Source organism: Heloderma suspectum, chromosome 16 (genome assembly GCF_057233095.1).
Source record: "Heloderma suspectum isolate Gila_16-S chromosome 16, 16-S_ref, whole genome shotgun sequence".
Lineage (NCBI taxonomy): Eukaryota > Metazoa > Chordata > Lepidosauria > Squamata > Helodermatidae > Heloderma > Heloderma suspectum.
Window position 1 is genome coordinate 11,382,584 of NC_139473.1, and position 71,873 is coordinate 11,454,456.

General features: G+C 47.0%; 1 protein-coding gene across 1 annotated transcript; it reads right to left on the bottom strand.

Annotated features, from left to right (window-relative positions):
* Window positions 1-317: 317 nt before the first annotated feature.
* Window positions 318-41,970, bottom strand: CCDC92B (coiled-coil domain containing 92B). The gene is made up of 4 exons (XM_084822915.1): window positions 41,551-41,970; window positions 37,364-37,517; window positions 12,357-12,404; window positions 318-3,796 (listed from the first exon to the last, which is right to left on the bottom strand). Exons 1-4 carry the CDS (start codon window positions 41,611-41,613, stop codon window positions 3,051-3,053), a joined length of 1,011 nt encoding a protein of 336 aa, XP_084679041.1. The 5' UTR covers window positions 41,614-41,970; the 3' UTR covers window positions 318-3,050.
* Between the last annotated feature and the right edge of the window lie 29,903 nt (window positions 41,971-71,873).

Here is a 71,873-nt window from a genome sequence, read left to right on the forward strand (position 1 = left end):
AACTAACCGTGATCTCAATTCTCCAAGAGCCAGTTCCTATGTAGCCAAAATGGCACCACCCACTCACAGGAGGGGGGAGGGAAGGAGGCCCATGGGACGTCCCAAAAGAACCAACATATTTGGAAAACAAACTCTGCAGAGGTAACACTCCCCTCAAACAGCCCAATGAATCCTCAGCATGCTCAGTGGGTACAGAATGCTGACAGACTGTTACAGAGAGTGGTAACAGAATGGTATATCCTGGAAGAGGCCCTGGGTTGCTGATTGGCTGGACTCCTGAACAGAAGCATTCTGCACTGCAACATTTTATTGCATCCTGGTTTTATTCATTCATTATATTCTCCCTCTTTCCTGCAGGCTGACACACCCTAAGATTGTTACAGGGAGGGGTAACGGAATGGTATATTCTGGAAGAGGCCCTGGGTTGTTGGTTGGCTGGACTCCTGAACAGAAGCCTTCTACACTGCAACATTTTATTGCATCCTGATTATCCTGATTTCATTCATTCATTTATATCCACTCTCTTTCCTACATTTCAGGCAGCTGCTCAGAAATCTAAGCCGATATGCCCTAAGAGCACTTTGGGTTGCTGCCTCAAATTTGCATGATGTTATTATGGAAGAAGTTGGATGAAACAAACATATGAACTTGGACATTGGTGAAATGAATATCTTTAGTCCTTGTTGGCTTGCCTAGAACTCCTTCATCCCTACACTAAAAAGACAAACAACATACCCTTTCAACCGTCTTGATTGTCATTGTCGTCTGATTTTCTCAAAATGTAAAGCGATCTCTCTACAGACATCTGGAAACAAGCCTCACCAATCTCAGAACTCCATGGAAGATTCATGGAGTTCTAGCTTAGGCTGAGGTTGGTTGATGTGTTCATGTTCACCACCACAGATGGCTGAACAAGTTTTATTTATTAATTATTTATTAATTTCATTTCTATACCACCCAATAGCCGAAGCTCACCTTGCTGTGCAATTTTGCCCCTTACAACCCATCCCCTGCATTCGCTCTCTGATTATATATATACACACACACACACCTATGCCAATTACCACTAGTGGTAAGGGAGTAAGAATTTAGCACACCAAACTGGGGAGCAGGGCCAGGTGCTCGAATTATTGGGGGTAAGGTAGGAAGACCCTTAATGAAATCCACAAGCCCTCGCTCCCCCACAGTTTTATCCAAATCCTGCCCCCCCCCTTTATGCCACTCTAAAATAGTAGCTAAAAGGACGCCCTACAATGTGAACCCTGGGGAAGATGTTTCAGATTTAGGCATGGATTCTTAAACATTGTGAGGTTAGTACCCAGGAACTGGAAATAAATCTACCTACTTACCTCCCTATCAGCTTTTGTCTGGGGCAAACATTCTCACAAATTCAAAACTGGGATATATATGCATTTAAGTCTGGCTTTACATTTAAATTTCATTTTCAAAATTTGCCTGGCTATTTAAAAAATTAACACTGTTGCCTAGGAATTAGAAACATTTTCCCAGTCCAGCTGGAGAGAGAAAGGGGTGCGGGGAGAGAGAGAGAGAGAGAGAGAGAGAGAAAGAGAGAGAAAGAGAGAGAGAGAATGAGGAAGGTCCATATTTGGAGTTCCCACATTTTATTTTATTTTGCCAAGAACTACCTACCCACTTTTTAAAGCCCCTCCCTAAATACCTTTAAGGATGGGAGCCTACTATCACACCTTGTAATGCAGGGGTGAGAAACCTCTTTCAGCTGAGGGCAAAGTCAATTTCACATAAGTTCTTGGGGGCTGCATTCCAGTGGTGGGCAGTGCCAGAGGGGGGTTGGGCAAAGGAAAAAGAAGTGGGGTCAAAATGCCCCCCCAATACTAACATATTTAAAGTTAAATCTCTTACTGCCTGTAACTAAGCCTTAGGAGAGGTAGTTCAACCTTTTACAGTGGGAAAAGACTGCACAGGAAACCACCAAACAATGCGGCAGGGGGGAAGGAATGAGGCCTTCAGGTGAGTCCCAAAGGGCCAGTTTGAGATCCTAGGAGGGCCAGATTTGGTCCTGAGGTCCCCCCCTCCCCGCCCTTGCTGTAATGCACAATGCCCACTAGCACACAAATTATGAAGGAAAAGTTGGATTTCATTTAATGAATCCACACCTCCTTCACAGTTTTGGACAAATAATGCCCTCTTCTTAAAAGAAATAGCTAAAGTTAAGTGGGTTTGAACCCCTGGGGTCCCTGCAATTCTAGCAGTGCTACCCCCCCCCCATGAGTAGATTCCATTTTGCTCTCCAGGATTTCATCTCTGATGTCACACCAGTTTCTTGCATTCAAGTAGGATCACGATTACCACTTGTTTTATGGCTGAGACATTGTAATTTGCTCCACTGTCCAACCCCCAGTTGTCTTGTACCCCCCTCGGCAGGGGGGGGGAGAGGATTGGAGAACCTGCTCTACATAATTCCAAAATATTCAACCCCTCCCTGACACATCCTTTGACAGTTTCCTGTTCTTCAGACACTCACATCCAGCCTCCATCGCCAATTTCTACTGGAGTTGATGGTATCGGAACTACTGCTGAAAAGTGAACATAAATAAATGAAACGACACCCATTTGAGATGGGGATGTTGTCCACATTCAGAACAGCCAAAATCTAGATGTCAGCACCAAAGCTTTCAGGTTTGCCGCTGAAACCAAGATTTCAAACTGCACGTTTTGAAGCTCCCGTCAGAATCTGAAACGGAACAGCTCAAAAAGATGTAATCTCAAGGCACGGAAACTCGAGGTTCAGTTTTTTGCTCCTCTTTGCCAAACTTTTGTGCAATGCTGTTTGTCGTCGCAACGGCTTGGCCGTCTCATTGCTGCTAACGCCATTCCCCCGTGGAGCGCGCAGCTCTTTCAGTGTTATACCAACTGGACAGACGAAACGGTTAGATCTACGAAGCCTTCGGGATTGAGCGTTTTTCCAAACAGTGGCTCCAGGTTTAGGGATGTGCTTGAACAGATCGGCCTTTTCAGAAAAGCGACGTCAAAATGGCTATGTGTTTTCCCTTCTCTTCGCCTTGCCCTGTTTACTCAGTGTCTTTCGAAGTTTGGGGGCTGGAGCTATTTCGCTTGCGTTGTTCCCCTTTGGAAGATGGCCTAGGTTTGCCCAAAGTTCTGATGCCACTCGCCGTTTCTGTTGCTTCTTGGGAGGACTGCCCAGAAGACTTCTGTTGGCCCCCTTTGGGGTTGCTCTGGTCAGTTCCTGCTTTGTTGGACAAGGCCCTGTGCTCCGATTTCTGATGGTGAGACAGAGCGTGGTGCCGTTTCGAGTATAAAAAAAGGGCAGGGTCAGGCATCGACTCGATGTCTACAAAGCTGCTTAGCCTGTCTCGAGATGACAAGTCCTTGAAGGTCCCCTTGGCGTGGAAAGAACTGGTAGCCGGCCTGTGGGGGTGGGACTTCTGTGTCCGTTTTTTGGGCCTAGTCTCACCACAGGGCTGAGGGAAGAACGTTTTCTCTGGAGGTCTGTCAGACTTGCTACTCTGCCGGGAGCTGTGAAGCTTCTGTTTGGTGGCATGCAGCTGGAAGGAGAGGTAAGCAGCTGCCTCGGTCTGCTTCTGCAGCTCCGTGTTGAGGACGGTGACTCGGTGGCTTCTCCTCTTAAGCTCCTCCAGGAACTTCCTCTCTCTATTCCTCAGGTTGGACCGGAGGGCAGCTACCAAGCTCTCTTTATGCCTCAGCTCCTTCCGCAACTCCAGGTTGGCCTCCTCTTTCTCCTGCAGCTGGGTCTCCATGATCTTGCACTTTTCTTCCAGTTCCTGGTCAATAATATCTAAATTCAGGAGAAAGGTGGACAAGAAACAAAAACAAACAAGCAAGTTTTAATTCAAAATCTCAATAGGGAAGTGAATTGCGTACAGTCTTGGGAAGTTAGCCTGCCTCAGGAGATAGTTGCCCGCATTGTTTATATTGGATGGCCTTCTGTCTGTCCCATCAGCCAGGACAGCTAGGCTGGTGAGGACGAGGGAGAGGGCCTTCTCTGTGGTGGCCCCCACTCTGTGGAACTCCCTCCCTAGGGAACTCCACCATGCCCCCTCTTCAATGAGCTTCCGCCACGCATTGAAAACTTGGTCGTTTAGGCACGCATTTGGGGTGGGCTAGGGTATTTTTTAGAAATATGATGTTTTAATGTAGAATTTTATTGTTTTAAAACTGTCTGTATTGTTGTACATCGCTCAGAGTGGCCGGGTGACCAGCCAGATGGGCAATCAAGAAATTTAACAAATACATACATACATACATACATACATAAATATCTGCAGCAGCACAGTTTTTATCCTGGCTTCAAATGGGATCACACACTTCACTCCATGTCAGAAGATTTAGATAGGCCTGAGAGTGCTTGCATAGTTAAGGAGGAAAGGTCAAAGAGTGTTCTACCATTATGAGTCCTGAATGTTCCATATGCTAATAAAATGCAGACAATTTGTCCAAACAATTTGGCAACAGGGATCTAGGGCAAAGATTGGGAACCTCTAGCCTGGGAGCAAAATCTGGCCCTCCTGGAGTCTCATTTATCCCCTTCCCCCACTGCCTTTCCCTCAACCACTGACTGCTTGGTGGTTTCTCAGCTTTCACACATTTTTCTTCCCATTCTAAAAAGTTGACATGGCTCTCCTAAGGCTTAGAGCATTTCTACATGAGGCTTTCATTGCACACTCATGATGGGACACTCAGGGATGTTTGTGGGTCCTTTACATGATGTCGCCAACCTCCAAGGTGTCTCCTGCGCTTTCTGACCTTTATCCCGGTTTTAAAAAGATTGGGGATAATGCAGTAATCAATGTGAATCTGTTTAATGGCTGTGCCATCTAGTGGCTGTATAATGAAACATGTAGAACTTGCGGACAAAGGAATTCCTGGGGAAAAAAGCCTGTGGTAGCCCGTGTAAGGAGCTGATCTTAATCCTGCAAAGAATCTGGAAGCAGAACCTCTGGTAAGTTGCGGGATAAAAAGCCTCGTGTGGAGAAACCTTGAACTTATTTAATGCTGCAACTAACCCTGTCTTCAATCCTAGAAACTTTTACCACTCTAGGAGGCACCAACAAGCTAAACTCCCCATTAGCAAGTTCACTGGTTTTCCTCATGTCTTCCTCTGAGTAAAGCCTCCTCACTACTACTACTACTACTACTACTACTACTACTACTACAGTTATATCCTGCCTTCTCTCCTCTTGCAGTGAACCCAAGGGGGCTTACATGGTCCTCCCCAGGTCATTGGCTCCATTGTCCTATTGCTCTAACAGTCAGGAAGCTTTTCCTGATGTTCAGCCAGAATCCAGCTTCCTGTAGCTGGAGCCCATTATTCCATTTCCTGCACTCTGGGATGATCGAGAAGAGATCCCGGCCTTCCTCTCTGGGATGACCTTTCAAGGACTTGAAGCATGCTGTCATATCTCCCCTCCGTCTTCTCGAGGCTAAACACGCCCAGTTCTTTCTGTCTCTCTCTTCAGATTTCCCTCCCTCACTCCATACCTCTCAGTTCATTCTCTCATGCCACTGTGCGTTTGCAGTGAATTCTGAATTCCACTCAACTTGCCTATCCATGATGTATTATGTTTACACAATAACTTACTACAAAATGAAACAGAGGTGAATCAAGAGCCCCCTACTTATTCAGGGGCTCTTTTTTCCACTTCCAACTCACTTCAGCCTTGAGTTAATCCAACAATTTAAACAAACAAGTATTAAGGGGTTCTCTCAGAGCAAATGGTCATCTAAATAGGAACTTAATTTTCTTTCTTTCTTTCATTTATTTCCAGTCCCCTGATCATCTTCACTGCCCCCCTCTGAACCCTCTCCAGTTTGTCTGCATCCTTCTTAAAGTGTGGCACCCAGAACTGGACACAGGACTCAACAATACTGTTGAGCCAAGTATCCCCCATCTTGTAACTGTGCATTTGGTTTCTTTTTCCTAGGTGCAAAACTTGGCATTTATCTCTATTAAATTTCATTCTGTTGTTTTCAGCCCAGCGCTCCAGCCTATCAAGATCACCTTGAATTTTGTTTCTGTCTTCCTGGGTATTAGCTATCCCACCCAATTTTGTGTCATCTGCAGATTTGATCAGCATTCCCTGCACCTCCTCATCCAAGTCATTGACAAAAATGTTGAAGAGCGCTGGGCCCAGGACTGAGCCCTGCAGTACCCCGGTCAATGTCCTCCAGATGTTTTGGCCTGCAACTCCCAGCATTCTTGACTACTGGCCAGTCTAGCTAGGGTTGATGGGAGTTGAAGTCCATTTGGAGGGCACCAAGTTGGGAATGGCCATCACATAATCATAGAATTATAGAATTGAAAGGGACCTTGGAGGTCAACAATGCAAGATGCAACTACTGCATTCCTGACAGATGGCCATCCAACCTCTGTTAAAATACCTCAGGTGAAGGTGAGGCGATCACCTCCCAAGGCAGGCATTTGCTTCCTGCAATTTCCACCCATTGGTTTTAGTCCTGCTCTCAGGGTTTCCCTTATGACCTGGACACCCTGACCAACTCCTTAAGGATCTGTTGCCTCCTTAAGAGTCCCACCTTCCCTTTTTTACCTTCCCCTTCCCAATAACATGGGGTTTAGGCTGTAGGTGTGGGGTGATTGACACTCCAGATATCTGGGGTTTAAGTGCAATAGCTTACTGGTAAATTAAAGCAAGCAAAACACAACTAAAGGTATTTACAGAATAGAGCTGAGCAATACAAAAGGCCTTAAAAGAAAATGAATGCGGCAAAAACGCAAGTTCTTCTACCCTAACTGCATTTAGACTTCTCCAGGCTGCTTCTTCCTGCTCTCTCTTCCTGCTCTGGTCTTCCTCTTTTTATCGCCTCCTTCCCCCAAACCGGAAGTACTGTTTCATACCTGAAGAAATGAAACCTAACTGAGGCAAATGAAACTTAACCAGGGAAATGAAACTACTCTTCTCAGGGATACCCCCTCCCAACCCAAAAAAGGGAGAGAGTGCCGGTGAGATAGGAGAGGAAGCCCAGAGAGAGAGAGGAAGTTCAGAGCATGAAGTAAGGGGACAGCAAGTCACCATTCTCCCTTTTCCTATTTTCTTTGTAAATGCGTCCTAATGCACACCACACTTTGGAAATCATGTGCTGCTACTGTAGCGTGAATACATCCATGCCAGGGGATTAACCATGCACAAACTTGTCCAAGTTGTGTTCCAGTCTGTAGCTTCCTTGATTTTTTTTTCTTCGGGGGGGAGGGGGAGTAATATACACGCCCTCTTCATGCAACTGTTTAATAGCATCACCTCTTAGCGGTTTCTAATGAGTCCTTCAAGGGAGGCAGACGCGTTAAACTATTGTTACAAGAGGGAGCAATTATGTGAACGGCATCTTTAATTTATTGCCCCATCAGACGCCAGGGGAGCAAAAGCTTATGCAGCAGAGTTGCATAGGCAAAGAACCCACAGGAGTGGGGTGGAAGAGGGACTCTCCCATGGGAAGGATGGCCAGTGACTCAGTTGCCCTGCAAAAGATGCCAACGATGAACTAAATTTGCTGATGCATCTTTTATCCCCCCGTCTCTTGCAACCCAGCTTGCGCAGTTTCACTTGGGAGCTTAGACATCACTGAGTCACTCTGGTGTCATATGTTGTCACCCGTGTGCTTTCCCACTTAGCAGTGGAAGGACTGTAGCACAGGGGTAGAGCAGTGGCTTTGCATGCAGAAGGCTCCAGGCTCGATCCCCGGCATCTCCAGGTAGGGCTGAGAAAGACTCTCCGTCCGAGACCCTGGAGAACGGCTGCCGGCCAGTGTTGACAATACTGGGCTAGATGGATCAAAGGTCTGACTTCTGTACAAGGCAGCTTCCTATGTTCCAGTGTCCCTTCCTGATATACCTCTCATCCTGATCTCGCTGGAATCATGCAGCAATCTATGCATCGTTGGGTGCCTGAAGTCTGATCCTGATGCATAGGAAGGACCAGCCGGTAGAGATGGGAACAAGCTCAAAGCATCCAGCTCTTCCCCCTGACCTGTGCTACCCAGCTTGGCAAGGAAAATGGTGAAGGAAGGATGGACAAACCCAGAGGAAGGAAGCATGGCAGCACTGAATGTACTTCATTCCAGAGCGACGGCTCTCCACCTTTCGAGAAATCAGCAGCTGGGCATTTCCAAAAGACCAATGCTAGTCCTCTGTCCCATGACTTTATTCTTTGATCAGCTTTGGCTGGTTCCCCAGCTACGGCCTCTCCGGGACAGGGATAGCTTGGCCACAGCGGTCCAGGCGCTCGTCACCTCAAGTCCGGATTACTGCAATACGCTCTACGTGGGGCTGCCCTCAAGGCTGCTCTGGAAGTTGGAGCTGGTGCAGAACGCGGCAGCTTGGCTGTTGCCAGGAGCTGCCCCTTTTCAGCATGCAACTCCTTTGCTGAGGGAACTGCACGGGCTGCCTATTCACTACCGGGCCGGGTTTAAGGTTTTAGTGCTAGTGTACAAAGCCCTAAACAGCTTGGGGCCAGGATACCTGAGAGAGCACCTTCTCCCTTACCGACCTGCCCGGTCACTGAGGTCATCGGAGGGCTTGCTCCTGTAAGTTCCACATGGACCTGTGACCCAGCTGGAGTCCACCTGGAGAAGAGCCTTCAGTGTGGTGGCTCCCAACCTTTGGAACTCCCTGCCTCTGGAGGTCAGGCAGGCACTAACATCTCATTGTTTCCAGTGCCTCTTTTTCCAGAAAAACAACTCTTTTCCCAGGAAGCCTTCCTTGGTTGACCAGCTTGGTTTTATCGGCACTCTGTTTTTAAAAGAATTATCTTTTGTTCATTTTATCTCGTTGTTGTTCACTGCTTAGATACGGAGCGGTATACAAATGTTGCAAATAAATAAACAAACAAACAGATTACTTGAAACCCCATACAAATGCAAGAAGAGCCCTACTGGATGAGGCCAACCAGGGTCCATTCCGTACAGCACTCTGTTTCCCACAGTGGCCAGCCCTGAGAAGCCCTCAAGTGGGGTCTGAAGGCAATAGCCCCCCCTTTGTTGCAGCTGGACTAAGGAATTCCACAAATTAATCCATTTTGCCCACTCCACACTCTGCTCATCTAAAAAATGGGTTGAGATTTTCTTTGGAGCAAGACGTGCTCTCTGTCCATGCTCAGGGACACTAGCAATGGTGTCGTACGCTCCCGAAGCTGAGTGTGCGACACGCACTTCTGGAATGGAGCCCCTGGGAAGGAGTTATCCCATACTGCCCTAAAAAGAGCAGCCGGAGATCGGAAGGCACAGCCGGATACATTCTGCGGGTGCTGTTGTTTCTTCCAGGGTGCGGCCAGAGAAAAGGACAGATGCTTTTTTGGAATCTGCCACTGAGGCGGCCTTCCTTCAGCATTCCATTCGCCTTAGACTTCCTGCTGCAGTCTACGCCTCAAACCTCTTTGTTGCGCCGGCAGCCTTGCCTTTTGCCTCGAGGCCAGGGGCGAGGCCCTCGGTGCTCAGCCAGACGCTGCGCTGCTCCACCTCACTGTGATACGAGAGGTGCTGGGAGTGATAAAGATCTCGGGACTTTTCTCAGGTCTCCCTGTGGCTCAAAGCTTCGCCAGGCCCTGAACTCTCACGTCTGTTTCTAGTCCTTATGATACCAAGTAACTTCCAGGGGGGTTGGACTGCAACTCCCATCACCCCCAATTGCCAGTGGCCATGTGGGCTGGGGGGTGATGGGAGTTGCAGTCCAACACATCTGCAGGGAAGGCTGATAGAAAGAGTGCCTATTAAGGTTCCCCTTCTGACCTGGAACCTGTGAACAATTCCTTAAGGATCTCTTGCCTCCTTAAGAGTCCTTCCTTCCTTCCTTCCTTCCTTCCTTCCTTCCTTTATTTATTACATTTATATCCCACCTTTTTTCCTCCTTAAGGAACCCAAGGTGGCATACATAATTCTCCTCCTCTACATTTTATCCTCACTACCTGTGAGGTAGTTTGGGCTGAGAGTCTGTGGCTGGCCCAAAGTCACCCAGTGAGCTTCCATGGCCAAGTAAGGACGAGAACCTGGGTCTCCCAGCTTCCAGTCCAACACTCTCACCACTACACCACGCTGGCTCTCACTGGCTCTTTTAAACTTCCCCTTCCCAGTAATGTGGGGTTTAGGCTGTAGATGTGGGGTGAGTGGCACTCTGGAAACAGAGTTTAACCACAACAGTGCTTCGCACCTTGGAGATCTCCTTTAGAGTTCTGAGTAGTTCTGACTGAAACCCAGAGCAGATTCACTGCCCCACTGACACCGGAGCCACCAGCCTCCACTGTCCGATCTTGCATAGTTACAGGTTGGCAAGGATCCTTTCTCTGCTGCCGCAGAAGGTGGGACTGGATCTAAGGGGCTCATGGCAGTGGTGCAACCTGGGTTGGAGCTTGGGGCCAAAATCCAGGGCCCCGCAGCCAAAGGGACCCCCAAATGACCACTCAGAGAGCAGTAAGTGATGAGGGTATCATGGCGGCAGAAGGAAACTCCATGCTGCTGCTATGATTTAAGTGAGTTTGAAATGGAAAACTGCACATGCTCAAAGTATTTTTTTTCTTTTAAAAAACAGTGTTGGCAAATGGTTTTGTTGGTAACATATCAGGAACGTGGCTGCAGTTGCAAAGCAAGGAATGGCAGCTGAAGGCAGGGATGTATGGACTATGCAAAATCCGTTCTGTCTGTGTTTTGCAGATTGTCAGGCGCCGTTTGTTCCGCTGTCCGCCCATCGACAGAATCAGGGTTTTTTATTTCCAAATTTGCGCAAATTTGCATTTGTGCAAATGCTCACATGCGAGAATGCGCAAATCCCCCCAAATGCACATTTTCACGCTTTAGCCTATGGGGGAAATGTGCATTTTTGGCCGGGGTTTTTATTTTGTGTATTTTTCTATGATGAAATTTGCGCAGAATTCAGGAAAGTTAGAAAACCAGTCTGCAAGTCCGCAGAATTCGCCCAACAGGGGAAAAGCTGGTCTGCTGAGGAAACCACGGCTCAGATGCATGAAAATTCAAACTCATTTGGTTCCATTGCAGATTTCTCTGATGTCCCTAGTTGGAGGTGGCTAGTGGCTGGTGGGGGTGGGGAAGAAAAATGTGAGTTGTATGCTTCACAGCTGAAGTAATACACCGGGCCATCTAATCCCCCCTCCCCCATAAGACCATTACATCCAGAGTCTAAAATTACCCAGCTCACCACTAGCTTAAGTTAAAAGAGAAGAGATTAGGATGAACTTCTTGACTGTAAGAGCAATTTGACAATGGAACCAGATATGTGTAGGGTGCGTCGGCGTTGGGGGCGTTGAGGAGGGGGATCTCCTGCATTGGAGGTCTTCAAGCACATTCTTCGCAGACGTCTGTTGGGTATACTGTAGCTCTGGATTTCTTGCATCAAGCAAAGGGTTCGGCTAGATGACCTTCCAGACCCTCTCCAGCTCTCTGATTCTAGGAATCACACCTCCAACCACACAGAATGAAATTTCATATACGGTAAGCACTTATATAGGAAATGGCAGACATCCATCATGTACTACCGATGGATATGTCACGGCTGCATTTTGCCAGGTGTCCAGGCAGTGAGGTGAAGCTCTGAAGCCCGTGATGCTTGTTCCGTCTTGCACTGATGAGGCTTTCAAACAATACCACCGTTTACTGTAAACATGTAAAGAGCGAAACTAGGCTAGGCCAGAACCTGAGACACCAGAAGCGAGAACGCTACAATAGCTGGGAACTCTTCCAAGCCGAGAAGCAGCAGCGAGCTAAAAGGGACGGTCATCAACTGCTCACCTGCTGCCCTCTGCTGGCTATACTGATGCTAAGAACTGGGATGGAATCAAATGAATCCACAGCGTGTGCGTGTGCTGGAATAAAGTCAAAATAATTTCAAGAAATTACAGGAGATCAACCCTTATTTATACTGGTCTGGGAAGCAGGACCTGGGATTTTTTTTTTCAAAATGGAATTTAATTTTTTTTAAACCGGCCAGAACTTTAACGGAGCTCTCCAAGCTGGAAACACCTTGGAGAGCCCCTGTAGAGTTCTGACTGGTTCTGACTGAAACCTGGAGCGGATTTACTGGCCCACTGACATTGGAGCCACCAGCCTCCGCTGTCCCTGCCTGAACCCTGGACAGCTGCTGCCAGTCAGTGTAAGGCAGTACTGAGCTAGATGGACCTATCTAGCTTGGTGTGGTCTTCTCTGATGGGCAGCGGCTGTCCAGGTCCCAGGCTGAGGTCTTTCCCAGCCCTGCTGGAGATGCTGGGGATTGAATCTGGGACCTTCTGCATGCAAAACAGATGCTCTACCACTGAGCTAAGCAAAAGTCCCTCCTGGGTGTTCTTTCACAGGAAAGAGGGGTGGTGTCAGCAGCGTCTTACCTTGGTGGCTGGCTTCTAATTCCTTCATCTCGAGATCATGGGTCAACTCTAGGAGAAAAAACAAAAGAGACAGGGCTCCATCAGAAGCAGCTGCAACAACAGACGGGCTACCATACGTGATTACGCAAGGGTGGAGAATGCAGGCCGCAGCCTGGTTTCGTGAGAAGCATGGCCGATAGTTAAAGCCCGCCCACGTTGCAAATGCCACACACTTTCGCCCCAGCTCTGCTGGCTGCTGGCGTGTGGCACCAAAGGATTACCTCCAAGGGCATGCAGCCCCCGACAATAAAAGAAGGTTCCTCAACCCTGAGGTAATGGAACGCGGACGTGTCCTAGAAAAACAGGTCATAAGGGTTTGGTCAGTGAGACAGGTTAGATGGCCATCTTTGGGATGCTTGTGATGGGCTGTGCTTCAGATGTCAGGAAATGGATGCTTTTCCTGTACTGGGTTCTAGCGAATCGTGAGCGCAGCGGAGGGTGGTTCTAATGTCTGCAGGACTTCTCACTTGACTCCTCAAGCCAGGAGAATTCTGGGCTTTTCTGCAAGCATGCCAGTTTGATACTGATTGATTGAATGCATTTTTATCCTGCCTTTTTTTTCCTCTTGCAAGGAACCCAAGACGGCTTACATTATCCTCCTCCTCTCCATTTTATCCTCACAACAACAACCCTGTGAGGTGGGTTGGGCTGAGACTTTGTGACTGGCCCAAAGTCGCCCAGTGAGCTTCCATGGCCAAGTGGGGACTAGAACCCAGGTCTCCTGGCTCCCGGTCTAACACTCTCACCCCTATGCCACACTGGCTCTCAGTTTGATATGCCTGCAATTCCCTCATCTGAGCTCCCAGTGGAGCAGGGAACCAGTACCTTATCTTTTGGGTTCCTGGTTCAAGTCTTGTGGTGGTCTTGACAAGTGTTTGCCAAGTCTTGACAAAAATCTATCTGGAGTGGGGAGGGTACAATTGAAAGGATGGGGAGGCCAGCAGATAGGGAAACTGGGAGAGATTTAGGCAGGCAAAAATTGAAATGCCTGGGAGGCCACCACACAAGCCAGGGCCAGATCCTGTTGCCCAAATCAAAACCCAAATCTGACCTGGAAGTATTTCTAGCCCAGCCTTTCACAACCTGGTGCCTTCTCACCTGGAAGTATTGAGGCTGGCTGAAATGCCTGGGAGGCCACCACACAAGCCAGGCCAGATCCTGTTGCCCAAATCAAAACGCAAATCTGACCTGGAAGTATTTCTAGCCCAGCCTTCCACAACCTGGTGCCTTCTGACCTGGATATATTTCTAGCTCAGCCTTCTGCAACCTGGCGCCTTCTGACCTGGATGTATTTCTAGCTCAGCCTTCCGCAACCTGGCGCCTTCTGACCTGGATATATTTCTAGCTCAGCCTTCCGCAACCTGGCGCCTTCTGACCTGGATGTATTTCTAGCCTAGCCTTCCGCAACCTGGTGCCTTCTGACCTGGATATATTTCTAGCTCAGCCTTCCGCAACCTGGCGCCTTCTGACCTGGATGTATTTCTAGCCTAGCCTTCCACAACCTGGCGCCTTCTGACCTGGATGTATTTCTAGCCTAGCCTTCCGCAACCTGGCGCCTTCTGACCTGGATATATTTCTAGCTCAGCCTTCCGCAACCTGGCGCCTTCTGACCTGGATGTATTTCTAGCCTAGCCTTCCACAACCTGGCGCCTTCTGACCTGGATGTATTTCTAGCCTAGCCTTCCACAACCTGGCGCCTTCTGACCTGGATGTATTTCTAGCCTAGCCTTCCGCAACCTGGTGCCTTCTGACCTGGATATATTTCTAGCTCAGCCTTCTGCAACCTGGCGCCTTCTGACCTGGATGTATTTCTAGCTCAGCCTTCCGCAACCTGGCGCCTTCTGACCTGGATGTATTTCTAGCCTAGCCTTCCGCAACCTGGTGCCTTCTGACCTGGATATATTTCTAGCTCAGCCTTCCGCAACCTGGCGCCTTCTGACCTGGATGTATTTCTAGCCTAGCCTTCCACAACCTGGCGCCTTCTGACCTGGATGTATTTCTAGCCTAGCCTTCCGCAACCTGGTGCCTTCTGACCTGGATATATTTCTAGCTCAGCCTTCTGCAACCTGGCGCCTTCTGACCTGGATGTATTTCTAGCTCAGCCTTCCGCAACCTGGCGCCTTCTGACCTGGATGTATTTCTAGCCCAGCCTTCCGCAACCTGGAGCTTTCTGACCTGGATGTATTTCTAGCCCAGTCTTCTGCAACCTGGTGCCTTCCCAGACTTTGACTTCCATCAGCCCCAGCCAGCATAGCCAGTGGCCAGGAATGCTGGGAATTGTAGTCCAAAACATCTGGAGGGCACCAGGTTGGGGAAAGGCTGTCCTAGGCCATGGGCTTGTAGGAGTGTGCGGAACCAGATGGGCGATTAATAAATTTAATAATAAATAAAATAAAAATACAATCTCACTACCAGTCTTGGGTTTAAAGCTCTCTTGGTGCCACGAACATCAGAGGCACTTTTGGTGGGGACCGGAAAGAGGCTGGTCACAGGCTCTGGAATTCCCTGCCAAGGGAGACTAGCTTGGCTCCTTCTCTGCTGTCCTTCTGCCAGCAGGCAAAATTGATTTTATTCAAGCAGGCCTTTATAGCACGTAAGCTGGTCTGTTGGGTTGGGTGTTTTCCTTATTTTATTGTTGTATTTTTTAAATTGTGCTTTTAATGTATTTGTTGAGTGCCATTTCCTGGTGGACAGGCGGAGTACAAATCAATCAATCAATCAATCAATCAATCAATCAATTGAATAATAATAATAATAATAAGAAGAATAAGAATACCATACTGCCTTGTGACACTTCGTATCGTCAACTGCCTCAGCGCTTGCACAAAGGAAGTTTAAATCCTAACATGCTAGTTACCCATTTATCAGAAGAACCCTATAGGATGAAACCAAAGGCCTTTCTCATTCAACCTCCTGTTCCCCCCAGTAGCCAACCAGATTCTAGGAAGCTCACAAGAAGGACATCAGGGCAATAGCTGCCTATTGGGGAATACTGCCTCTGAAGTAGGGATATACGGATTTTGTTAAACTGTTCCATCTGTGTTTTGTGGATTGTGAGTCATCTTTCAATCCATCATCCGCTCATTGATGGAATTGGATTTTTTCTCAGAGTTGTAAGAGAATTACATTCCTGTTTGCAAATGTGCTTTTGGGCAAGTGTGCGTTAATGCTAATAAGAACTTGTGCAACCGCCCCTCCCAAGTACAAAAACAGTCCGTAAAGCTGGATTCATAGAAATCTGAACTCATTTGAATCCGCTGTGGATTTCTCTGACGCCCTTACTCTGAAGGTCGCCTAGAGCTATTATGATGAATAGCTATTGACCCAAATGGAGGCTTGTAGGTGAGCGATTTCTGAGGAGAGGAGAAAGGCTGTTGCGTGAAACCTGAAATGAATTAAAACCAGAGTAAATTAGCAACAGAGGGTAACAGTGCAAATGAGCAAGCGAAACTAACAAAACTTAAAGCAAACTTTAACGAAATTTAAACAAACTTAAACTAACACAACTTAAAACAGAAGTTTTAAAAGAAAAAGACTGGGAAGCCTGAGGAAATTTTAAAAAGCCTTTGCTTGGTGCTGGAAAGATCACAATGTTGATGCCAGTGAAGTGTCTCCAGGAAGGGCATTCCACAACTGGGATGCCACCACCAATAAGGCCCTCTCTCTTGTAGTGACCTTTCTCACCTCATTTGATGGAGACACCCAGAAAAGGCCTCAGAAGATGGTCTTATGGTCCACATCAGGATATGTAGGAGGAGATCAGGTACCCTGGCCCCAAGTGTTTAGGACTTTAGAAAGGATAAGATCAGCACTTCAAATTGGGCCTGGAAATGGACTGGAAGCCAGTGCAGATGACATTGGTGTAATGGGTTTGTATTGACCATCTTTTTGCAACAACCTACTCTCCAATAAGTTCCCTAAGTTCACAATACCACTTCTAGACCCTCTGGAATAGTCTCTCTGAGCCTCCACGGTGTGGAGATTTCTGTTTGTTTGTTTGTTTGTTTTGGTGATAAGGCCGAAGCGTCGTTCTTTCAAATTTGCTCCCATGTCCCCATGTTCCATCAAGAACCTTGGATTTCGCACATTTCATTTCCAAATCCCAATCAAACGCCAGCTCTGCCTTTTGAACTGGTTTTGGCCCGATAAACTCTGGGAAACACAGGACAGGGGCAGAAATGCCTGCTAGGATAATGTTCTGCCTAGCTGTTTTTGCTGTCACTATTTCCAGTCTCGTAAAACCAGGCCAGACCCCAGAGGTGGTTACGTTCTGCTCATCAGAAAAACACACAATGCTCCTTCAAACCCGAGAAACCGATCCCTTTTGGACAGCAGTTTCTCTGAACAATGCAACAGGAAGATCCAAATGCTATTCCTCACCCCATCGCAGCATAAAAACCGACAGCGAGAAATTACATTTTAAAAAACCACGATGTTTAATTGAACCCTAAATCTGTCATCAGAAGCAACCACCTCATTTAACCCCCATGGCAGGACTACCCCAAGAAAAAGGGGTTCCTGCCAAGTACGTTTTACCCCCACTCACCTCCCTTAACTGGTTCCATCTGTCCAAGATCCATTGCACCCAGAGCAATCTTATGCATGGTTACTCAGACATTAAACTCCTATTGAGTTCAGTGGAGCATACCTGCAGGTCATTGTGCACAGGGTTTTAGCCATAGATTACCCTCCTTTTAAAAATATACACTATACAACATTACACATGTGTGTATAATACTTGTGAATATTAGAGCTGTGCACAAATGGCCTCTCAAAAATCTCCAGCCTATTTGTGGGCAGAGAAATTGGGGGGACTATTTCACCGAATTTCTCCTAAGGGAGGAATAAATTCTCCAACAGTTTCTCCCAGATAGGGCTCACTACTGGCAAGGCTGTAGCACAGCTTCTTTCTTTTTTGCTAAGGGGTTTTGGTTTATTGCACTGCTTCTGTGGGTGGAAATGGCATCAACCGTGCTGAGGCTTCCACTTTTCTGAGGCAGAATTTTGAATTTCTTTTTTGAGTCTTTTTGAGCTTACCTGCATTTCCTGAACTGAAAAAGCCCCAGGGGAGGAATTGCCTCATGACATCTTTCTCATGATGGCTTTAACTGAAGTGCAGGAAGCCAAGGAGGCTACAGGCTGCCACAGACATTACTGTACAATGATACTCATGCACACTCCTTGACCACCTCCTATGCAGAATCACAGAATAGTAGGGTTGGAAGGGGTCTACAAGACCTCTGAGTCCAACCCCCTGCTAAGTGCAGGAGTCCAAGTCAGAGCATCCCTGACAGGTGGCTGTCCAGCCTCACAGAATCATAGAATAGTAGGGTTGGAAGGGGCCTATAAGACCATCCAGTCCAACCCCCTGCTCAATGCAGGAATCCAAGTCAAAGCATCCCTGACAAGTGGCTGTCCAGCCCCATCTTGACTGCCTCCAGTGTGCGAGAGCCCACCACCTCCCCAGGTAATGGGTTCCATTGTCGGATTGCTCTAACAGTCAGGAAGTTTTTCCTGATGTTCAGCCGGAATCTGGCGTCCTGTCATTTGAGCCCATTCTTCCGTGTCCTGCACTCTGGGATGATCGAGAAGAGATCCTGGCCTTCCTCTCTGTGACAACCTTTCAAGTCCTTGAAGAGCGCTATCCTACCTCTCCTCAGTCTTCTCTTCTCAAAGCTAAACATGCCCAGTTCTTTCAGTTTGTCCTGATATGGCTTTGTTTCCAGTCCCCGATCATCTTCACTGCTAGACAAGCTTCCTCCAGAATCTGCGATGGACTCAGCCTCACCAGGACTAGATACTCATACCTAGTTTAAATCAAAAACAACCACCCCCAAATGGCCCAAGTCACAGAGCACATCTATTTCTGTTCTTCAGTTCCTTCCTAGCTGATCCTGATGTTTCTGAGGTAATTAATGGGATGTCATTGAATTAAGAACTACGGAAGAGCTAAATTGAGGAATGGAACTTAGAAAAATGAGTCCCCCCACCCCCCAAACCCTGTAATAGTTAATCCTTGTCTTTTCTCTTTTTAATTGGCTTTCATGTTGACTCTAATCTTCCTTGCTTGAGCCAATGCTGGATGTAGCTGGGAGAATAATCAGTAAGGCTCCCACTCCTTTCTCCTTGAGGATCCCCCGAGAACAAGAACGGTGGCAGAAACATATACGTCATGGTGTACGCCTTACAAATTTCTGGAAAACTATTCTGGTCTCTCTTGTGATCCCATTGGAAATCAGTGACCGTCTTACATTTTGTCTTTCTTCCTGCAGCTAAAAATGGTTCCAAATTAGAAAACGCTGCAAAATGTCTCGAGCCCCCGAGGGAAACGTAGCTCAGCATTTATGTGAGATGGCGAAATCGGGCTTGGGTTGAGTCAGGGTTTGTTCACACCATCGGGGTTCAGAGTTTGGCTAACTCAGGCTAACGGCGGCGAGGTAACGACCCCAGTGGCAAGGAAATCCCAGGCGTTCTCAGCACCCCAAGGCCAAACTACATGGGACTGGAAGTAGTCGCTGGAAGTTGTGCGCATTTGTGTGTTTTTGACCCTAAAAAACAGCCGCAGCTGTTCACCTCTTCGTCCATTATATGGGCAAAGATGTCACAGGTCAGGAGGGATCAGAGATGTGTCAGACTTTTCCCAGTGCTGGCTGCATCACACCTCCAACAGTTTATTCACACACACCCCTCGCCCCGTACTTTGTTTCTTTCTGCTCTGCTACTCTCTCTCTCCCCTGCACTTAAGAGGAGGGGTCCAGAGCTCAATGGATCCCTGGTTGTAGGCACTGGGAAATCCCTTGCCACAGACCTTGGACTCCCCCCGACCCCCAACGCTTCTCTCTTACTGCAGTTAGGCTGAAAAATGCCTCCATTGGTTCCAGTGATTGCAGTGTGTGTGTGTGTGTGTGACTTTTTGAAGGGGCATCGCAGTGTTGGAGAAGGGAAGCTTTGCTTTCCCCTCCTCTGCAGCCCCTCCCCAAATCCCCCCTTGCTGAAATGAGGCTTTTAAAAAGCCTACATTGGCACCAAAACACCTCGATGCAGCATGGACAGGGGATCACTGATCAGAGATAAGGCAGGGAAGCCTGTGGGCTGGATGGAGGTCAGTTCCTCATCCCTGTCTTGGAGGGTTAGGGACGTTTAAGCACTAGGATTCTAACACTGCCATCAAGATATTGTGCGCTGGACTTGAACAGGGTGAGTGGCACAACAGAACTTCTTCAGCACCATGATTCTACAAGTCAAGGCAAACTGGCACTAGCCTGCTGCTAAATGAGTTGCGTTTACTTAGAGCTGAATTTAAGCCCTAGAGGGGCCGTTGGTCTGAGAAGCACGAGAACAAATGATCAGACCATTATTATGCAAGGGCTGCACTTAAGAGAGCATCTTCACTCTTGGATTACAAAAGTGCCTCCTTCTTCCCTTCCCTGGTGATGTGACTGTTCCAAGCAAACAGCTGTAGGCTGCTAAGAAACCGCATAGTTTCATGCTCTTTGCATCTAACAACCTCAGTGTTTAAAGAACAGCTTCTCTAAAAAGCATCCCTTCTGAGAGCGCCTTGGACTGCAAGAAGATCAAACCAGTCCATACTCCAGGAAATCAAGCCAGACTGCTCACTTGAGGTTATATTAAAGGCAAAACTGAGGTACTTTGGCCACATAATGAGAAGACAGGACACCCTGGAGAAGATGCTGATGCTAGGGAAAGTGGAAGGCAGAAGGAAGAGGGGCCGACCAAGGGCAAGATGGATGGATGATATTCTGGAGATACTGAAGCTGAAATATTTTGGCCACCTAATGCGAAGAGAAAACTCTCTGGAAAAGACCCTGATGCTGGGAAAGACTGAAGGCAAAAGGAGAAGGGGACAGCAGAGGATGAGATGGCTAGATAGCATCACCGATGCAATGAATATGGACTTGAGCACGCTCCGGGAGAGAGCGCAGGACAGGAAGGCCTGGCGTGCTATGGTCCATGGGGTCACGAAGAGTCGGACATGACTGAACGACTGAACAACAATTCTGGAGGTGATGGACTCGACCTTGGGGAAGCTGGGGGTGGCAATGGCTGACAGGAAGCTCTGGTGTGGGCTGGTCCATGAAGTCACGAAGAGTCAGAACCGACTGAGCGAATAAACAACAACAACTCCCTACTCAGCATGTGCTGGAAACAATGTTCTTTTTCTGTAGTGAAATCTGTAGGAATTGGGGGCTGGGGGAGGAGGGGGAGAGAAAGGACTGAGTTATGGCCTTGGGGCTTCAGTGGGTTGATTTTAGCTCCCAGGCACCTTTTGCCTAGATAGCTAGAAATATCTGTTTGCTAGCCTTCACTTTGGTTGGATCTGTGATAGATTTTGCTCATTGTGGGTGCTGTGGAAGAATTTGTTGCCATGTTGCTACACATGGCTTATGCTTCCCCCCTTTTTTGCCGTGGGTTATCTTTCCCTCCCTCCCCCCTGGCCTGAATTATGATACATTAGCTGTACAAATATCGCTCCATGCTGACACACCAGACACCTCTTCACTATGAGGGGCATGAAGCACTTTTGCATTTATTCTTCGGCAATATGCTGGAACATGTAAAGCAGCTCTCTCATATCTCACCAGAAGTTGCGGGATCTGTGTGCAGATGCCATGTGTGGTGAAAACCTGAACTATGCAAAGTCTCTTCAGACCCTAGACTGGCTCCATCCACTCAGGCTGGCCATTGGATCCTCTTGGAAAGTGAGGCATTGCTTGGCCCGGGCCCCGGCTCTATTTCCCAGGGCCCCGGCCCTATTTCCCAGGGCCCCGGCTCTATTGATGCCAATAGAAGATTTTAATTGCACAGGGTGGGGGCAATTTTCCTACAGGAGAGAAAGAGAGAAGTGGGAGGAGGACAGCGAGAGGTTGCAAATTCATTGTATTTGAAGAGGAACTCCTGATCTGGAATTTATTTATTTATTTATTTATTTATTTATTTATTTCTATACCGCCCAATGACCTGGGGTGGGGTGAAAATGAAAGAATGCATTTTCTTTGTGGTGATTTGGATGCAAAAATGAATGGGCTGGCTTTGCCTTCTGTGCAATTTAAATGAATCCTTGCCATTATTTCTAAACACAGAGATATAAATTAGCATATGCACATTTTATCTGTCCTATGGGCCTGGGAGCTGAACCTTTTAAGTGCATAGCAATGCCTCTGCTGGACAGAAAGAAGTATAAAGTGCAATCCTATGCATGTTTAGACAGAAAAAAAGTCCAACCATTCCCAGCATGCCTCAGCCAGCATAGCTGGTTGGGGCATGTGGGGAATTGTAGGACTTTTTCTGTTTAAACATGTGTAGGATTGCGCCCTAAAAGGGCTTGCTGTTCCAGTTGAGCCTTGGTCAAGGAATAAGGGCTTCCTGAGTTCTGGTGTATTGCTTTCTCCCAGGTTGTTCATGGCCCTGACTTGTGGCTAGCTCCTCAGCCCTGCCCCATGGTTTGTCCTTCTGTCCTGACTTACTTTTCAGTCCTTACTCGTAGCTGATCGCACTGTTCATGGCTCCCCTCAGACTGCTGCCCAAGGTCTAGCCCTGACATATATTAGTAGAAGTAATTGGCATTTAATGCTCAGCTTCAAGGACATCTTATCTGTCTGATGCTTCTGAAGGGTTACAAAATAATGGCTATCGCAACTGGTGTGTGGCAGTGAGATTCTATGGGCAGGTCTGGTGTATCAGCTGTACAAAAGTCTATTGTTTGAAGCCAATGGCATTTTTACATAATGATGCACCAAAACTTCAGAATGGGGGAGTGTGGAGTATGTGAGGGGGTGGGGGCAGGGAAGCTCTCCAGGCCTTATATTTCAGATGACATCCTCAAAGGCATCACAAGACCTGGAGCCTGGAACTTAATCAGACCCAATCTGCCCTGCCCTCCCTGGAGGAGGATTCATCTGAGGAAGAAGAGGAGGGGGAGAGCCAGCACAATGGCCCCAGCCAGAGCTAAGGAAGGCACAGGAGGTCTTGGCTGACAGACCTCCCCTGGAAACACTGCAGGAGCAACCCATGTGGGAACAAATGATACTGCCAAGCGGAGCTACGAAGAGATCACGTCAGACTTTGAAGCTTTGGGAAGGAAACTCAAGAACTTTGGGGCCCAGATAGTTTTCTCATCCATCCTTCCAGTAGTTAGAAGAGGGATAGAAAGGGAACAAAAAATACTCCGGGTGAATGACTGGCTATGAAGGTGGTGCCGACGAGAGAGATTTGGATTCTGGGACCACGGGCTATACTTCCTGGAAGATGGGCTGTTGGCTAGGGACGGGTTGCACCTCACAAAGGATGGGAAGACTGTGTTTGGCCACAGCATGAAGAACTTCATCAGGAGGGCTTTAAACTGAATCCTACGGGGAAGGGAGATGTAATGTTGGGGGTAACAATGGACATAGGCGCATGCACTGCAATGGAGAGAACAGCTCTGATAGCGCCCAATTATAGTCTTCAGACACATGTAGGAAGAAAGCCAGACTATGAAGCACATGGTCTTCGATGTCTATATACTAATGCCCAGAGTATGGGAAACAAACAGAACGAACTTGAACTCTTAATACAAGAGGGAAATTATGACCTGATAGGTATAACTGAGACTTGGTGGGATGACTCTCATGACTGGAATACAGCAATCGAAGGATATAACTTGTTCAAAAAGAACAGGAGGAACAGAAAGGGAGGTGGGGTTGCACTGTATGTGAAAAATACATATCTCTGCATAGAAATACAGGAGGAGGAGCTTGGTAGCCCCATCGAGAGCATCTGGGTTGAAATAAATGGAGCAAAGAATAAAAGTAACCTGGTGGTCGGAGTCTACTACCGGCCACCGAATCAAGGGGAAGACAAGGATGAAACTTTTGAAAAGCAAATAGCCACTGTTTTAAGGAAGCATGATGTAGTAGTAATGGGGGACTTCAATTTCCCTGATATTTGTTGGGAGACAAATTCTGCAAAACATGGCCCCTCCAGGAAATTCCTGACTTGTGTGGCGGATCACTTCCTCCTACAGAAAGTAGAGGAAGGAACTAGAGGATCGGCTATCCTTGACTTGATCCTAACCAACAGAGATGACTTAGTGGATAAAGTAGCAGTTACAGGAACTCTGGGGGAAAGCAACCATGTTGTACTTGAGTTCTTGGTTCTAAGGGAAGTAAAAGCCGAGTGTAGTCAAAGGCGTACCCTGGATTTTAGGAAAGCTGATTTTCATAAACTCAGAACAATGATCAGTAAGGTCCCATGGCAAGCGATGCTAGCGAGAAAAGGAGTCCAAGATGGGTGGGAGCTTTTAAAAAAGGAAATTCTCAAGGCACAATCACAAACAATTCCAACAAGAAGAAAAGGTGGAAGACAACAGAAGAAGCCAATGTGGCTTCACAAAAAGCTTAGGGATGACCTGAAAACAAAAAAGGACACATATAGGAAGTGGAAAGAAGGCCAAGTAACAAAGGAAGAGTACAGGCAGATAGCACAGAATTGCAGGGATGGCGTCAGGAAGGCTAAAGCTGAGAATGAGCTGAGGTTAGCAAGGGATGTTAAAAACAACAAAAAGGCTTTCTTCAGCTACGTGCATAGTAAAAGGCAGAGGAAAGAAATGGTGGTTCAGCTATTAAATAAGGATGGCAAAACGATAACAGATGACAAAGAAAAGGCAGAGGTGCTCAATTCCTACTTTGGCTCAGTCTTCTCCCAAAAGAGGGTCTATGACCCCCCTGGCAAAGGCGAAGTACAGGCTGAAGGGGCAGGATTGCAGCTTGAGATCGACAGGCATATGGTCAAGGAACACCTCATTACTTTGAATGAGTTCAAATCTCCAGGGCCAGATGAACTGCATCCTAGAGTCATAAAGGAACTGGCAGAAGAACTCTCAGAACTGCTGTCTATTCTCTTTGAGAAATCATGGAGGACCGGGGAAGTGCCAGATGACTGGAGGAGGGCTAACGTTGTCCCTATCTTCAAAAAGGGTAAAAAGGAGGAACCTGGGAACTACAGACCAGTCAGTCAATCCCTGGGAAAATTCTGGAGCAGATCATAAAGCAATCCATCTGGAAGCACCTTGACAACAATGCCGTGATTACTCGAAGCCAACATGGATTTGTCAAAAACAAGTCCTGCCAGACAAATCTGATCTCATTTTTTGATCAAGTAACCTCCCTTGTAGACCATGGGAATGCTGTAGACATCATATACCTCGACTTCAGCAAAGCTTTCGACAAAGTGCCCCATGAAATCCTGATGAGCAAACTAGCTCGAAGTGGGCTAGATGAAACAACGATCCGGTGGATCCACAGTTGGCTACAGAATCGGACTCAAAGAGTGCTTATCAATGGGACCTTCTCAAGCTGGGGAGAGGTAACGAGTGGGGTACCGCAGGGCTCAGTCCTGGGCCCAGTGCTCTTCAACATTTTTATGAATGACTTGGAGGAGGAGGTGCAGGGAATGCTGATCAGATTTGCAGATGACACAAAATTGGGAGGGATAGCTAATACCTTGGAAGACAGAAACAAAATTCAAAGTGATCTGGATAGACTGGAGCACTGGGCAGAAAACAACAGAATGGCATTTAATAGGGACAAATGCCAAGTTCTGCCCTAGGAAAAAGAAACCAAAATGCACAGTTACAAGATGGGGGATACGTGGCTCAACCACACTACGAGCGAGAAGGATCTTGGAATTGTTGTCGATCACAAGCTGAATATGAGCCAACAATGTGATGTGGCTGCAAAAAAGGCAACTGCTATTTTGGGCTGCATTCATAGAAGCATCGCTTCCAAATCCCGGGAAGTACTAGTTCCCCTCTACTCAGCACTGGTTAGGCCTCATCTGGAGTACTGTGTCCAGTTCTGGGCACCACACTTTAAGAAGGATGCAGACAAACTGGAGAGGGTTCAGAGGAGGGCAACAAAGATGATCAGGGGACTGGAAACAAAGCCCTATGAAGAGAGACTGAAAGAACTGGGCATGTTGAGCCTTGAGAAGAGAAGACTGAGGGGAGATATGATAGCACTCTTCAAGTACTTGAAAGGTTGTCACAGAGAAGAAGGCCAGGATCTCTTCTTGATCATCCCAGAGTGCAGGACACGGAATAATGGGCTCAAGTTACAGGAAGCCAGATTCCGGCTGAACATCAGGAAAAACTTCCTGAGTGTCAGAGCAATACGACAATGGAACCAATTACCTGGGGAGGTGGTGGGCTCTCCCACACTGGAGGCCTTCAAGACGAGGCTGGACAGCCATTTGTCAGGGATGCTCTGACTTGGATTCCTGCATTGAGCAGGGGGTTGGACTCGATGGCCTTGTAGGCCCCTTCCAACCCTACTATTCTATGATTCTAACCTGGCCCCTCTCGGACAGTTCCTGGAGTCCCCCAAATGCTGGAAGCAGAGCCTGAGATAATCCATCCCTCTGAATGGCATAGAATCAGATGTGAGCACCAAAAGAACAGAAGGAAGTCACAGCGTGGGGCCTCCCTTAAAAGCAGCACGCTGACCCAATTAGCCAGCTGTGCTGATTAACAACATGCTATAAATTCAGCCCCGCCAATGCCAGCTCTTTGCTGCAAACAACAGTGCCTCAACCTCGGCTTTGGCATTCCGGGATATCAGATCTGACAGGCTCCTCGATCCTTCGGCTACCCATCCGGACAACACTTGCAGACACCCCCCTGACTGGCCTTGACGCTTGAGTAAATGGACAGTGGTGAACCAACCTTTGGACTGCTCTGACCTCACCTCTGCCTGTGCCTGCATTGAAACAGAATACAATCTAAAGTGAGCCCAAATTAGTTCCTTTTAGGCCCATTCTGAACTGAGTTTGGGGATGTTCACCTCCGTTGTTGAACTGCGCTGTGATTTTGCTGCTCCTGGAAAACTCTGAACCGGGACCATTCATTCTCTTGTGTCTTCCTTGCAGACATACCATGTTGATGGATCGGTGGTATTTCATCATTGATTGGAAACCAAACTGAGTGTGTCATCTGAGGTTCTGAGTATTAATATCTAAAGCAGGTGTGTGCAGTTTTATCTTCCAGGAACTACAGAAAAAATTAGCAGAGGTGGAGGGAATCTGAAGCATTTTCTGCATGTATTTATGCAGGATGGGAGATGAGCCAAATTCTCTCTTGCGTATGTCAGGTTAATTCCAATAAATTACTCATTCCAGCATTGTTAACAGCGTTTCTCTTCCTGTAAAACCTGCATCTAGAAATATTGGGATGACAGGGAGCTGGAGGGCTGTTTTATAGTTGCTCCCAGAACACAAGTGTGTTGGGGAGGATCCAATAAGCATATGGTACAGTCCTCTCAGAATTGCACCACGTTGGTGTGCAAGTGAAGAAGTCTCACGTTGCTCTCTATGTATTCTCCCCTGCCCCCCAAACAACTTCATGTGGAGAGCTAGCATGTCAAGGAGATGTATTTTAGCCTGGCTTCCTCCTTGATATTTCCACATGCAGGTAATTTGTTAATGTGGGAGATCTTGAATACGAAGAGAACACCGAGGAGGGATATGAAGGCACTTTTCAAGTACCGAAAGGCTTGTCACGCAGGGCTGTAACCTGTTCTCTTTCATCCAAGACTGTAGGACTTGAAATAGCAGCCTTAAGTTACAGGAAGGCAGATTTTGGTTGAACATCAGGAAAAACTTCCTAATGGTCAGAGCAGTCAGATAATGGAAGCAAAGGAGGTGCCTAGGGAGGTGACGGGCTCTTTGTCACTAGAGGTATTCAAGAAGAGACTGGTCAGCCATCTGGCAGGGATGCCTTAAACTGGATTCCTGCACTGAACACTGAACACTGCACTGAAGTCAAGTTGGACTTGATGTCCTAAATGGCCCCTTCCAACTCTGATTCTATGAGATTCCCCCATTTGCAGCCTGAAAAAGTGGCATGACGGACCGTACCATATACTTTTTCATCTGCATGTTTGAATCTATCCACAAAACGCTGCTGAATGTAGCCTCCTTTGCTGATGATCTTCTGGTCCCTTTGTTGATGATCTTCTGGTCTTTTCAATCAAAGCCCAAGATGGCACCCCAAGAGAATTAGAACACGATTTCATCTTTTTGGTGCTATAATGAAAAGGTTGGCTGGATGTTCCTCCAGTTGGCTTCCTTTCCCCCTCCAGCCTCCGCCTCTGAGGATGTGGGGAGCACAGTTATGTTACTAGACATGCATGCTTGGAGCGGTTGTTCTAGAGCTTGGGGGTAGGGGAATGTGATGTGGCCTTCAGCATCTTCTGGCTCTCTGGATGCTGTGGGCCTGCTCTTGCTTTCCACACTGCCCCCTCCCAGTGTCACTTTCTCTTCTGTTGTATGTGTGTCAGAGGTAGAGAAGGGATGGGGTGGCACAGAGAGAGAGAGAGAAAGACCAATGCAGTCCTGCAAACTGCCTGACCTTGGCTCTGGCTGTGCTCACTGTGAGCTGAAGCCTATGGCTGACTTGTCCCAGGGGTCAATGACCCCAGGAAAAAGTTTCCCCACCCCTGTTCTAGAGTGACGCAGCCTTGAACACGATGTGGTGCCATCAGCTTACTGGGAAACTAAGGCACAATGCCAGTGGAAGGCCGGTTGCTCCGATGTCAGTGGGGCAGTGAATCCCCTCCAGGTTTCAGTCAGAACCAGTCAGGACAAAAAAGGAGCTCTACACCTTGGATAGTTCCTTTAGAGTTCTGACTGGTTCTGGCTGAAACCCAGAATGGACCCCCCCCCCCACTGATATCAGAAACACCAGCCTCCACTGACTTCAGCCGCAAGCCGGCTTCCCAGCCTGATCAGCAAGAGTGCCAGGGGTGCAAGACGAGTTGGCAGTTTTCCTGCACAGAAAGCAGCATCCATCACTTGCACAATGGCCAGGCAAGCAAAGGGGGCGGGGGGAGAATCGGGATGGAAGTGGCACATTTACTTCTTTAATTAGTATTCTGAAACCTTGATCTGCTTATACATTTGAGGCAGATGGAAAGCGTCCAGAAAATTGAGCCTCCCCCTCTTTTTTTGTCATTTAGAAACACAAGTCTGCTTTGTCGGTATGATTGTGTAACTGAAAAACAAACACTTGGTCTGGTGGTTCCATAAAAAGAAACTGCAGCTGGGCAAAACTCCTTATGTAAGGGGGAAAATAGATCCCCCTCTTTATTTTTTTTGCAGGGCAGCGGAAAAAAACAGCTCTTGCATCTAGTTTTTGGGGTGGAGGCAGGAGGAGGCAGGCCTGGGGAACCTCCACCTTGCAGGCTGAATACAGCCCACAGGGGTTCTCCATCCAGCCCACCAAGCTTCATCCCTGGCTCTGGCCCCAGCCCTGAGAGAGGGGAAAGGGCTTATCTCCGAACTGCAGCACGCAGAAGCAGGAGTTAAACTATCAGTTTAAAAGAGTATACCATTTTGTCTGATCTCAGAAGCTAAGCAGGGTCAGCCCTGGTTAGTACTTGGATGGGAGACTGCCTGGGAATCAGGCTTCCTGCATTGAGCAGTGGGTTGGACTTGATGGTCTTGCAGGCCCCTTCCAACCCTATGATTGTATGATTCTAAAACGTAGTGATGGCCACCAATTTGGATGGCTTGGAAATGGGGTGTGAAGGTTTGAAGCCTACGGAGGCAAGGAAAAGGAAAAGGCCAGGCCTGGGTTTTTGTAGAGAGGGGTATCTCTCAGAGGAGTAGTGTCATTTCTCCAGTTACATTTCAGTTTCATTTCCCCAGTTAAGTTTCGATGCTTCAGATTTGAGGAGGGTATAAAAAGAGAGTGTCAGCAAGACCAGAGTAGTAAGAGCACTCAGGAAGAGCAGAGCCTGAAGGGGGTGCAGGAAGAAGCAGCCTGGAGAAGTCTAAGTACAGCTAGGGTAAAGGAACATGTGTTTTGCAACTTTTATTTTCTCTTAATGCCTTTTGTACCATTCAGCTCAATTGTGTAAATACCTTGAGTTGAGATTTGCTTGCTTTAATGTACCAGTAAGCTGTTGTGGTGAAACCCTGTGTCTAGACTGTCAATCACCCCACACCTTCAGCCTAAACCCCATGTTACTGGAAAGGGGAAGGTAAAAGAAGGAAGGTGGGACCCTTAAGGACGCAAGAGATCCTTAAGGAGTTGCTCAGGGGCTCCAGGTCATAAGGGGAACCATGACAGGGGGTTAGACAAATTGCTGGAGGAGAACGCTCTCAGTGGCTACTAGTCCTGATGGCTAGATGCTACCTCTAGTATCAGAGGTGGTCTGCCTATGTACCCCAGTTGCTGGGGAACATGGGCAGGAAGGTGCTGTTGCACTCGAGTTCTGCTTATGGGTTCTTGGTTGACAGCTGGTTGGCCACTGTGTGAACGGAATGCTGGACTAGATGGACCCTTGGTCTGATCCAGCAGGGCTCTTCTGATGTTCTTATCTCCAAGTAGCACCAGATCAGAGATAACACATTTTCCCCAGCCCAGTGCTGAGCGAGGCTCCTTTTCTCAGCAAGCACTGAGCAGGGAAAAGGTCTTGCTTCCCATGTGCTGTGGGTCAGCAATAAGCTCTTTCCTCAGCACTGAGAAAGGGAGTCTCTCTCAGCCTTGGGTAGGAAAAAATCCCTCTCCCAGCTGATAAGTACAGATTATCTGAGGAGGGTGGTCAGGGAAGGGTGTGTGCATGTGCGAGGATGGCATGTGTATGTGAATGCGGTATAGATGGTGTGCGGCTGTGTGTAAATGGAGCATGTGCCTCTGTCTGAAAACGAGCGTAGAGTGTATGTCTGCAGTGATCCCATCCACACTGGACAGTGGTCCCACCCACTGCTGGCATATGGCCTCCATGTACTGGCACGTGGCTAATTTGGCCCTTGGATAGCTCCTGTAGAGTTCTGACTGGTTCTGACTGAAACCCAGAGCGGATTCACTGGGCTCCACTGAACCGGAGCCACCAGCCGCCACTGGCCCCACCCCTGGCCTAAGGTTTTCAGATGAAATTTAAGCAGAGGAGGGGATGGTGGCAGGTGAGCCTTTGCTTTTGATGTGGCTTATTCCTTCTCCCCCATGTAACAAAGCTCCAGCTGGAGGGTGTCATTTTGAGCAGTGGGGGAAAAGGGCCTGCTTGAGCTTTTCCCTGCCTGCTGTTTTGCTTCCTTAAATAATACCCAGCTTTTTTCACCTTGTTGTGGTGGGTAAATATGAAAGCAAAAGTCTAGTTGTGGCTCAACTGATAAGTGTTGCGATTAATGGTTGAAGCAACATCTGTGTTCCCTGGGATGCCTTTAGGACTTGTAGGGCAATAGTGTTTCCTAGGAGCTCTCCTTGGTCCTGCAGAGACTCGCTCTTCCAAGGAGCTCTCCCTGGTCCTGCAGAAACTTGCTCTTTTTAGGAGCTCTCCCTGGTCCTGCAGAGACTGACTCTTCCTAGGAGCTCTCCTTGATCCTGCAGAGACTCGCTCTTCCAAGGAGCTCTCCCTGGTCCTGCAGAAACTTGCTCTTTTTAGGAGCTCTCCCTGGTCCTGCAGAGACTGACTCTTCCTAGGAGCTCTCCTTGGTCCTGCAGAGACTCGCTCTTCCTAGGAGCTCTCCTAGGACCTGAAACTCCAGTTGGAGCTGCTGGACAACAGTGTATGCAGCTTCCCCTGACCTGGTGCCCTCCAGATGTTTTGGACCACAAACTCCACAAGCCTCAGCCAGCATGGCCAATGGTAACATCTGGAGAGCACCAGGTTGGGAGAGGCTGTGCTATGCCTTCTCTGGGAGCACTCTTTGGTCCTGCTCACCATACCTGCCATCTGGAGGTTGCTTCCCAATGATGGACAACTCCTGATCAAGGTCCATGCCTTTCAAGCTTTGCCTAGTGTTTCCTTGGTTCATAGATTGTCTTAAACAGGACATACAGCCATTCCAACCCCCCACAGCTAGGACCTTCTGTTCTTGTATGACAGTAACCGGGGATTTAGTTATCTAGAAACAGCCAAAGCAGTGTTCCTCAAACTTGCTCAACTCCTAAACTTCCACTACCTTCTATGCTTCCAGCGATATTCTTCTGTTCCACGGATGTAGGAAGAGAGCTTTTCATACATTCATGTGTATACAGTTTGCTACTGAAGGTGAGGATGTGTGGATGGGGGTAGTAATCTTGCATTGGCATTAGAAAAAGAATACAGCAGCAGATCTCTGAGTTCCCAGTTAAAACCATTCACAGGGAAGCATCTGCAAGGGCCTTTAGGGCATGGGAGAGGCTTCCATTACTGCCTAGCAGTGGAAAGCAGTTTCCAGGTAGCAGGCAGGATGTGTCTCTGGCCTCTGCAGGATATTGAAGAACTCTTTAGTAAGGCATACACCAGCTTTCCCCAACTTAGTGCCCTCCAGATGTTTTCTTATTCCTATTAGCCCCAGCCACCATGGCCAATGGTCAGGAATGCTGAGAGTTTTTGTGCAAAAGATCTGGAGGGCACCAGCTTGGAGAAGGTTGGCATATGCTAGCGTCCAGCAGTAAGTATCTTCGGGACCCAGGATAGCTCCTAGGAAGCGGGTTCTAGCTTCGGGACCCAGGAGAGCTCCTAGGAAGCGGGTTCTAGCTTCGGGACCCAGGAGAGCTCCTAGGAAGCGGGTTCTAGCTTCGGGACCCAGGAGAGCTCCTAGGAAGCGGGTTCTAGCTTCGGGACCCAGGAGAGCTCCTAGGAAGCGGGTTCTAGCTTCGGGACCCAGGAGAGCTCCTAGGAAGCGGGTTCTAGCTTCGGGACCCAGGAGAGCTCCTAGGAAGCGGGTTCTAGCTTCGGGACCCAGGAGAGCTCCTAGGAAGTGGGTTTTAGCTTCGAGACCCAGGAGAGCTCCTAGGAAGCAGGTTCTAGCTAGCACGCAGGGGAAACTCTGCAAGATCTACAAAAGCTCTCAGAGAAGGCATGCAGTAAAGTAATGGGGTGCTCAGGGATGATGGGATAGGATGATGGGGTGCTTGGAGTTCTTCCACCCTTCCACAAACCCACTGTGGATCATGGAAGGTCATCTGCCATGGGGCATCCAACCCACCCAGGGCTGGTGGGGAGGAAGGTACCCCCTGCCTTGGATCTTTGCATACCTCCTTCCAGGTATCTCCCCACCCAAGGGAACCCTTCCCACTGCCCTGCCAGTTGGGAACCAGCAGCCCGAAGATGAGTTACCTGCTCCATATTTTAGTTCCATCATACTCCATTCATTTATGGAATTTTGTTTCTGTTTTTTTTTTTTTAACATCCTTAAATTTGAGCCTCAGTTAGCAAATGTAAGACTAGTTCTACTGTTTCCTTTGCCTCTTCAGAATGTGCTTCTGCAAGTAAGCTGGATGTGCAATTGCCCCATATGCCAAAACCGATACAAATGAGATCAGTTAACAGCGATGCACACAGCCAAGAGACCGAGTATTGCGGAAATGGATTCTCTTTGGAGAGGAGATGCACGTACGCAGGGTTTTAATGATGGCTTCTAAACACAATGCATTTTGTCCTGCCGCCCCCACAGTCAACACGCCCCCCCTTTCTTGGATGCAGCAAAGGATTGTCAGATTAACAAAATGCCTGTAGATTCTTTTTTTTTTCTGCCCTCCCCAGCCCCCCACCTCCCAAGCCTCCCAGTTAAGATGGTGTTAATCATGCATCCTGGCATCTATGTCTTAAAAGGGATTGCATTTAAACCAAATTCAGCCAAGAGTGCTGGGTTTGGGCTTGGCTGTGTTTGTCACACAAAAGAAACAAAGCAAATCCCCTTGTTTTTATTCACAGTGCACACAAGAGGGGAACCTGTTGGAGAACTGATACCGAACTTGGCCTAGGGTGCTTGGCCAACCGTTCTTTGACATCTTTCTAGGATAATGCTTTTATCCACATCTATGGGGCAGCCACACTTGGGATACTGCACAAAAAAGTGGTCACTGCACCTCCAAAAGGACATTGTAGAACTGGAAAAGGTGCAGAAAAGGGCAGCCAAAATTATCAAGGGGCTGGAGCATCTCCCCATGGGGGATTTTCCCTTTAAAGACCACATTTATTTCTTTTGTCAGATATGACCTCATCCTTCCTGCAAGAAGCTGAGAATCATGGGAGTTGGAAGGACCCTCAAAGGTCCTGTAGTCCAACCCCAGCCAATATAGGAATTCCACAGCTACATCAACCCTGATAGGTAGTCATCCAGCCCAGTGGAGGCTGGTGACTCTGATGGCACTGGGGCAGTGAATCCGCTCTGGGTTTTAGTCAGAACCAGTCAGAACTCTAACCTTCACACCTTGGATAGCTCCTTTAGAGTTCTGACTGATTCTGACTGAAACCCAGAGTGGATTCACCGTCCCACTGGCTTTTATTTTATTTTATTAAAAAATGTCTTGGTCGCCTTTCAGGGCAGAAGCCCTCCCAAGGCGGCTGACAGCAATAAAATACATAAAAACAGTTAGAATATTAAAAGCGATAAAAACATAAACACAATAAAAGTCAACGATAAAACCAGCAACAATGATAATGGACATCAGCCACCAGCCTCTGCTTAAAAGCCTCTAACACAGGAGAGTCCACCACCCTCCAAGGTGGTCAGTTCCACCTGGGGACTGGCTGCCCTTCGTCCTGCAGGGGCTGCCTCCAACTTTGTCTCTCGTCTTTGCTATCTGATAGCGCTTTTGTGGCTTTTTTTAATGCCTTCCTGCTGAATGCATAGATGGCTCTTGCCTGCTGCTTCCTGGTCACCAGTTGGGGGGTGGGGGAGAAAGGGACCATGTTGCTATACCACTCTCTAAGACAGGGCTGGGCAACTTTGGTGGGTTGGGGGACTGCATTGGCACCCCCGGAACCCACTACAGGCTGCACCCTCTCCTGCCACTGCCAGAAATGGCTGCACCATTGCTGGACATGGAGCTGTTGGGCGGGCCGAGAGGAGTGCAATTCTGCTGGGACAAAAGCTGAGCTCTCCATGTGCTTCCCAGCACAATGGCTGTTTCTGCAAAGAAACAGGCCACTCTTCCCCCCAGCATGCCAAAAGGGCTGTTTGGCAGGCTGGGTGCAATGCAACTCTGCTGCGAAACAAGGCCCCATTCACCGCCCATCCTGTTTCCCAGCCCAATTGCTGGAAATCATAGAATCATAGAATAATACGGTTGGAAGGGGCCTACAAGGCCATCGAGTCCAACCCCTAGCTCAATGCAGGAATCCAAGTCAGACAATCCCTGACAGATGGCCAGCCTCATCTTGAATGCCTCCAGTGTGGGAAAGCCCACCACCTCCCTAGGTGATGGGTTCCATTGTCATATTGCTTTAACAGTCAGGAATTTTTTTCTGACATTCGGCTGGAATCTGGCTTCCTGTCACTTGAGCCCATGATTCTGTGTCCTGCACTATGGGATGATCAAGAAGAGATCCTGGCCTTCCTCTCTGGGACAACCTTTCAGGTACTTGAACAGCACTATCCTATCTCCCCTCAGTCTTCTCTTCTCAAGGCTAAACATGCCCAGTTCTTTCAGTCTCTCTTCACAGGGCTTTGTTTCCAGTCCCCTGATCATCTTTGTTGCCCTCCTCTGAACCCTCTCCAGTTTGTCTGCATCCTTCTTAAAATGTGGTGCCCAGAATTGGGCACAGTACTCCAGATGAGGCCTACCCAGTGCTGAGTAGAGGGGAACTAGTACTTCCCAGGATTTGGAAGCGATGCTTCTATTAATGCAGCCCCAAATAGCATTCGCCTTTTTGCAGCCGCATCCCATTGTTGGCTCATATTCAGCTTGTGATCTACAACCATTCCAAGATCCTTCTCGCTTATAGTATTGTTGAAATCTGGTAGTGTGGCGGCCACAGCAGTGGCAGAATACCCTGTGGGGGCCACAAAGCACCCATGGGGGGCGCATGCGCCCTATGTATTTATTTGTTTAAGACATTTGTATCCCACCCTATGTCATTAAGATCTCAGCATGGCACAGAGATAAAACCAATTTAACAGTATAAAACAATAAATAATTTAAACAGCGAACATATTAAACATACAACAAGCTAATACCAATTAATATCTAAAACAATAAAACAGTTACAACAGGCTGCGACTTTGGGGAATGCATTTAGCCCTCAAAGGCTTTGGTAAAAAGCCATGTTTTTACTTGGCGCTGAAATGAAACCAATGGCTGCACCAGTTGGGCCTCCAAGGGGAGGGCATTCCACAACTGGGGGGCCACAGCAGAGAAGGCCAGCATGGTGTAGTGGCTAGAGTGTTGGACTGGGAGTGGGGAGATCTGGGTTCTAGTTCCCACTCAGCCCTGGAAGCTCACTGGGTGACTTTAGGCCAGTCGCAGACTCTCAGCCCAACCTACCTCACAGGGTTGTTGTTGTGAGGACAAAATGGAGAGGAGGAGGATTATGTACGCCGCCTTCGGCTCCTTAAGGAGGAAAAAAGGCGGGATATAAATGTAATAAAATAAATAAATAAATAAATAAATAAATAAATAATAAATAAATAAATAAGAAACAACCAATAGGTGGCGGCGGCGGCTTCTTCTTCTTCTTCTAAATGAATTTGGCTGTTGAAGTGAAGGAGGTCTGGGGGAAATCCAGGACTGGATTCTTGTGTGAAAGGACTGTGACCTCAGTTCTGGTACTGACAACATATTCCTGGGCTCAGTACATGCTCAGAGGCACCCCGTCCACCCACCCAAGCTACTATTTTGCACTGGGCTCCTCAGAGTTCTGATGGACCTTGGGATTCTAGTTACAGCTGTGGACAAATGGCCTCTCAAAATTCTCCAGCCTATTTGTGGGCAGAGAAATTGCAGGGGACATTTCATCGAATTTCTCCTAAGGGAGGAGAAATTCTCGAACAGCTTCTCACACATAGAGCTCAGGATTGGCAGGGGTTGTAGCACAGCTTCTTTGTTTTTTCCTCAGGGCTTTTGGTTTCTTGCACTGCTCCTGCAAGCGGCAACAGCATCGGCTATATAGAGGTTTCCAGTGTGCGGATGCAGAGTTTCGAATTTCTTTTGGCGGTGTTTTCGAGCTTACCTAACCCCTGTGAAGTGGCCGAGGGTGCTGTGTGTGTGTGTGTTTTCTCTCTGTATTGCGCATCTTTTCATTGCTCTGTAGTCTCCCAGCAACCTGCATTTCCTGAACTGGAAAAGTCCCATGCGAGGAATTGCCTCGTGATGTCTTCCTCATGATGGCTTTAATTAAAGTGCAAGAAGCCCGGGAAGTACTAGTTCCCCTCTACTCAGCACTGGGTAGGCCTCATCTGGAATACTGTGCCCAGTTCTGGGCACCACATTTTAAGAAGGATGCAGACAAACTGGAGAGGGTTCAGAGGAGGGCAACGAAGATGATCAGGGGACTAGGAACAAAGCCCTATGAGGAGAGACTGAAAGAACTGGCCATGTTTAGCCTGGAGAAGAGAAGGCTGAGGGGAGATATGATAGCGTTCTCCAAGTACCTGAAAGGTTGTCCCAGAGAGGAAGACCAGGATCTCTTCTGGATCATCCCAGAGTGCAGGGCACAGAATAATGGGCTCAAGTAACAAGAAGCCAGATTACAGCCGAACATCAGGAAAAACTTCCTGACTGTTAGAGCAATATGACAGTGGAAGCAATTACCTAGGGAGGTTGTGGGCTCTCCCACACTGGAGGCATTCAAGACGAGGCTGGACAGCCATCTGTCAGGGATGCTCTGACTTGGATTCCTGCATTGAGCAGGGGGTTGGACTCGATGGCCTTGTAGGCCCCTTCCAACCCTACTATTCTAAGATTCTAAGCTGAGGAGGCTACAGGCTTCCACAGAGAGGACTGTACAATGAAAGACAGGACACTTGTCCTCACTCCTCAACCACCTTGTAAGTAAGGTAAGCACAAGGACCCCAAGCCCAACCCATGAGATTTTCTTTGACATTTCCCCTCCTTTGAATTTCTTCTCAAAAGCCATTTATCTTCTTTCAAACTGAATGAGAATGGTGGAAAAAATGTGGGAGACATTTTCAGCACAGCGCTATTTCTAGTAAAACAAAATTACCCCCTCCCCCGCACTCCGGAGCCACCTGGGACTCACCTGTGCAGCGCTTCTGTAAGCGGAGGATTTCCAGGTGCAAGTCATGGAGGAGTTCCATCTGCTCCTTCTTGAGGAAAGCGATGTGTCTCTGCACGCTCTGGATCTGGTGCTCCAGGGACAAAGTCTCCATTGCAACACGGTTCACAGTCTGAGCCTAGAGGGAACACGAGGTTACGTGAGCTTCCGGCGCTGCAGGAGTGGCACGTAGAACAGGTGGAGTTGAACCGCTTTCAGCCTGAGAGCTGAAGTCCATTTCCTGAAAGCTCTTGGGGGCCACATTCTAGCGGTGGGTGGGGCTGAAGCAGTGCAGGCTGGTGTCTCCGATGTCAGTGGGGTGGCGAATCCACTCCGGGTTTCAGCCAGAAAACGCCATCTCTGTTAACTCTCAGGGGTCTGTGTCCCTATTTTGCCATGTGTGTGCCTGGTCAATGACTGCCCCTATTTGGGAATTTGGGGGATGTTAATGTTTGGGGGAGAGTTGCTGTCTCCCTCAATGCGCTACCCTCCAGATTCCTTGGATCACAATGCCTAGCATTCCTGACCTTTGGCCACGCTGACTGGGGCTGATAGAAGTTGAAGTCTGGAACATCTGGAGGGCCTACTGGGCCTGCACCCCAGAACTCTTGCTAATCGGGGTGGGAAGCTGGATTGTAGCTGAAGTCAGTGGATAGCTTTGCACCCGTCATGCCCCAACTGGAGGGGCCCTCCTCAGAGGAGGAACTAGAGGCCCCGGAAGCCCAGGGCGCCCCAGACCAGGGACTGCCCCCAGACCCACAGGAGCCTGAACCCTCGGGGGGAGTGGCTGAGGGCCATCCCGGTCAGGAGAGAGGGACTCTGCCTCTGAGGCAGAGGCTGAGCCAACCCTGATCCCCGGTAGCGTCATCGCCTCAAGCGACAGGCTAGCGGGGCTCCTCTGAGAAGGAGTGCTTGCCTCCTGAAGAGGTCTCCTCAGGAGAAAGGGAGGCTTTGGAATGGGAGCTCTGACTGCTGCAGCTGAACAGTGTAATCCTATATAGTTGACCTAGGAGATAAGTCCCAGTGAGTTCAGCTAGACGTACTCTAGACTACTAGTAATAATGTCATTATTTAGCTATAACAAAATAACAGGTTTAAGGAAAATCATTATATATATATATCACAAATATATAACACATTTTAATATACAAACTAATATTTCATACACAGTTTAAAACAACAGATTAGCATACAGACATCAGAACAGCCCTGCTGGATCAGACCACGGTCCGTCTAGTCCAGCATTCTGTTCACACATTCTGTTCACACAACCAGCTGCCCACAGGAAACCCACAAGCAGGAGAGGAGTGCAACAGCACCCTCCCACCCATGTTCCCCAGCAACTGGTGCACATGGGCATACTGCCTCTGATACTGGAGGCAGTCCAACAGTTTATCATACATACATAATTGAAACACTGATCCCCCCTGTCCCCCAAAGGCTATACAAATATACATTGCCTCTATCCCAAATGTGTTTCAACCAAATTGGTCCTCATCCGTGGGAAAAATATATAAACAATAATTACAGCCCTGGTAACAACAATCTTTTCATGATGTTAAATTTCTGCTTGGGAGCTGTAAAGCAAAATGCACAAATTTAGAGATTCCTAAACGTAGTATGGTCAAAACGTGTTTGGAGGTAGAGGCATTGTACATTTTGTATAGCCTTTTTTTGGAAATCAGTATTGCAACTATGTATGAATGATAAACTGTTGGACTGCTAACCTATTGTTTTAAACTCTCTATGAAATATTAGTTTTTATATTGAATTTGTTATATATTTGTTGCATATTTTATATACATAATTTTCCTTAAACCAATTTTGTTTTGGTGTTTGTGATGGGTTAAGGATGGAACCATTTTGCTGGTGATTATTTAGCTGTAAGCCATAACAAAAATAGAAGGGGCATTCAGTGTTGAACAATAAATTTAGCTCGCAATTACCTGGCTGCCAACGCAAATAAGGAAACATGCAAGGTAGCATAATATTCATTACCTAACAACAGAAAATATACAAATTCACTAGGTGTAACAAAATTCTTCCTGAGCCTAAACTCAGACAAATATTTTTCATGTGGATCCTTATGAAGAGGAGACTGGGTAAAATATGGATTGGATGAAAAGCCATATAAAAAAGTACTTTAAATAAATAAAGAACACACTGAATCATAGAATAGTAGGGTTGGGAGGGGCCTATAAGACCATCGAGTCCAACCCCCTGCTCAGTGCAGGAATCCAAGTCAGAGCATCCCTGGCAGATGGCTGTCCAGCCTTGTCTTGAATGCCTCCGGTGTGGGAGAGCCCACCACCTCCTTAGGGAATGGGTTCCACTGTCGTATTGCTCTAACAGTCAGGACGTTTTTCCTGATGTTCAGCTGGAATCTGGCTTCCTGTTACTTGAGCCCATGATTCCAGGATGCACTCTGGGATGATCCAGAAGAGTTCTTGGCCTTCCTCTCTGTGACAACCTTTCAAGGACTTGAAGAGCTCTATCCCATCTCCCCTCAGTCTTCTCTTCTCAAGGCTAAACAGGCCCAGTTCTTTCAGTCTCTCCTCACAGGGCTCTGTTTCCAGTCCCCTGATCATCTTTGTTGCCCTCCTCTGAAACTTTTCCAGTTTGTCTGCATCCTTCTTAAAGTGATTTGTACATGTTGTGCACCATTCTGAAATCCGATTCAGCGAAGGGCAACATTAAAAAAACAACAACTGTAACCTTTTAAGGCACCATCCTGTGCATGTTTAGAGAGAGAAAAAGCCTACAACTCCCAGCATCCCACAGCCAGCGTTGCTGGCTTTTTCTCTGACTAAACACGCACAGGATTGCAGCTTTAAATACATAATAAATAAACTGCACCACAGAAATCCAACATTTGCTCTTGGGATTCAGCATTCAAGGCTTTCGGCTTTCAGTGCCTTTAGGGCTGCCGAAGAAAGCTTACACGCCACCCAGAGCTGACAGGACTTTCGGTCAGGGCAGACCAATGATCTGCCTTGATCTGAAATAAAACAGCTGCCTTATACAGGAGGTGATCCCGATGCCTCGTGATGCAGTTTTCATCAGTGCCTTCTGGCTAAGCCGCTCCTGTTCTTGATGGATCAGTTCCAGAGGGGGCAGAGCCGGGTTGGTCTGTCGTAGCAAACGCAACAGGGGGCCTTACGGTGGGAGTTTAAAGACGATGAGGCTCATCCTGACATCAGTTTCTGTGGTCCTCACTTCCGTAACGTTGTTGCCCAACCAAGGCAACCCAACAGAACCTCTCCCCTGATGTCTGCCTTCTCAGCAGAAGAACCGTCTTGAGCACTAATCTCCCACTGGAGCTCAACAGTGCGTGCAGCTGAACAGACAAAGCTGCTGTATCCCAAATCAGACACCCGTGGTTCCCTCTAACCCAGTAAGGTTCTGACAGTACCTCTCCAAAGTCGCGAGGCAGGGTCCCCCCCCCGCCTCTGCTCCCCAGGACTCTTCTGGGTGAAGATGGGGAATTGAGCCTGGGACCCCGGGTGTACAAAGTGTGCACTTTACCCCTGAGGCAGCACCTCTCCCCTTCTCTGCCTTGTTTCACAAGCGAGTGTGAAGACCCCGGAAGCTGAATCTTTTCCTTCTGTGCAACCGGAGAAGAGAAGACCTGTGGGCCTGCACTAAGGGAACTGAGAAACTGACTCACTGCTGGCCTGTTTCTGCCTGGGGCAGTTGGCTCGGGGCGTATGCAGAGTGCATTTCCTTATCCAGCACATATCCACAGAGCCCACCCACTCTAATTTGGGATTTAGAAGCAGCCTAAGGATACTGCTCTAGGCTTGCCCGAGCACCAGCTCCTGCCTTTGTAGAAATCAAATGATAGGATTCTGTAATTCTGTGCGGCGGATGGCTTGCGTCGGCAGGGGGCTGGACTAGATGACCTTTACGGAACCCTTCCAACTCCGTGACTCTAAGACAGGGCTCTTGAGACAAGAGGCACCGTTTCCAGGCAGCTCCGTCTCCTGCGCCTCCTCACCTCCGAACCAAACAAAAACCCGAACGGAAGCACCATCCTTTTGCAGAAAACTCAGTGGGGAACACCAGCGGCGGGCGAACGTCACCGGCGCTCCATCCCCGTCTTCCTGGGGGTCTCCCCCCGCTGCCGCCCCCTCCCCCGCCCTGCCCATCTCCCCTTTCCCTTTGCCTCTCACCTGGGCAAGACGAGGAGGTGGCGACCGCGGCAGGAGGTTCTGATGGGCGCAACTGGGCGTCATCAATGGAGGGAGCTGGCAGGACAGGCAAGGGCGAACAGGCTGGGTCTTCCCAAGCCCCCGGGCCCTTCCACGTCGACCCCCTCCTCAGATCTGCTGAGGGAGCTGGGGGGAGGGGGAAGACCCCCTCCTCCCTCCACTGGCCCCCTTGCTGGCTGCCCTTCTCCTCCTCTTCCCGTCTCCTTCGAAGCCTCCTGGCGCAGCGGGCGCAAGGGCGCGCCGGAGCTCTCCGCGGCTCCACGCTGGCTCTGCAGGGGCTGCTCAGACCTCTTCCTGGCAAAGATGGGCCGGTGGCGCGGGGGGCGAGAGGGCTCCGCGGCAGGAGGCCCGGAGGAGAGGCAGGTGCCCCGGGCAGGCGGCGAGAGAGCCGAGGCGTAAACAGAGGATAACGTGACCGGAACTGCTGAGATCAGCCAGGGCTGCTTTCGGCAGCGGCGGGAGGAGGAGGGGGCGCGAGGGATGGCTGCCTGCGCTCGGCAACATCCAGCCGATGAAATCACCTCTCGGGGGGGGGGGGGGCTCCCTGGGGCTTTGGCCCGGGCTTTGGAGGCTGCGGATTCAGCGCAGGGCTTGATGGGGGGGGTGATGGAGATGGGGCGGGGAGGACCCGAGGACTAGATTTCTACCAGACCTCCTCCGCTCCCCCAGCAAATCTCTGAATTTCCAAAGCTGGTTGCAGCTGGAAAGGAATGGGGAGGAAGCCGGGGAATGGGGTGGTTGGGGGGGGGGAGGGAGGGAGAAAAAAGAAATCAGCGAGGCTGGTGGCTCCGATGTCAGCGGGGAATCTGCTCCGGGTTTCAGTCGGAACCAGTCAGGACTCTAAAGCAGCGCTCCAAGGTGCAGAGTTAGAGTTCTGTCTGACTGGTTCTGGCGGAAACCCGGGACGGATTGGCCTCCCCACCGACTTTGGAGCCACCAGCCTCCACCGGGGGCCATCGCGTAGGACTTTGGGGCTGTGGTCGAGGGACCCACTCAGCACAATGAACAGCAGGGCTGCCTTGCTACACGGCAAAGCAAGTGAAGTGTCCGGCTTACTGTTCGAAGGGCAGCCCACCCCCATAAGACCGTTTGATTTGAAGCAAGTGAAGCGATGCACAATATCATCTGAAGAGTCCGTCCCGCCACTTCCATCAGACAATTCAGTTTGAAACTGCCTTACTGGAAGGCTAGGCCTGGTAGGTTCTGCTGTGCCACACTTCTTTCCAGTGGGATTTATTTATTTATTTATTTATTAAATTTATTAATCGCCCATCTGGCTGGTCACCCAGCCACTCTGGGTGATGTACAACAATAAGAACAATTTAAAACAATACAATTCTACATTTAAAAACATCATATTTCTAAAAATACCCTAACCCACCCCAAATGCCTGCCTGAACAACCACATTTTTAATGCATGGCGGAAGCTCATTAAAGCTGGATGGACTGAAATTCAGCCGGGGTGAAAGAGTCATTTGCCCAGATGGGGATGGGTGTAGAACTTGTTTGAAAGCTTGGCTGGCTTTTGGACATCGCAAAGTTCGGGAGCAGGGCTCTGCTGGGAAACGAGGTGCACGTTCCCTGTGTCTCTGGCTTCCCGGTAGAACCACTCTTCTGCAGAGAAACAGGGCACGCAAGGATCGCACACTCTGTTTCCCTGCAAAATCGCTCTCCCAACAGGCCACCAAATATGCTCCCCTTGTATCCTGTCTCCCAGAAGAATAGCTGGGATCTCATTGGCATGAACACTTCCTGTGGCAGTGGCAGGGAAGACAGTGGCCCTGGCTGAGTGGTCAATGCGGCCCCCAAAACCCTGAGGTTACCTACCCCTGATTCAAAGTATGAAAACTGAAATCTACAAGTGGGAGCTGCAACAAAAACTTGCAGCATGGAGTACTGCTGTTCAGGATTCCAGTTGCTCCATTCCTCTCCCTGTTTTTCTGTTTCCCCGGTCCCCAACAGCCAGTCCCCATTCTGTGGCCACTGAACACACTCAGTCCTCATTGGGTTGTACAATATTGTGTCTACTCCTGCAAATCTTAGGATCTCCCCAAGCCTGCTGATAACTCTCTTTAATGCATGGATGGTGCCCTTTTTTTGCCTATATAAGCAACAACACTCACAGCCTGGACACTGGAAATAGAGGGAATTATATTGCTAAGGAAATGATGCCTGCAGTGACACCCTATCCATCTTCATAAAAAAACACCCCACCCTTAGAGAAAATGGCTTCAATAGAACTATAGTAGGGAGGGAATGTAAAATTGGGAAGGAGCTCCCCCCCCCCAAATTAACCTCATTGTGTCCTATACGATAAGGAAAACAAATTGTACAAATTTGTTCATCTATCGGGTGCTGTGATAACAAAAGAGAATCTGGGACAGGCTATTCCTTGAATTTCAGTCATTTTGCCAAAAGACCTGGTTTGGAGTCCAAGTTTCAAATTAAGAAACAAAATGTAATCATTTGGCACTTACATGCCTCTTTTTCTTCATCTGCGGGGCACATCTGATATAACCGCAAGATGGAAAAAGTGCCCATGTGATCAATATTGATGGCTGGCATGCTGTTCCTGGAGGAGAGAAGATGCCAGACATGAAGGGAGATATATATCAACATTTTGTAAAAAATAAAGTTGCAAGACTTTGAATAACACAGAAATGAAGGACGGGGTGTAACTTGAAAGCTTACGTCAAGAACAGCCGATCCCCAACAACACCGCAATATCTGAAAAATATCTGTAAAACAAATTCTAGAGTTAGGTTGCTATCCTAGACATACTTACCTCAGAGTAAATCCCATTGAAGTTATTGGAACTTACTTCTGAGTAGACAAGCATAAGATTGCACTGTTGGTTATGGCAAATGTTAATCTGTTATAGCAAACCCAACAAACCACAGTGGTGTGGTGTTTAGGGTGTTAGACTAGGCCCTGGAAGACACAAGTTTGAGTCACCCGCTCAGCCTCGAAGCTAACTGGGTTGCCGGGGGACAGTCACCCTCTTGCAATGTAAACTATCTCACAGAGTTTTTGTGAGGGTAAGATGGGTGGTTGTTACAGAAGAGAAGCATTTATTTATTTTAAGCATTTTTACCCTGCTCTTCAGAGGAAAAGGTTCCTAGGGCAGCATGCCTATATGACCCATAGAAAAAGACACTCCTTGCTCACGGGCTTATGATCGAACAGACATGACACAAAAGGAAAAGGGGATGGGGAGGGTAGAGGAAAAAAGCAGATGGGTGGGATAAGAACGTAATACACAGAACGAAGGGTCTGGTGGCACTCTGATGGCCAACGGATTTATAGTGGCAGAAGCTTCCATGACCACTTCACCAAATGCAAGGATAGGTAGACTAGCAGAGACAGCAGCATCTCACAAGGGAGCAATGAGCTGTCCAAAGTCCTGAAAGCGCCCCCCCGCCCCACCCCGCCCCGCCCCGCCCCACTAAGCCGTCCTTCTGCCTGCACTCTGTCAGACCTTGGCAAAGCCTCCCTGGCTGCACGTACTTATATACAAGCATCACCCATCACTTCCTGCTTTCATATGTACAGCGTAGTGAGTCGCTTGGAAGCAGTCCAGGGCGTCAATCATGCTCAGAAGAAATCATATTAGCAAAGCCCCAGCTTCCAACCTGGGTGGGGTATGTTGATCGCCGCCATTAAGCTACTTCAAAATCAAATCTGAAGAGCCTGGTGGGCACCTCTTCATCTTGCAGTAGATCCACTCTGCTGGGCAGCAACACTTGAGAATGGGAAATGGAGGGGGGGGGGCGATAGTAACACAAACTTTGGCTTCTCCCTCAACCCCACACCCCAAGATCCCACAACTGGGGTGCCACAAGAGAAACGGCCCTCTTTTTAATGGCCACCCACCTCACTTCCTTTGACAGGGGCTCCTGGAAAGGCCAGAGTTCAGCAGGACTGCTGAAGCTGATCTTAGGGTCCAGGCTGGTTCATAGGGGAGGAGATGATCCTTCAGGTACCCTAGCCCCAAGCCGTTTAGGGCTCCAAATGTTTAAAACCAGCACTTTGAATTGGGTCCGGACAGTGCAGATGGAAAATCTGTACGCCATCCTGAGATCTTAATAATATAGGTGAGGATAAAAATGTTTTAAATACATACATACATAAAAGTACTGGCATAATATGATCACCTTGGCCAGTCCCTGTTAACAATCTCATGGCCCTGTTTTGGAACAGCTATAATTTCTGGATGGTTTTCAAAGGCAGCCCCACGTATAATGCACTGCAGTAATCCAGATGAAAGGTTACCAGAGCATGGGGAACTGTAGCTAGGTTATCTCTGTCCAGATAAGGATGTAGTTGGCCTAAGCTGATATAAGGTGTTCCGTGACACTGAGTCTACCTATGCCTTGAGTGACAGTTCTGGATCCAACAGCACTGCCCAATATGGACCTGATCCTTTAGGGGGAGTACAACCCCCTCCAGAACAGGTTGAACATCAGCCGGGCAGATGAACCACCCACTAACAGTACCTTCTGTGTCCTTCTGCTTTAACGTTAACCTCTTACTATTTATAAAACTCTCCAGGAGCTCCTGGTGAAATTATGCGATCAGACCATTCCACCAGGAAGTTTTTTGTTTGGTGAGTATCTTCCATTCTTGGGAAAATGCTCTGGATGGTTTCGTATTAATTAATTTGTACTGTCCAATAGCCAAAGCTCTCTGGGTGGTTCTTGTTGTCCTGCAGCCAGATCTAAAGCCTTCTCTTGTTCCCTGGTATGTAGTTTTGGGAGGTATGGGGGGGTTGATCAGACATATAATCAGTCCTGTATTGAGCAGCTCACCTGGTCACCCTAGGCAACCAGGAAATACATGCAGGAGAGAGAGCAGGCTGGTGCAGGAGGGACAGATCACGGCTGTGCAGGCCGCAGATGAAGAAAAGTCCTTTCCTTCAGGATTGACATGGACACGCAATGGGCTGGTGGAGGAGAGATGGGCTACTCTGTCCCTCCCTCACCAGTCTGCTTGGTAGTGTGTGTGAGTGTGTAAAAAAAAATAAATAATGAACAAAGATAAAGCAACAAAGAGTACAGCAGTAGTAAAACAGCCCAGTTGAAGAGGTCAAAGTTAAATTCAGTGGCAAGAAAACAATAATACAGTGAATATCTGGGTAAATACAAAACCTTTTTTACAATTGGTGCTGGAAACTCAAAAGGCCTAGCACCAGGCATAGGGACCTAAGGTGAACATTCCAGGTCCTAAGGTGAACATTCCATGAAGAGGTGCCACCACCAAAAAGGCCATTCCTCAATCACTGCCCATCCAAACTCAGCAGGTCTTGTCAGATGGCCCCAAACCACAGGTGGGAGAGGCAGTCCTGGATGAGTGCATGTGGGGCTGTCATTGTCTCAAGTCAAGGGTCATCATTACAATCTGGAAGAGAATGTCCTGAAAAATATGTATTTTGGCCAGTGGAGAGTGGTGGCTCCAATGTTACTGGGATGGTGAATCCGCTCTGGGTTTCAGTCAGAATTTTACAGGAGCTATCCTCAGCATCAAGAACCTTGGAGAGCTCCTTTAGAGTTCTCACTGGTTCTGACTGAAACCTGGAGCGGATCCACCACCCCACTGACATTGGAGCCGCCCGCCTCCACTGAATTTGGGGGACGGGGGGGAAGTGCTTCGAGTAAGTGTGTAAATATCAAGTTGATTCCTTATTGACTGGAGGGGAATTTACCTATCACTAGTAGTGCATCATTACTCATGGAATGTGATCTCTCTGGCTTTGATCGCTTGCAGTTTGCCCTTGGTGAAATGTCCTGTAAAGTTTGCACTCAATGCAAAGTTGCACTTGGTGGGATGATCTCCTACAGTTTGCACACTCGGTTAAAAAAAGATGGCGTCTCTGATTCTGAGCGCAGACGTTACATTTGCTTGGCATAAAATGTGAACGGCTTTGGCAGAGATTGCAAACAGCTCAGGTGCGGCGTTCTTTGAAGGTGTCTTTTTGGTCTCCTTTGTGAAATTGGCTGAAATTATCCTTAAACAGAGCTCATCAGACAGCAGAAGCATGATTTTTTTTGAATTATTTATTCTACATAAGCTTCTTATTGATCATGAATAATTCAACCCACTCTATTTAAAGCTAAAGATCCACTTCTCCTTCTACTAGACCCCTGTTAAGTGAGAGTAGCAGGTTTAGGAAAAAAAAAAAAACAGTTGTCACTAGAATATGTTCTTCTACTTGGTAAATGTTTTATAACTCCGTCCATTTTGTTCCCAGCAGGCCAAAATGGTTTTGGTAGAAAGGATTGCGCACACACACTGTGCTCCTATGTGTATCTACTCAGAAGTAAGTGCCATTGGGTTTCATGGTGCTTGCTCCCGGGTAAGTGAGTATAGGCATGCAGTGTGCTGAATGGGGATGTGAATTGTGTAAACTAACAGTTGACGTTCAACATTCAGGCAAGGATTCAAAGAACTGTACAGGTAGTTCTGTGTGCCCAAGTTGGGGAGGACGGAGTAGTCAGTGGACTCTCAAGAAACAGCTCCCTCCATGCCAGCCTTCCTTAACTACAGCACCCATTATCCCTGACCAAAACATGTCGAGGGTACCAGTGCAGGCGGGTGGCTCCAGCTTCAGAGGGGCAGTAATTCCATTCTGGGTTTTAGTTAGGACCAGCCAGAACTCTAAAGGTGAGACCCAAGGTGCCGAACAACTTGGATAACACCTTTAGAGTTCTGGCTGGTTCTGACCCAAACCCAGCGTTCAGAAAATATCCAAGGCAGGTTAGGTTGAACAGTGAGAAATGTATTAAAGCACATCACTGCTGTGGGAGATAGAGTTGACACTGTGTCACACCAAATAAAAGAAACAGGATGCATTTACACAGACTGAAAGCTGGAGAACAAAGAAAATACACTACGCATGCTCAAGAGCTAATTTAGCCCAGCAACAGTCTTATCAGCACAGCTGCCTTCTTATCTTGAGGGATGAGCTACTTTGGTGGACAGGAATTTCCTGCTTATAATGAGCAAGTTGCAATTCCCTTCTCATGGTCACACATGCACACATTCTCTCAAGAGAGCCAGTGCGGTGCAGTGGTGAGAGTGCTGGATCGGGAGCCGGGAGATCTGGGATCTAGTCCCCACTCGGCCATGGAAGCTCACTGGGTGACGTTGGGCCAGTCACAGACTCTCAGCCCAACCGACCTCACAGGGTTGTTGTTGTGAGGATAAAATGGAGAAAAGGAGGATCATGTAAGCCGCCTTGGTTTCCTTGCAAGAGGAAAAAAGGTGGGATATAAATGTAATAAATAAATAAATAAATAAATAAATAATCCCATCAGGCACTTCACCTGAACCAAACTATTTACAAGGCCTAGTCAGGCCTACCTTTACACCGGAATGGAATCACTGACTCTCCTAAACTGGAGACACCATCCTCCTCTAGAGGGTACCAGGCTGATGGTGGCAGCTGGATGCTATATTGTGGCAAATCTCTTTTGACACTGAGGAACATTTGCGGGTTCAGGTCATGCTTCCATCTTGCCTAAGCCCCCAGATTCAGGAGGAGGGCCAACGTCAGAAAGAGGTGGAGCAAAACAGAGAATTCCCAATCTTCTGGGGTGCAATTTGTGTAGGCTTGGCGATTTCTTTTTTGAAGTTGTAAAGCAGGGCCTTTTCAGTGGCTGCCCCAATGGCACGCCATGCCCCGTGAAGGTTGGGTGGCCCTTTCTTTGGACATCTCCTGCCATTGAGTGAAGACATCATTTCTTTTTAATTGCAGAAAGCTTTTGTTTTGCCAACGTGGCCATTTTGATTGGATGACCGTGTTTTTAGTTGCCATGCCTGTCTCGGTTAGATTTTATTGATACTGCTCTTTTAAGTTGGATGTTACAAGCCCCTCTGAGCCATGCACATGTGTTAGAAGGGTGGGGCATACTCTTAATGGGGCATTTCATCATTTCTCTCCTCCACCTGATGTTGATGCTGCCCCCAGCCTTTCAGAAAGGGCAAGATCTAAATATGAAATTAAAAAATGGGAACAAACAGAGGATTCCAATCCATCGGCCCCACTCCCGAAACAACAAGATACCAGTTATTTGGGAAGTAGCCCAAAATCCAGGAGAGATTCAGATGTTTCACATGGAAGCACTTGGGAGTCCAGACGACGATGTGAATATGACTCCTCTTCTACGGTGGGCCTTGGGAAGCATTGAATGCCCTGCAGAGACTCTCTCGTACACAGAAACCCCTTTCTCTCTTACTACCATCATCCCATTTGCAGAAATCAATATTCACCCATGCAGATTTTGATGGTGTCTATTCTTAGCTGATTACGTGCCCTGCCTGTTACGTGGATGTTCTTTCCTTTATCCTGCCCCAGATGCTCCCTGTACAAGCCAGAAAATGATACGTTTGGGTGAATGGAAGCAGAGAGGGGTGGGGGCAGAGTGAGGTCCATTGCTTATGCCATGCCTTGCCTTTTGCCAATCGTGATTGATTTTTTCTATTGCCTAACACCCCCCCCCCCCACACACACACAGGAGACAGGGCTGTAGAGAGATCAAAGTCAGATATTCAGGGACAGATGGCTGCCTTCTTAAATGAGGTCATCGCTCCAGGATACATTCAAAGAGAAGAGAGTGGATGGGGTGAGAGGAAGAGGAAAGCATCCATGATAGTCGTTCCCCCCCCGCCCATTAAGGCTGAATGGGGCCGCCTGTTGTCTGGGCTGGGATCATGTTTTGTAGCAGCCTGAGACACCGGAGGCTGATGGTTCCAATTACGGCGGGGCTGGGAATCCACTCTGGGTTTCAGTCAGAACCAGCCAGAACTCTAACGGGGCTCTCCAAGGTGCTGAACCTATTTTGGGGGATAGGGTTCAGATAGCTGCTTTAGAGTTCTGGATGGGTCTGATGGAAACCCAGAATGGATCCACAGCCCCATTAACATTGGAGCTGCCAGCCTCCACCGGTCCGAGATGAGCCAAAATGGCACACAGGTTCTTCAAACCCATGCACAGATTTGGGGAGAACCAGGGCCAGTCCGAGAGGAGCAGCAAGGGACACCGTCCCTCTACCATCAAAGTGCGATGGCCCCAAAGCAAGACCATTTCCTTTGGTGCCTGGGGCAGGACCTCCCACAAGCCCCTCTCCCCACCCCCTCCCTGGAAGTAAAAAGACCAACCAACGCTCATAAATTGAATAGCTAAAAGATTTGTCGCCCTTTCATGTTACCCCAAATTGCCTGCCTGAGGCGACTGCCAGAATCTGAAAGACATGGGAAAAACCAGTCCGCTGTGGAATCCACAGGTTGGACTCAACAGAAATCCCATCTCATTTGAACCCATTGCAGATTTCTCTGACATCACAGGCCACCCCTGGGCTGTCTCACCCCTGGGGGAATTGAAGAACGTGCCACAGTATGTTTGCTCAGCCCTTAGTCCCGGTGAGGCATGGGACTTATTCCAACACCTGTATTGCAGCCTTGCCATGCAGAAGAATTTCAGAAATGTCCTGATCCCAGACTCCATTTCCCAGTGCTAACAATTGCCTGCCAATATCCCCCCCACTTTTTTTTTTTTAAATTGCTGCTTCACATATTCCAGCATTGGGTCTGTTTCCCCAGCCTCAAATCAACCCTCCTGACGGACATGTGTTCATCTCTGTTAGGCTAGGCCCTACCGTTAGGCAGAGTGAGGCGGTCACCTCAAGCGGCAGATGCTGGGAGGTGGCAGCAATGTGCCGCATCTCTCTGCAACACACGGTGGTCATGGTTTAATAACTCTGGCCTACCTCACAGGGTTATTGTGACAGCAATTAGATCATCCGCTTAAAGCTCTTGAAAGTGCGGTTCAAGGCTCACCCAACCTGGCAGCCTCTAGATGTGTTGGACAACAACTCCCATTTTGATCCCACCACAAGCCCCAGAGAGCTTGTCCGACTTTGGCCTTGGGCTGGGAGAAGTTCACGAGCCCTGCTATAAAGCTCTGTTCACCCCCTTGGGAGGAACATCAGGCTTACTCTGGAGAGCAGGGCTGGCCCTACCACTAGGCAGAGTGAGGCAGTTGCCTCAGGCGGCAGATGCTGAGGGTGGCAGCAAGGCATTGGAGGAGAGCTGCGTGCTACGTGGGCTGTCCTGTCCCCCCTAAGCTAGCCTGCTGCTTTCAGGTGTGGAGGATGCTGACCCTTTCCAGCGCTGAAGAAAGTATCAACTGCCAGGCCGGTTGGCTTTCATACATGAAATGGGAGAGGGAGCCATCTTGTTCTTTGCCTCAGGCAGCAAAATGACTTGGGCCGGCCTTGAGGCTAGCCTTCCCATACCTGGCGCCCTGCAGTTGTTTTGGTTTACAACTCCCAGCATAGCTGACCAGTGGCCATTCTTGCTGGGGCTGACGGGAGGTGAAGTCCACAACATTTGGAGGGCAACAGGTTGGGGAAGGGTGGGCCAGGGTGCTAGGTGGGAGAGTTATTTGTTGTTGTTTTTTAAATGAAGAGTCATAGCTAAACATTGGAAAGCCACTGAAATTGTGGTATATGGAATGATGGCAAATAGCCATGGGAGAAAAATTGATATAAGAACATAAGAAGAGCCCTGCTGGATCAGACGAAAGGTCCATCAAGTCCAGCATTCTGTTCACACAGTGGCCACCCAGCTGCCCACGGGAAACCCACAAGCAGGACATGAGTGCAAGAGCACACTCCTGCCCATGTTCCCCAGCAACTGGTGTACATAAGCTCACTGCCTCTGGTACTGGAGGTAGCACATAGCCATCAGGACTAGTAGACGTTGATAGCCTTCTCCTCCAGGAATTTGTCCAAGCCCCTTTTAAAGCCATCCAAATGGGTGGCCATCTCTACACCCTGTGGTAGCGAATTCCATAGTTTAACTCTGTGTTGTGTGAAGACGTCCTTCCTTTGATCTGTCCTGAATCTCCCACCATCCTGCCTCATGGGATGACCCCTCTGGGTTCTAGCATTTTGAGAGAGGGAGAAAAATGTCTCCCTCTCCACATTCTCCACACTACCAACTGAAGTTAGCTAAAGGCGAAGTAAAAATATCTGACTTCTATAAAGTATGGCAGGATTTTATTCTATATACTGATCAGAGATATATCCAGCAGTATTTGTCAGTGCCTTTCCTCAGATTATGGAAAACAGACAAAATATAAACTTGATCTATTGAAGAATTATAATGAAAACTTTTATGCAGCCTATGAATTCCACTGATACTTTGGCCTGTAAAGTAAAGTAGAAAAATATGAATAGATGTTAGATGTTCTACCCTGTTAATAATTAGATTTAAACTTAACTTTTTTAAAACAAAAAAAAAAACTATGTATTTCCTTTTTTCTTTTTTGCCTTCTTGTTGGCTTGGTTGATTTTGTTTTGGAAAACTAATAAAAACTTTAAAAAATGAAGAAGGAAAACAATTCAGGTGTTTCATCAGTCACATGGTGGTTGGTGAATAACTTTGCCACCTATACAAATGAAATGAATTGGTATAAGTTAATAATCAAGCGATGTCATTGTTACTGTCACTATAATTAAAATGGCAAAATAGCAACAACAAATAGAGTCACGGAAATATATATATCAAACCCACATAATGTAGATACAGGTCAAAGCAAAATCATAATGCCCAGCAGTGTTAAGTAATCAATATCAAAGCTATTGATTACTTAATTCATTTCATGAAAGTTTAGCTCACACAATAATGACTCTATAATAACAATATCTCAGTATAAACAATAATCCAGCAGACAAATGCATAATAATAAGGCAATGATACATACCTATCAAGACACTGAAAAATAGAAATACATATAAGCATTTCATGAAATAGTGCTGGATTCCAGGACAACTAACTGCTAAACAGTTTATATGAGATATGGCATAAGCCAGTGTATTATCAAGAAAGTGCATGACTAATTTTAGTGGTTTACATCTTGCTTTTCCTCCAAACACGTCTCTCTCTCTCTCTCTCTCCTCCTACTTATCCTTGCAACAACCTTGTGGGGTAGCTTAGTGTGAGTGACAGGCTCAAGGTCACCTAATGAGCTTCATGGTTGATCAGAGATCTGAACCTGTTCTTTCCCTGGGCCTAGTCCACTGCTCTGGCTACTACACCACACTGCTTCTAGTATGGGTTTACTGCGTGATTGTTTATACTGAGATGGTCGGGGTTAAACACCCCAACATTCTCTACATTTCACAGGAAGTCAGGAGCCCCGATTGGCTTCAAGCCTGGCCTTCTGATTTGGAAGCAACATTATATAAAGCCTTCTATAGTCAGGTCATTCTCAATCCCAGACATTCTTTGGAGCATCACGAACTGCAGACATGGTGTAGATCCGCATCTCTCTCTTCCCTTCTGCATTCCCTCCTTGCCAAAGGACCACTTCCAGAGGAAGGCAATAGAGTGCCACTTTCTCATCCCCGACCTTGGATTTGCTTGGCTAGTAATAGGGATTATTGATCCCACCTGGGTATAAGACTTGAGAGCAAATGCATGCTGAATCGGGCTGGTTCAAACCGCTACATGCTATAAAGCTCTGGGTTGCTTAACAGCTTTCTAATTTATTTATTCGGGATGTCATCTAGGGAAGTGACTACCTGCATCCTTTGGCGGCTGCCTCTCTCCTGGAATTTGCTATAAAGCTTCTTTGGCTAAATGTCATTTTTTTGGACACTCCAAGCAAAACTTTAGAAAATGCAGCTGGGTTTTAATAATAAATATTTTAAGATTATCCTGACTATATTTAAAAACTGGTGCTCCCCCCAGCCCCCATCACTGATTTCAGCAGGCAGATGCAGATCAGACTGTTTTCTTTATGTGATACTGACCTCTGGTGACAACACAGGGAAATTCAGACGCTCTCCAAATTCAGTTTTCAATCCTTGATATGGTTATACTAACCACATAGTATAATCATACAAACATAGAATCATAGAATAGGAGGGTTGGAAGGGGCCTATAAGACCATTGAGTCTAACCCCCTGCTCAAGGCGGGAGTCCAAGTCAAAGCATCCCTGACAGATGTCTGTCCAGCCTAATCTTGAATGAGAGCACACCACCTCCCTAGGTAATCGGTTCCAGTGTCACATTGCTCTAACATCAGGACATTTTTCCTGATGTTCAGCCGGAATCTGGCTTCCTGTCACTTGAACCCATTATTCCATGTCCTGCACTCTGGGATGATTGAGAAGAGATCCTGGCCTTCCTCTCTGTGACAACCTTTCAAGTCCTTGAAGAGCGCTCTCCTATCTCCCCTCCGTCTTCTCTTCTCAAGGCTGAACATGCCTCGCTCAGTTCTTTCAGTCACTCCAGTACCACAGCTGAAAGTATTATATACAAAACTATGATTATGCTGTACAAAAATGTAGATGGTACTCGGAGAATCTTGATATACATGTAGATGATGGTTTTGGTGTTTATACCAGGATCCTGGTATAATTCTGTTTTGCAGTGACCGCTTCTTCAGAATTTCTACTGAAAGACTGTGAAAAGTACCATATGGTCCATATAAGGTTACACATTTCCAATACAAATATATCTTAAAACATTGCTATAACATTGCTTAATTTCTGAATACATATCAGAACGTATGCCCTTTATCTGTCCAAACCAAAAGTTTTGAACATCCAATTGATCATCCGTGTTTCACCCAGTTTTCCAATTGCTCTGATAAGTGGGCCATCTATATTATTATCTGCCCATGAGGACTATGATATATAGGAAGGAGCTCGCATAGCATCAGAATGGAGTATTGTCTATTTTTTTTGTACATCATATTCATAGAATCATAGGGTTGGAAAGGGCCTACAAGACCATCGGGTCCAACCCCCTGCTCAGTGCAGGAAACCTGATTCCCAAGCAGTCTCCCATCCAAGTACTAACCAGCGCTGACCCTGCTTAGCTTCCGGGATCAGACAAGATCAGACACAATCAGCCCTTTGCTCAACATCATAGAATCATAGGATGGGAAGGGGCCTACAAGACCATCAAGTCCAACCCCCTGCTCTGTGCAGGAAGCCTGATTCCCAGGAGGTTCCCCATCCAAGTACCAACCAGGGCTGACCCTGCTTAGCTTCTGAGATCAGACGGGTTGGGCGCATTTTCATATTTTTATATGTAATATTTTCATCTCTGGTTGATATGTACTAATCAGGTCATGCTTTTTGTTTTGTTTGAGTGTCTCCACATTGATATACTCATGTTCTTGTGACTTTGATCATTCTCAAGTTGTGTGCTTTATTAGCATTGTCAACAAGACATCCATGCATGCACACTTGCTAGCAATTTTGTAATTTACATTTTATCGCTCTCCCTCTGCCCCTCCCGAGCAAAGACTTTCAGCAGACTGAATTTGTTACACCCACCCCAATTCTCGGATCAGTGAGAATTTCCAGCAGCGCTTACCCTATCCAGTCTCCTTGTTGGCCAGAAGTCACAGGAAGCGTCTGGTGTTTTGTAATGTTTACATTTGTTTAGAAATGTGCAGGTTGAGCATAGATGGAGGGGCACAGCTGAACAGCCCAACAAGACACTCTGAAATCTTTGCTCCCACGTCACTGCCCAGAGAGCTTCGGCTATGGGGTGGTATAGAAATGTAATAAATAATAATAATCAGGTCCCTAGGGGAACAGGCTGCACCCTAAGACGCTTCTGTCTCTGTTCTCAGTCTGCCTCCAAAGCTCAAAATATTGATTGATTGATTTGTACCCTGCCTTTCTACCAAAAAATGGCACTCCAGGCCACTTACACAATTAAAATGAATTAAAACAATAAAACAAGACATCAGAAGAGAGCCAGTGTGGTGTAGTGGCTAGAGTGTTGGACTGGGAGCTGGGAGATCCGGGTTCTAGTCCCCACTCAGCCATGGAAGCTCACTGGGTGACTTTGGGCCAGTTGCAGACTCTCAGCCCAACCTACCTCACAGGGTTGTTGTTGTGAGGATACAATGGAGAGGGGGAGGAGGATTATGTATGCCACCTTGGACTCCTTAAGGAGGAAAAAAGGCTGGATATAAATGTAATAAATGAATGAATAAATAAACAGAATAAAAACATAACAACTACAGCATAAAAACAGTACCCAACCTGCTTGCAGGCCAAAGGGCTTCCTGAATAAAGCAGTCTTTGCCTGCTGTTGGAAGGACAGCAGAGAGGGAGTGAACCTCGCCTCCCTTGGGAGGGAGTTCCACAGCTTGGGAGCGGCCACCAAAAAGGCCCTCTCTTGGGTAATCACGAAACGTGCCTCTGAAGGCGGCGCTCTCAAAAGAAGGGCCTCTCTGAAAGATCTTAAGATGAGCTCGTTCTTTTCTCACAGGCCATTGGATTAGTTTAGACAGCAGGGTGGATTGGGGCAGAGGGAAGCACCACCTGTACAGATATCCCCTCAGCAAGGAGTGCAAAAACTCAGGCCTGGGCTCAATCCAGCCCTCTGGTGATCCCCAGATGGTCCCGCCCCCTTTCCCCCCAACCACCAATCATTCGGTGCTTTCCCAACTTTTGTGCAGTTTTTTCCCCACGTTCTAAAAGGTTGAAATGCCTCTCCTAAGGGCATTTCTACACCAGCCTAAAATCCTGCATTTAAAATGGGGCTTTCTGGTTCCGTTTTAAATGCAGGATCACCACTGAATCCCTTTACACGCGCTTCCTCCCCTCCCCACCCCTTCTCCCCGTATCTGAGTCTTCCATTCTCTTTCACTGATCTCGCTCCTCTTCTTGCCGCTGTTACTCTTTTCACGGAGGAAACTGAAGCGGAACACAAGGGGGTGATTTGATAGCTCATGATCTGCGATCTTTTAAAAAACGGAACAAAGGGCATTCAGTGCAGGGGGGTCACGGCAGGGGCACGGCGTCATGTAAAGAGCCCGCAAACTTCCATGAAGGAGCAATCTGAATCGCAGGATAAAAGCTCTGTGTGATGAAGCCCTAAGGCTCAGTTAATGGCAGGAAGAACTTTAAGCTACAAAATCCTGGTGGTTTTGGCCTCACTTCCTTTTGCTTTTGGTTAAACCCACCAACCACTTGAATGTAGCCTCTAAGAGCTTCTCCGATTTTTTTTTTAACCCCTCAAGCAATACTCTTTCTTGGACTCACGGATCACCAAGTTGAAAAGGATCCTGAGAGGTCATTTAGTCCAGCACACACTCTTATAACAATACTATACAGAAATAAACAGCAAACAATAACTTAAAGAGAAAAGAGAAGAAAATACACACTTTTAAACAGGATATCCCCCATGTCACCCTTTGCCCCACCCAAACTAAACTAGTGACAATGATTTGCCAGAAACAGGAATCAAGAAATCAGCACCGTTGATACATATGTCACTGATCTCATATATACAGAAAACTCTGAAGTGCTATAAAAATGAGAAATAGTAAATAGAAATGGTAAATGGTAAATGGTAGTAAATAGCTCATGGGGGCTTGTACCTGATACTTTAAGCCAAAGGTAGCATGCTAACTCCGGAAGATGGATCTTCCTTGCTATGGTAACTGATTAAAACGTTTGCATTCTGCCTTTTGAGTCAGTGAATCGCTCATATTGTGCATGAGCTGGGCCAGTTTCCCCCAGGGCATCTAGCCTCTGAGCGTGCACAAGGTGCCATCTCCTCTGAGAAATTCCAGCTGTTTTGAGATGGAGCTTCCTGCTTGGAAGAAACAGCCAGAGTGAGATCTGTACTCTATACTTAGAAATAAATCTTTGCCTGGAAGCTGTAAGAGCCAGGATTGCACCAGAAAATTACATCTCTAGGGAAGAGAAGCGCTGAGAGCCAAGGGTGGCATTGCTCTGACTTCCACCGAGATCTGCCTTGTGCTTCAGGCGAGGTTCGGAGATCAGCTCCCTCAGCAGTTCTGCTCTTTCTCAATGCACCAGCTGCTGAATACCTGGCTTGCCTGATGAGTAGCAGCAACTCCTGCTGCATCACAGCCTCTGTTTGTCCCTGGCTGAAGGAAGAGCATCCTTAGACCAGGTTAGATCCGGTTCTTTCTCCAGGACCAGAGGAAGAGGCAGGATGGCTTCTAAGAAAACATCAGGGGAGAAGAAATGGGAGTTGGTGCGATGGTGAGTGAAAACGAGGAGGCAAAATATGATGCAGAAAGGGTAGAGGTGTGTGTGTGTGTGTGTGTGTGTGTTGGGTGGGGGGACAGCATCCCAGCAAGGAAGGGGAGGGTCCAAGTTGCTGCATTGGGTGGGTGGGGAGTGTGGAACTGCGCAGTCTCCTTTGCTACAAGGAAGGGCTCTTGATCTCAATAGAAGGGGGAACTTTAGAAGAGGGAGCCAACTGAGCAAGGAGGTATGTGAAGAAAGATGACTGAGGGTGCAATCCTATGCATGTTTAGACAGGAAAAAAAGTCCTACATTTCCCAGCATGCCCCAACCAGCCATGCTGGCTGAGGGATGCTGGGAGTTGTAGGACTTTTTTTTCTGTCTAAACATGCATAGGATTGTACCCTGAAAGGAGCAGGTCTTAAAGATGCAGGATCCCTTGTGGGGCATGGGAAGGTGTCTGTGTGCGTCTATAGAGCACCGGAGAAGGCATGGTGCTTGCCCTGAGAGGTTCATGTACTTCTGAAGGGAGAAAAAGAGTAAGGGCCTCAGCTGGAGACTTACAACAACATGATTAAGGCAGTGATTAGAGTGTTGGACTAAGACCCAGGTTCAAATCCTGACTCAGCCATGAAGCTCACTGGGTGACCTTGGGCCAAGGAATATCTCTCAGTATAACTTACTTCAGAGGGTCATTGTGAAGGCTACAAAGTGTGCGTATACCATGTATGGTTAGAGGTAAGGTTAGATAACAATGTAATAAAGAAAAATGATTCATAAACTTCCCTTTGAGAAACAGAAAAGAATACATTTAGGGTGTCCCCCCCCCCATATAGGAGCAACTCAACCCGTCTTAAAACTAAAATCTGCAGAATATAATTTTCCTGTTCAATGAAAAAAAAAAATTCTTGGGGACATTTTCGACATGACATGAAACCTGGGTTTCTTACCATGTGGGAAGCTGCAGCCATCACAGTCACCTGTTTGCGAATCCATGCATGTTGCATTCACACATTACATATTTAGGTGTACACTTAAATGTGCACTTAAATAAAATGTAACATGTGAAGCTGCCCTTCGTAGCACAGCTCTCAGATGAAGGGGGCTTGAATAACTTGGCAGAAGTGCAGGGATGGAAATGGTCTGACATCTTCAAATATTTGAAGGGCTGCCACATAGGTAAGAGGGCAAATCTGTTCTCTGGTGCTCCAGACAGTAAAACCTGAAGCAACAGGTTCAAATCACAAGAGAGGGGATTTTGTCTAAACATTAAGATGTGATGGTACAAGCTGTTGGACAGTGGAATTGATTTAGATGGTAGTGGGCTCTCCTTCATTGGAGGTTTTTAAGCAGAAGCTAGACGGCCACCTATCAGGGGTGTTGTTGCAGGAGATTGCATCAGCAGGGGGTTGGACTGGATGACCTCTGAGGTACCTTCCACCTCCATGATTCTATGAATCTATGATTCCTCCCTGTTGTTCAGTCATTCAGTCGTGTCCGACTCTTCGTGACCCCATGGACCATAGCACGCCAGGCCTTCCTGTCCTGCGCTCTCTCCCGGAGTGTGCTCAAGTCCATATTCATTGCATCAGTGATGCTATCCAGCCATCTCATCCTCTGCCGTCCCCTTCTCCTTTTGCCTTCAGTCTTTCCCAGCATCAGGGTCTTTTCCAGAGAGTTTTCTCTTCACATTAGGTGGCCAAAATATTGGAGCTTCAGCTTCAGTATCTGTCCTTCCAATGAGCACTCAGGGTTGATTTCCTTCAGGATTTACTGATTTGACCTCCTTGCAGTCCAGGGGACTTGTAAGAGTCTTCTCCAGCACCACAGTTCGAAGGCATCAATTCTTCGGGGCTCAGCCTTCCTTATAGTCCAGCTCTCACAGCCATACGTTGCTCCTGGGAAAACCATAGCTTTGATTAGACGGAGCTTTGTCGGCAAGGTGATGTCTCTGCTTCTTACTATGCTGTCTAGGTTTGCCATAGCTTTCCTCCCAAGGAGCAAGCGTCTTTTCATTTCATGGCTACAGTCACCGTCTGCGGTGATGTTGGAGCCCAAGAAAATAAAATCTGTCACTGCTTCCATTTCTTCCCCTTCCATATGCCAGGAAGTGATGGGGCCAGATACCATGATCTTCGTTTTTTTAATGTTGAGTTTCAAACCAGCTTTTGCACTCTCCTCTTTCACCCTCAACAAGAGGCTCTTGAGATCCTCTTTGCTTTCTGCCATTAGGGTGGTATCGTCTGCGTATCTGAGGTTGTTAAAAATTCTCCCGGCAGTCTTAATTCCGACCTGTGATTCATCCAACCCGGCGTTTCTCATGATGTACTCTGCATATAAGTTAAATAAGCAGGGCGACAATATGCAGCCTTGTCGTACTCCTTTCCCAATTTTGAACCACTCGGTTGTTCCATGTCTGGTTCTTACTGTTGCTTCTTGACCCCTAGCTTCTGCTAAAATGGCCCATTCCAATAGCAGTGATGTCTGCTGACTGTGTTCCATATTCCCTCCTTTACATTCCACATTTTATCCACATGGGTGCAAATCTGTGGATGCCTCCTGCTGACTGAGTGGCCAAGGAACATATGATGTGATCCAGACCCTCAAATAAAAGCGTGCCACAACTTCATATTCAATTAAAAGCTTGTGCCAGGTCATTGAAAGCAACCTGAGCATCCGGAACACCTCTGAGTCCTTATATGTCTTTACTGTTATTATTCTTTCTTTCTTTAAAGTATATTTTTATCCTGCTTCTCAGCCAAAAAGGCTCCCAGAATGGCTTACATATAATCAGTAAAACAAAAAAAGCAGGCTTCCAATCTAAAAAGACACAAGACACAAGGAAAAAGGGATAGAGAGGGAAGAGGAAAAATAATTAAGGGCACAATCCTATGCATGTTTAGACAGAAAAAAGGCCTACAACTTCCAGCATTTGAACAAGGTGAAATTTAGAGCAGTTTTCAAGGTCAGCCCCATGAATAACACATCACAGTAGTCCAGAACAAGTCCAAAGATGGCGAGGGGCATGAATACCAAATCCTGTGAGGAAAGGTTGAAGGAGTGGGATACATTTAGCCTGGAGAAGAGTTGATTAAGAGGAGATAGGATAGCAGCAATATTTGGAGGGCCATCACATAGCTGGTGGAACAAATTTCTAATCTGTTGCTCCAGAGGGTAATATCCAGATCATTGGGTTCGAAGTACAAAAAAGGAGATTTTGCCTAAACATTAGGAAGAGCTTCCTGATGGTATGAGCTGTTCAACAGAGCTGTTTCTCCTTCATTAAAAGTTTTTAAGCGCAGGCAGCCTATCAGGGTTGCTGTCATAGTGGATTTCCTGCATCAGCAGGAGTTTGGACTAGACGACTTTTGAGCTCCCATCCAACTCCATGATTCTATGATTGTATCATGAGCATGCATCATTACAAACGTCTTTGCTATGTGAGATTACAAAACTGCTGAACTTGGGATCAAACCTTTTGTTGGCCAGGGATGTACATGGAGCGTTCCAGATTAGCAACAGTAGGAAAGGACAGATCCCTGCCCCAAGCTGCTTCCAGTCTAAATTGCAAGAGAGGGATAGGAGGGGAAGGCAATAGAGGTGGTGGACTCTCCTTTACTAGAGGTTCTTAAGCAGAGGCTGAATGGTCTCTCTATTAGGGATGCTGTAGCAATAGATTTCCTGGTTGGACTAGGTGGGTTTTGTGGTTCCTTTTAATTCTATGCTTCTATGGATCAGGGAGGTTACCAGAACATGGACAACTGAAGCCAGTTCAGGGAAGGCCTTAGACAATGAAAGCCTGTATCAATGCCTACTAGCCATGATGGCTATATAATATCTCCAGTACCGGAAGAAGCATGCTTCTCAATGCCAGTTACTGGGGAACATTACTGGGAGAGTGCTACTGTCCGGTGTGTGAGCCTCCCACTGGGGCAGATCCAGCAGGGCTCTTACATTCTTTACGATCTTGGCAAAGCCTGATCTTACAGAGAAATTTCAGAAGCATTTACACAGCTTTTGCAGGAAACAATGCCCTATTGCTTTGCAGAGTTGGAAAAAGTGCGGAGAAGGGCCACTAAGGGCACAATCCTATGCATGTTTAGACAGAAAAAAGTCCTACAACTCCCAGCATCCCTCAGCCAGCATGGCTGGCTGAGGGACGCTGGGAGTTGTAGGACTTTTTTTCTGTCTATGAATGCATAGGAGCGTCCTCTAGAATGATCAAGGGGCTGGAGCAACTTCCCTATGATGGAAGGTTACAACACCTGGGACTGTTTAGTTGGAAAAGAGGTGAGTAAGGAGAGACCTGAGAGAGGTCTACAAAATTATGCATGGTGTCAGGGTGGACACTGAGCCCGTAGAATCCCAGAGTAGTTCTGATTCTGAGGAAGAGCAGTCGCTCCTGGGAGAAGAGCACACTCATCCTTCCCAGGGCCAACAGCTGATGGAGATTCCTCCCACCGGCATTCCTAGCATAGATAGCAGTCCCGGGAGTGAGAGAGAGAGGGAAGCAGACTTGCTGGATGCGCAACGCCGACGCAGGGAACGGCGCCAAATGGAGGGCGTGGAAAGGAGGCGTAGTGCCCGGTTGGCGCGCAAACAACGGTTGCGCCCAGAGGATCCAAGGGAAAAGGGGAGGGACTCTCCCTAGCCCATAAGTTCAGGGTCTGCCAGTGATTCTCCTTCAAACGGGGACCAACTGTTCCAACTTAGGGCATAGGCACTCTGCTGCTCATATCTAGTTGCTAACAGTAGAGTTGTTAAGTTGTAAAAGAGGAATAAAGCTTTGAAAAGAATCCCTTTGTCTGTGTCTGGACTTGGCTACTGGATTAGACTGAGAGAGGCCTCCAAGGAGCCCGTGACACATGGTGTGGAGAAAGTGGATAGGGAGACATTTTTCTCCCTCTCCACATAAAACTAGAACCCAGTGGGGTCCTCCCATGAAGCTGATAGGTGGGAGATTCAGGACAGATCAAAGGAAGGATTTCTTCACGCAGTGCATGGTTCAACTCTGGAACTCACTTCCATACGATGGCGTGATGGCCACCAATTTGGATGGCTTGAAAGGGGATTAGACCAGTTCCTAAGAATATGGCCCTCAATGGCTACTAGTCTTGATGGCTCTATGCTACCTCCACTATCAGAGGCAATATGCCTATGTACTCCAGTTGCTGGGGAACATGGGTGGGACGGTGCTGTTGCATCCAAGTTCTGCTTGTGGTTTTCCCACGGGAAGCTGGTTGGCCTGTGAATAGAATGCTGGATTGGATGGACCCTTGGTCTGATCCAGCAGGGCTCTTCATAAGTTCTTCTAGTCCTTCGGTCTGATGCAGAGGGGCTGTTCTCGTGTTATTATACAATCTGTCACAAAACTGGTTCTAGGAGCACCTGATCCTATTTATATATATCCTCCCTCCCCCCTGTTGAGCACAGGTAAGGGCAGGAATTCTTGATTGGCAGCAGGCAGTGATTCTGAATCTGATTAATGAGACACCTCACCAGCCAAGACTGATGTACCTGTATTCCCCCCCCCCTTTTTAAAAAAGCACCATGAGTAAGGACACCCCCCGATTTACAAATTTAGTAGCTTCCATAATAGAGGAAAGGAGCACAATCATTTTGTCATGCTTCGGAGCAAGTAATTAAACATGAAAATGTAAAACAGACTTCCTTTGACCTCTGATTCTGATCTTCGATCCCCATCACTGCTTTAGCAGTGGAATGCTTTAGTTCCCACACACCCATCCTTCTGATATTGTTCGTAGTGGAACATATGCCATCCTTCCAATTAGATTTGCTTTAGGTTTCTGTTTTTTTTTTTTCTCCCAAAGGAATTTGAAGGAAAGAAAGAAAAATAACCATAATTATTCTTTAGCAAGGAACATTTCATACGTAAATAAGGCAGCATTAACTAATGTTCCTGATTACCACTAGGAAGTCCTGGAACATGGCTTTGTTCCTTCTCAGAGCAAAAGAAAATGTGTAATTACAGATATTTTTGCTCACACATAGTGAAACACTCCTTAATTGAAGTAATACGGCTTGATTCATTAGTTTAGTATTTTTTTTTTTAATAAGTGTCAGCACCTGCCATGAGATTTGGACTATTAGAGGAGTGTAGCTTGGCATCTTTGGAAATAGTAGTACAAGCTTTTGATGTGTGGTTTTGCAACAATTCTTGAAAAATAATTTTGGTTATAATTATTTTAAAAATAATTTCACATAATAAATATTTCAAATAATATTTGAAACAATGTTTTATATATATATATATATATATATACACATACATATATATATATATACATATATATATATATATATATATATATACATATACTGTATATAATTATAATAATGATTTATAATGAATGTTGGTATATTCATTTTTAAAGAAATTCATTCATAGACTTGATATTTGTAATACCTTTATAGTTTTTCACTCTGAAGAAGCTATATATATGCGAAACAGGATCATACCGGGTTCCTGTAAACTTTCAGAAAAGACTCTTGGGAAAAGGCTTTTAGAAGATCTTCAGAGAAGACTTTTGGAAAAAGAATTTCACAAAGACTTCTTTAATATACTTATTGTTTATTTTTTCTACTATTACATTTATAACATTATATGTACATCGTTTTTTCACATTTATATTATTTCTGTTTGAGCAGTATTCATTTTCACTAAAAGATAAATCAGCAAAAATCATAAATGATTGTAAATGCGTTTCGATATTGTTACATTATTAGATTAATATACCTAGACCAATTTTCAGCTGTGTGCTAATTGCAGTTTCATATTTGGCTTTGTCAGGGCCGTCATGAAGAGAAATGGCAGTCCTTTTATGAGTAAAGGTCAGCTTATTATACTAGGCGCTGCAATCCATTTTCTTCTGCCTGGGGGATCGTCAATGCAAACTTATTGGACACAGGGAGTTAAGCGTACCATGGCAGGGACTCTAGTGATGTATGGTTGAGTCCATGAATGGCATCAATGAGGGATGTTAGAGAAATCTGCCATGGAACCAAATGAGTTTGGATTTTTATGGATCTGACCCACCGATTCTCAGCAGACCAGCTTTTCCCTATTGGGTGGATTCTGCCAACCTGCCGACCAATTTTCGAGCTTTCCTGAATTTTGTGCAAATTTCGTCACAGAAAAAATACACCCCCCCATCCAAAAATGCACATTTCCCCCCATAGGCTAAAATGTGAAAATGTGCATTGTGGGGGGATTTGTTCATTTTCACTCTTTAGCCTATGGGGATAATGTGCATTTTGGGCTGCTATTTATTTTTGTGTATTTCCCCCCATTTTTGTCTTTTCCCCACATTTCCCCCACAGGCCAAAGCATGAAAATGTGCATTGTGGGGAGCATTTGTGCATTTTCATGCTTTAGACTATGGGGGAAATATGCATCTTTCGCTGTTTTTTTTTAATTTTTGTGTATTTCCCCCCATTTTTGTCTCTTTTCCTCATATTTCCCCCATAGGCTAAAACATGAAAATACGCATTGTGGGGAAATGTGCACATTTTCACATTTTAGCCTATGGGGGAAATGCGTATTTTGTTCAGTTTTTACTTTTGCGTATTTTTCTATGATGAGATTTGCGCAAAATCCCCAAAGGCTAGAAAAACGGTCTGCAAGTCAGTGGGATTGACCCGACAGTGGAAACGCCGGTCTGCTGTGGAATCTGTGGGTTGGATTCATAAAAATCTAGCTCTGCAACCTGACCACCAGCCTGACCTTAGACCACATCACCTGCCACGGGCCCTTTGGATCCTTGACTCCCTGTTTCAGAACCTGAACTCTTGCCTGTTCAGACCACACAGTTTTCCTGTGGCCTCACTGGGCCTTAGCATCCTACCCAGGAACAGCTTTACAACCTTGGAGTCAGACCTTAATAGCTAACCATATCTCAAGAGCTGCTTTTGAACCGCAAGAGGAAAACAGTAATTGCTGACTTTATAAGGCCTGTTTCCTCTCCCCGCTTTTTTTTGTTAAAGGGGCGGCACCATGCCGATGGTTCTGGGACTGCATGCTACATCATCGTACAACAGTTTTAGACAGAGATGACACCCTCTCTGCCTCCAAGGAGAAATCGAAGTGATTTAGCAGATCATCAATACAACACACCTGTGTTTAGCTAAGGGTGTTGTTCACCTGGAATTCAGGGCCGGCCAAAGACATTTTGCTGCTTGAGGTGAAGGACAAGATGTGATCATCCTGGAGTGTAGGACACGGAAGAATGGGCTCAAGTTCCAGGATGCCAGATTCTGGCTGAACATCAGGAAAAACATCCTGACTGTTAGAGCAATATGACAGTGGAACCAATGACCTAGGGAGGCGGTGGGCTCTCCCACACTGGAGGCATTCAAGTTGAGGCTGGACAGCCATCTGTCAAGGATGCTCTGACTTGGATTCCTGCATTGAGCAGGGGGTTGGACTCGATGGCCCTGTAGGCCCCTTCCAACCCCACAATTCTATGATTCTATGATTCTATGCTACCAACACCTTCTAGCTACAGAAGCCAGCCAGATGGGCATCTGAATCATACTTCCTCACTGATGGTGGGACGGCATCCTCCACCTCAACTGCTGGTAGCAGGCTAGCTTAGGGGTAACAGGGCAGGCTGTCTAGAATACACAGCTCTGTCTTTCACCACAGTGGAATGGCCATGGGGCTGCCACCACTGCTTCCTTCACATCACTCAACATCCTGTGTAATGGTAGGGCCAGTCCTGATGGAATTCCATAGTACCCTGGATGGTTTTAAAACACAGTTCATGGCATCTCCACCAAATATAGAGAGACCACCCCATCTGGTTCTACCCCTGGGCACCATCGCGGTACCAATAATTTTGGCTTCCTGTTCTTAAAATTTGTGCCTATTCATCTCTGCCCCTTCCCCACACATCTGCTTCTCCATTGTCTGCTTTATACTGTAAGCTCCTTGAGGACAGCGACTTGCCCGTTTTTGCCTGAGAAGCAATGTAAAATGCCATGCTCTCTGACAGTGCTATATAAATGAAATAATAATTAGTGTTGTTATCCATTGACAGAAATCTCAGCTGATTAATCGATGGTTATTGTCTGCAGTGATGCAATTGTCTGCATCAATTTGCATCTTGACTCAAAATTGTATCACTTATTGACTAAGATTTCATTAATCAGGAGACAATGATGGTGATAAATGCTGTACTCAAAAACCTATAGTTCCTTTCTTCTGTCTGTTTCAAGAGTATCTTTTCCTCAAGGGAGATACATTCCCTAAAAAAGCCAACAAAGTTGGAATCTGTATATCTCTGTCAACTTGACGGTACTGACCTCTGTCAGTATTTTTATGGGAGATAGAGAGATAGAGATGAACAGATTCCAATATCCTTAGCTCATTTGTAAAGTTGATATCATTTGAGAAAGAGTTATCCTCTGAAGGGGTCAGGAAGGAAAGACGTAACCTGTGGGGTGTAGCCACAGGGGTGTGGAGTTTGATCTCTCAGGGATATGATTTTATTTTATTTATTTTATTTTATTTACAACATTTGTATACTGCTCCACATCTGAACAGATTCCAGAGCAGTGAACAATAAAAGATAAAGGGAATAAAACAAAATACCAAAAGGTTTTTTTTTTAAAAAAAACAAAACAGAATACCAATTAAAACCGTGGCTGGTCACTCTGGTTTCAGTGGAAGGAATTTGCAAGATCATCCATAGCAGTCCTTCTCTGTGATCCCCTTGCCAAAGGAATTGAGGCAGGTGGCTTCCAGGAGAAGGGCCTTTTCTGCTGGGGCGCCCTGGCTGTGGAATGAGCTCCCTAGAGAGGTTCGCCTGGCACCTACGTTGTACTCCTTTCAGCACCAGGTGAAGACCTTTTTGTTCTCCCAGTATTTTAGCATTTTAACTTCCTAGTGTTTTAGCTTTGGTGTTTTAAATCTGTATTTTAAATCTCTGCAATGCTGATAGGTTTTATTCTGGTTGTATCGCTATACTTTATTTATTTATTTATTCATTCATTCATTTATTAATTTCATTTCATTTCATTTCTGTACCGCCCAATAGCAGAAGCTCTCTGAGCAGTTCACAAAATATTGTAGTTTTAAGCTTTCATATTTTATATTGTTTTATGCTGCGCTTTGTGCTTTTAGTTTTTGTGAACTGCCCAGAGAGCTTCAGCTATTGGGTGGCATAGAAAGGAAATAAATAAATAACCCCCCACCCCCAATAAACAGCCAGGGAGGTTTTTGCTGCTTTTCTCTCACTTCCACCATGCTGGTGAAAGCCCAGCTGGACACTGGATGCGTCGGAGGCTCTGAGGTCAGAATTCTCTGCAGGATTGTTCTGTTAGATACTTTACAAAACAGATTATCCAGGCATCATAAAATGATAAAATTAAATAAAATGTAATACAATAAAATCCAACATACAGATCTTTAAAAATAAAAATCCTAAGGTGCAGCAGAAAAACACAATTATGACCACAGCTGCCCTCGTGCCATGGAACTTTAAGACACAACTTGTATTACCACTTCTTGACTCAGTCAATGTTTACCTGCTGGCTCATTCTCCCTGCTTTTAGGTACGTGAGGGAAGGACGCTTTCGGATCGAAGAGAGGACACTGACGGCATTCCAGTGGCTGTATTCTCCACACCAGCATCGCATTGTCAGCAGAGCAGACCTGGAAGCCCCAAGCAGGTGAACAAATAAAACCCAACTTCACAGAGTGATTCTGAAATGGTGGGTTGAGCATGTAGGAAATAGGAAGTGGGCATTAAATTATGGAGAGGGATGGGAACCTGAGAGTTAGGGTGCCTTCCTCCTGGGGCCAATGGTCCAGAGAAACACAGTGTGTCCAGTTCTGGGTGTTGCGTTTTAAGAAGGACTTTGACAAACTGGAGTGCAGGGAAAGGTGAGAAGGTCTGGAAACCAGGTCTGATGAAAGATGTGGGTGGGTTTAACTTGGAGAAGCGAAGATTAAGGGAACACACGAGAACTGTCTTCAAATATCTGAAGGGCTGTCATGCAGAAGATGGAGAGGTGTTGTTCTCTGTTGTTCCAGTGAGCAAGACTAGAATCAATGGGTCAATGCGTGGAAATAGAAGGGAAGCAGATTTTGATGAAACATCAGGAGAAGCTTCCTAATAGTAAGAGCTGTTTGGCAGTTGGGCTCTCCGCTGGAGGTATTAGGCACAGGCTTGATAGCCATTTGTCAGGGATGTTGTAGTTGCAAGATTCCTGCACTGAATAGGGGATGGACTAGATGACTTCCAAGATTCTTTCCAACTTTAAAATTCTACGATTCTGTGAAAATCCCATGAAACCAAAACCTGGCCTCCTCCTATTCATTTAAGAAATGTACATGCTTTTCACTCTCCAGCATCTTTGGGGTTTTTTTTGGCAGTGGGGGAGTTTGGTCAGGAAATGGTGTATCTATGTGTGTGTATGGCAGGGGCGGTATTGAACATCTCCCAGCAGGGCTACCCAATCCAATTCAGCTCCTTCTACCACCGCTTTTCCATTTCTGAAACAAACATTGGGGGCTCCGATGGCAGATCTCCTGAATACACCATGCGTAAAACAGAGCGACAGAACCCATGCAACAGAACAAAAACAGCGGTCAAACTACAATTATATCAAAAAGAATTCACTGACCAAAAAATGCATCAAATTTAAAACACTTGTTGTTGTTGTTGTTCAGTCGTTCAGTCGTGTCCGACTCTTCGTGACCCCATGGACCATAGCACGCCAGGCCTTCCTGTCCTGCACTCTCTCCCGGAGCGTGCTCAAGTTCATATTCATTGCATCCGTGATGCTATCTAGCCATCTCATCCTCTGCCGTCCCCTTCTCCTTTTGCCTTCAGTCTTTCCCAGCATCAGGGTCTTTTCCAGGGAGTTTCCTCTTCGCATTAGGTGGCCAAAATATTGGAGCTTCAGCTTCATTATCTGTCCTTCCAATGAGCACTCAGGGTTGATTTCCTTTAGGATGGACTGATTTGACCTCCTTGCAGTCCAGGGGACTCGTAAGAGTCTTCTCCAGCACCACAGTTCGAAAGCATCAATTCTTCGGCGCTCAGCCTTCCTTATAGTCCAGCTCTCACAGCCATACATTACTACTGGGAAAACCATAGCTTTGATTAGACGGACCTTTGTCGGCAAGGTGATGTCTCTGCTTCTTACTATGCTGTCTAGGTTGGCCATAGCTTTCCTCCCCAGGAGCAAGCGTCTTTTAATTTCATGGCTACAGTCACCGTCTGCGGTGATCTTGGAGCCCAAGAAAGTAAAATCTGTCACTGCTTCCATTTCTTCCCCTTCTATATGCCAGGAAGTGATGGGGCCAGATGCCATGATCTTCGTTTTTTTAATGTTGAGTTTCAAACCAGCTTTTGCACTCTCCTCTTTCACCCTCAACAAGAGGCTCTTTAGATCCTCTTCGCTTTCTGCCATTAGGGTGGTATCGTCTGCATATCGGAGGTTGTTGATAATTCTCCCAGCAATCTTAATTCCGACCTCTGATTCATCCAACCCGGCATTTCTCATGATGTACTCTGCATATAAGTTAAATAAGCAGGGTGACAATATGCAGCCTTGTCGTACTCCTTTCCCAATTTTGAACCAATCGGTTGTTCCATGTCTGGTTCTTACTGTTGCTTCTTGACTCTCGTACAGGTTTCTCAAGAGACAGGTAAGGTGGTCTGGTACTCCCATCACTTTCAGAATTTGCCACAGTTTGTTGTGATCCACACAATCAAAGGCTTTAGCGTAGTCAATGAAGCAGAAATAGACATTTTTCTGGAATTCTCTTGCTTTCTCCATGATGCAGCGAATGTTGGCGATTTGATCTCTAGTTCCTCTGCCTCTTCTAAACCCAGCTTGTACTTCTGGTAGTTCTCGGTTCGCATACTGCTGAAGCCTAGCTTGTAGGATTTTGAGCATCACCTTGCTGGCATGTGAAATGAGCGCAATTGTGCAGTAGTTTGAACACTCTTTTAAAACACTGCTGATCCAATAAAATGTCCAGACTGAAATGTAGAGAAAGATTTAGGTCTCAGGGCACGGCAGTAGACCCCTGAGTCCTAATTCTTTCTATACATTTTGGCCTGGCAATTGTATTTGTTCAGTAGTATTTGAAATATTTTGTGGTCTGTGTAAATACTTTTAATCGTTTTTAGTTTGACGATTGTACTTGTTATGTAGGATTTGATGGACTTTGCTATCAGTTGTTTATTGCCATCTGCAGGGAAGAAGAATATACAG

Coding starts and splice junctions, on each gene's coding strand:
- CCDC92B (XM_084822915.1), bottom strand. CDS start 41,613: ATGACGCCCAGTTGCGCCCATCAGAACCTCCTGCCGCGGTCGCCACCT. Junction 37,518..41,550: donor CACCTCCTCGTCTTGCCCAG/GTGAGAGGCAAA, acceptor TGTTCCCTCTAG/GCTCAGACTGTGAACCGTGT. Junction 12,405..37,363: donor CTTACAGAAGCGCTGCACAG/GTGAGTCCCAGG, acceptor TTTTTCTCCTAG/AGTTGACCCATGATCTCGAG.